The sequence below is a fragment of the Colossoma macropomum genome, unplaced genomic scaffold (assembly GCF_904425465.1).
Source record: "Colossoma macropomum unplaced genomic scaffold, Colossoma_macropomum, whole genome shotgun sequence".
Classification (NCBI taxonomy): Eukaryota; Metazoa; Chordata; class Actinopteri; order Characiformes; family Serrasalmidae; genus Colossoma; species Colossoma macropomum.
Window position 1 is genome coordinate 17,503,492 of NW_023494800.1, and position 50,500 is coordinate 17,553,991.

At 39.4% G+C, this 50,500-nt stretch overlaps 6 protein-coding genes across 7 annotated transcripts; 2 read left to right on the top strand and 4 right to left on the bottom strand.

The window, feature by feature from the left end:
- Positions 1 to 313: 313 nt before the first annotated feature.
- Positions 314 to 11,987, bottom strand: LOC118819977 (EGF-containing fibulin-like extracellular matrix protein 2). Its single transcript, XM_036588035.1, has 11 exons — positions 11,777 to 11,987; positions 9,046 to 9,259; positions 8,236 to 8,284; positions 7,842 to 8,054; positions 7,202 to 7,324; positions 6,984 to 7,100; positions 5,793 to 5,912; positions 4,562 to 4,681; positions 4,269 to 4,395; positions 2,826 to 3,021; positions 314 to 1,251 (listed from the first exon to the last, which is right to left on the bottom strand). Exons 2-11 carry the CDS (start codon positions 9,136 to 9,138, stop codon positions 1,090 to 1,092), a joined length of 1,320 nt encoding a protein of 439 aa, XP_036443928.1. The 5' UTR covers positions 9,139 to 9,259; positions 11,777 to 11,987; the 3' UTR covers positions 314 to 1,089.
- Positions 11,988 to 14,166: 2,179 nt separating this feature from the next.
- Positions 14,167 to 22,235, bottom strand: LOC118820261 (acidic fibroblast growth factor intracellular-binding protein B). The gene is made up of 11 exons (XM_036588525.1): positions 21,898 to 22,235; positions 21,175 to 21,262; positions 20,659 to 20,857; positions 19,980 to 20,106; positions 19,396 to 19,496; positions 19,038 to 19,171; positions 17,124 to 17,232; positions 16,970 to 17,033; positions 15,018 to 15,104; positions 14,748 to 14,845; positions 14,167 to 14,428 (listed from the first exon to the last, which is right to left on the bottom strand). The coding sequence occupies exons 2-11, from the start codon at positions 21,257 to 21,259 to the stop codon at positions 14,359 to 14,361; spliced, it is 1,074 nt and encodes a 357-aa protein (XP_036444418.1). The 5' UTR covers positions 21,260 to 21,262; positions 21,898 to 22,235; the 3' UTR covers positions 14,167 to 14,358.
- Positions 22,236 to 23,193: 958 nt separating this feature from the next.
- On the bottom strand, positions 23,194 to 25,834 carry fosl1b (FOS like 1, AP-1 transcription factor subunit b). The gene is made up of 4 exons (XM_036588642.1): positions 25,240 to 25,834; positions 24,596 to 24,841; positions 24,051 to 24,158; positions 23,194 to 23,687 (listed from the first exon to the last, which is right to left on the bottom strand). The coding sequence occupies exons 1-4, from the start codon at positions 25,327 to 25,329 to the stop codon at positions 23,553 to 23,555; spliced, it is 579 nt and encodes a 192-aa protein (XP_036444535.1). The 5' UTR covers positions 25,330 to 25,834; the 3' UTR covers positions 23,194 to 23,552.
- A 1,871-nt stretch (positions 25,835 to 27,705) lies between these two features.
- tmem223 (transmembrane protein 223) lies at positions 27,706 to 29,836 on the bottom strand. Its single transcript, XM_036588787.1, has 2 exons — positions 29,138 to 29,836; positions 27,706 to 28,168 (listed from the first exon to the last, which is right to left on the bottom strand). The coding sequence occupies exons 1-2, from the start codon at positions 29,652 to 29,654 to the stop codon at positions 27,870 to 27,872; spliced, it is 816 nt and encodes a 271-aa protein (XP_036444680.1). The 5' UTR covers positions 29,655 to 29,836; the 3' UTR covers positions 27,706 to 27,869.
- A 3,155-nt stretch (positions 29,837 to 32,991) lies between these two features.
- Positions 32,992 to 35,958, top strand: ovol1b (ovo-like zinc finger 1b). Its single transcript, XM_036588788.1, has 4 exons — positions 32,992 to 33,237; positions 34,119 to 34,318; positions 35,137 to 35,353; positions 35,435 to 35,958. The coding sequence occupies exons 1-4, from the start codon at positions 33,150 to 33,152 to the stop codon at positions 35,746 to 35,748; spliced, it is 819 nt and encodes a 272-aa protein (XP_036444681.1). The 5' UTR covers positions 32,992 to 33,149; the 3' UTR covers positions 35,749 to 35,958.
- Positions 35,959 to 36,933: 975 nt separating this feature from the next.
- LOC118820659 (transmembrane protein 151A) lies at positions 36,934 to 49,114 on the top strand. 2 transcript variants are annotated; one of them, XM_036589051.1, is made up of 3 exons: positions 36,934 to 36,959; positions 37,668 to 37,827; positions 47,101 to 49,114. In XM_036589051.1, the coding sequence occupies exons 2-3, from the start codon at positions 37,768 to 37,770 to the stop codon at positions 48,733 to 48,735; spliced, it is 1,695 nt and encodes a 564-aa protein (XP_036444944.1). In that variant the 5' UTR covers positions 36,934 to 36,959; positions 37,668 to 37,767; the 3' UTR covers positions 48,736 to 49,114. The 2 variants fall into 2 exon arrangements, with proteins under 2 accessions (XP_036444944.1, XP_036444943.1); XM_036589050.1 differs by lacking the exon at positions 36,934 to 36,959 and having other exon boundaries at positions 37,598 to 37,827.
- Positions 49,115 to 50,500: the final 1,386 nt, after the last annotated feature.

The window sequence follows — 50,500 nt, forward strand, 5'->3', positions numbered from 1 at the left end:
GGGACAATTTGGACAATTTGTTTCAAAAATAATTGTTCTTGCTTTCAGTGGCTTCAGTGGCCTAGTTTACTGACCCAGTCCTGACATCAAAACTCAGGTCCTGCCTCTGTCTTAAGAGGACCTGCACTGGATGAATAAAAATAAATCCAAGTAAGTGAAGTAAGGAAGTGGCCTATATTTACCTGAAGATGTAGCACTAGAGAAGACAGAAGAAAGGAGGAGGCTAATAACATGCATGCGGATAGAAGAAAGAGTGGAGGTTAGTGGCATACACGCATGTAAGGTACTCAAAGAAGACAAAGGCACACAGGTAGGACCTTGAAACACTTTATTCCCATTAGAAAACATGATAGTCCTTTTGTACGTATTAGAAAAAAAATCAATGATCTATATTTGTTCTTTGGCATCACCGAGATGAAACAGCATCTAGAAAACTTGATCAATGCACTGACCTCTTTGGAACACTTATATTGAAACAAGGGTGTTATCTATCAGAAGTCACATTCTATAGATCGATAAAGTGGTTTAAGACAGTTTTCAGGCCTTCTACAAGTAAAAAAGGAATGTATATTTTATTGTCAGTTCCTGGTTTGCTATTGAGCTGATGCATTTACCCAAATCTGTGATAAAGACCTCTCACTAAATTACTCAAAAAGTCTTTACAACTTGTAGAACTCTGCAAAGTAAAATGATAATGATATTGAGATAAATCATCTTCAAGAAAGCTAAATTTACTCACATGGAATTCTGAATGAGTACATTAACACCTGAGGTTTTTGTGTGTGATTGAGTGTATTATATGTATGAGTCTATGGTGAGAAAGTGAGAGAAATGAGTGTACCAATGATTTAGCACCTTCCAGAATAAGCCCACATTCATAGGCTAAAGTAAGAAACACAGGAACAAAAAAAAACATTTCACAGGTTTGCTAGCCCATAGAAGTGTGTCAATTTTCAGGAACAATCTCAGTGCCAATTTTATCCCTTTCTCTCATCATTATTACTCACGCTGACTTCTCCCAGCACCGCACCACACATCTCATCTTTCTCATCATCTGCTTACTTTCTCCCTCACTCTCCCTCTCTGTCTCTAGAAAGCATAAGGCCCCACATAGACGGAAAGGCGCAGGGTTGAGCTGCTCTGGTAGCTCATCAGAGGGTTGACAGACACCATCTCCAGGTCCAAAACGTACTCTTTAGGTCCAGTCACTTCCCGGGCCAGCACGAGCATAGCACTGACGTTGTTGATTTGCTAAGAAGATAAAAGAGAATGACTTAGTCTTGCACTTTTCTGTTCTTCATGAATCAGTTATGTTCCCTTAATATGTCTGGAAGAGAATGTAGTACTGAGAAAAAAAACTGCCATTTTTGCTTAGAAGATAAAGGAATGCCATACAATTTTGAAATATAAGTAAGCTGATATAGAGTAAGACACAGATTCTGATTCTTGTTCAATCAAGATTTTAAGGCAGCCCAGACCAACTAACCAAACCTCACTTTTTAAAGTTAAACCCTAATGTTTTATTACAGTGAAGATTTTGATAGCTTGCAATAGACTACATTAAGTGATTGGGGGTTGCTTGTTACTTGTAACTTGTTCTTACTCTGTACCATAAAAAAGAAACTGCTTGTTGCACAGACAGACTTTTTGCTCTGTTTCAGTTCTATTTTTAACATGTCTTCTCCAACTTCACCACTGGAAAGTTTGTCACACACAGGCTGTGAAATGCCACCCCCCTTTAACCTCTTCAATCCCCTGAATGGCCCAAAATTAAAAAATTGTGGTCCCTGAAAATAAACTTCTTATGACATTATGCTGTCCTTTAAGGGAAAAAAGATGCTGTAATACAATCGCCAAGTTCCTCTCTTTGGTGTGCTCCACTAACTAGATATGCAGCACTGGTCTGCTTCAGGGTGGCGCTGTATCAAACTGTTTAGCCTATATGCTACAGCATATTTGTAAATTTGAAAACTTGCCTAATTTCCCAAGAGAGTAGTAGAAAGAGTCAATTGTTGTTCATTTTTCAAACCAAAGACAAAAGGGATGTGTAAGATCTCAATGAATGTGTGGAAGACTGCATTACCAAACTGGAAACTAGGGGTATTTTGGACATTGGTCACACCTATGTGGCCACTCGCAGTACAAGGGGAGGATGGGACAATGAAGAGCAGATTATTTAAGTGGAATGCATCAGCCCTCAGCTAGGTTAGCCTCAGTGAGCTATACAACCAGCCATGGTTTGTGATGCAAAACACTTTTTAAGAAGGTTGGACATAATGTACAGAAATTTTGTGTCTGGTTAAGCTTTGGTTTAGAACCATGGTACGTTGTCATTATTTTTGTTGTTGCTAGCTGTGTAGCCTTTAGCCTGCTAACTAGCCGGCTAGCAGAGCAAAGTAACGAAGTTGCATCAGCAGTCATGCGTAACGGAGTGGTTTGCCACCTAAAACTGATTGTGAACTTAGCAAAGCAAATGTTTTGTCTGCCACAATTTGGCATCAGGCATGAAGAGGGAATTGCATCAGGGCACAATGATTTCTGGGCAAGTTCTGCTGGTGATGCTGACACTTGTGTTCACTCGATCTCCTGCAAGGACTCATCTAATACACTTCACTTGAGCTAATGGAATGGCCCTTAAGATGTTGCCAGAGACTCCCCCAGGGGAAATGGTGAGACCAAGCAAACGAGGGCATTTTAAAACTGGTATTAAAATGGGTTGTTTGAATGATGGCAGCGCTGTGACGAGGGCAGAGAGGGGAGGGATACCCTATTAACAGGCATGCTCATTTTGATCATTACTGATTATAAGTAATATATTTACTTACCCGGATGTAGAAGTCCCCAGCATCATCCCCAGAACGAATGCGGAAGGTGTTGTAAGATCCTGGATAAATGCTAGTGGCCTGGATTTGGAAGATATCAGAAGGCACGGAACGCTCAGAGGTGATGCTCATGTAGCGAAAAACTATGGAAAAGGGCAGATCACGGCATTCCGGCTTTACCGATGGACACACACAGCGACTATGGAGTTAGAAAGAGAGAGAGAAAGAGAAAGAGAGGGAGAGATAGAGGGAAATAGAGAGAGAGAGAGAGAGATGGAGGTGAAGAACAGATCACCTGGTTACACATACACAGAAGGCTTCCTGTGTGGCCTCTTTGACCTCACATCATTTTGAGGCCTGTAAGCAATTATTTGAGCATTCAAAAGTTTGAGACTTTTGTTTAAATGTTTGGAATAAAAGGTTTCAAGAATTCAAATAGAAATTAAAAAATCAATTTGGGTGCAGACAAGTGCAGCTTCACAGGTTTCAAATAATTAGTAGGAACCTGTAAAAATGAACAAATTTAAAATATTTCCAAAATGACTGAGAGAGCTGTATAACATCATGAATGAAGTTCTAATAAAATTAACATCTAGACAGCCTTGAATTTCAAAAGTGGTAATCAAACCTCAAAGCAAATAACAAACTGTCCATGATTTAATAACATTTTGTTGTTCCCAAAATACTTGAAATACTGAAATATCACAAGAAGGAATTTCCTGTGTGTAATTCACAATATATATACATTGTACATGCTGTATTACGCGTGCAAAAGTCTGTAAACCCCTGTTCATCCATTATTTTCTACTGAAATCAAGGGTATTAACTGGACGTTTGTCCACTTTTGCTGTAGTAACAGTCTCACACTAGATGTTGGAACATTGCTGTCATAATTTTATGAGAGCATTAGTGAGGTCAGATATCAATGTTCAATATATATATATGGGGCTTCAAATTAGCTTAAGCTAGATGCCCTATATACATTACATGTGTTGCATTCTATGTTTATCTGTACTGTCCCTGTCAAAAAAACAAATAATTAATAAATAAATACAAAAATCAAAAACATCACTCCAACTCACAGTACAAAGGTACTGGCACTTCAGAAAGCACAGTTCCACTGCTCCATGACCCAGTGCTGGGGGGGTTTAGACCCCTTTAGCCAACACTTGGCACTGGGCATGGTGACCTTAGGTTCTTGTGCAGCTTCTTCAGACCATCCCATTCTATTGGCAGTGCTTTTCTATAGAGATTATACAAACTGGATGTGCACAATTGAGCACAGTTGTCAGCAATGGGCGCACCTTAAAGTAGCTGAATTTACTAATTAGAAGGAGTGTATGGATGCCTGTTGACATTGTGTAAGTAAAAATAAATGCAAGTGAAAACTGCTCCACTGTGGACCAGTGGTGTGTGTGCATGCGTGTGTGTGTGTGTGTCACTCACTTCTCTGAGACTTGGACGTAGGGGTCCTGGCAGCGATTGGAGTCCACACAATGGTATCCTCCATGCACATTTACACAGTTCTGTCCTTCTGCACACTGATGACTGCCTGACTCACACTCATTCACATCTACCACAAGCAGGAACATGGCAAAAAAACAAAACAAAGTGTGAATGGGCGGATTCTGAGAGATCGTATAAGGCAGGATGAAGAAGCTTGAATTGTTGCCTTGATGAGTCACCACTCCCATTGAGTGAGAGCAGTAGGTTATCTTACTCTCAAAATAAAGCCTTACCCTGGCAGAGCCGCGTGCCCAGGAGCTGGTATCCCTGTGGACACACACAGGAGAATTTGCCTGGTTCGTTCACACATTGAAACTGGCACAGGTAACTCGAGTAACTGCACTCATCGATGTCTGCAGATGAGGAAAGAGAAAAGGAGAGATAAAGATAAACAGAGACATACTTAAAGCAAAAACTCAGACTTAAACTATTTTCTCCTCACCCCAGACTAATGGCAAACCGTGATATTAGAGCTAGCCCTAACGTCAGTGCACATGAAAATTTATTGTCTGTTCTAGAATAAACACTGACATTTGATGGTTCCAAATCATACAGTTGCTGCTGCTGTTTTACACATATTCACAGTTAGTGATGTACCTAGGGCTTCACAAAACTTCAGAGTGCCATTCTTTCTCAAAGAATTGGTCCCTGAATTGATTTGTAAATGAATTTGTTGATTCCTTAATTATTTTGGCAATTAATTTAATGCAAGGCTTTCTGTCCAGCTTCTGAAGTCTTAACCATTGGGAGAGTTTGCTTTGTTGTTTGGTTGTGTCTACTTAGACACCAGGGGAAAAAATCTGATTGGACCATGTTCTGTTGGGCCCTGAGGGTTCCCCACTGTCCCAAACATCAGCCAAGATATACTTGTTGTAAGATTGCTTCTTTAGCTTTACTTATGCTACAACACTAATGGTGCCAATAAGTGGTGGAGGCTTCTCAGTTAGCAAACTGCATACCTAAATCATCACAGACTTGGCTCAAATCTGGTGGAGTTGTTAAGTCATTTCAAACACACTTGCTTATGTGGTTTCTGACACTGTATGACAGACTGTTATCTTAAAAAATAGACAAAAGTACAAACAAAATTCAAGCTTCAAAATAGCTGCTACTACTGCTTTTAGCTACGTGGTAACCTTTTGTCCATTTCTGAAGATTAACAGTATGTTACACAGTATAACCATATAAACAAGTCTTTTTAAGATTACTTAACAACTCAACATGGTTTGAGGCAAATATGTGATTATTTAGGCATTCAATTTCACAATGCTAATGTGTGGCCATAAGCTTCAATTACTTGCTATACACGTTAGCCTAATATAGGCTAGAACAAATCTAAAGAAGCATGTCTTGGCTTATTGACTAGTAATTACATAAGGAAATTTATTTTTGGCCATATCATCCCTTTAACAGACAAAACAACATGAAACAATTCAGTATAAAAAGGACAAGAAGAACACATACCATTGCATGAGAAGCCATCAGGGCCAAGGTCATAACCCTGCTCACAACGACACAGAAACGTCCCATAAGTGTTATAACACCTCTGCTGGCACGGGGCACCCATCTCACACTCATTCACATCTGGACAGACAGAGACAACACTGACCCATCACTCTCCATGAGACACTCATACATGAGAAACATGTTTTTTTTTTCCTAAGCAACAGCCAAAATTACTTGAATCCAGTTTTGGTGTGGAGAATCTCAGCACAAGTAAGGGACATGCTTTTCTTTGGACTAAAACACAAATACCAAATTGGTTCTTTTATATATACCCACAATTCCCCACAGGTTATGGAAAATCTGCTCTCTACTCTCCAAGTAGGGAAACCTGCACTGCCTTCTTCGGTATCCCATGTGAGTATGATGGGGAAGTTTCAACATGTAAAGCATTTGTCATGTGGTGTGAACTTTATCTTCAGCACCTAGACTGTTCTGCCCTGCCAGATTTTGAGATGACTTTTAATAAAACTTCTCAAAGGAAATGCCTTGGAGTAGAAAAGAGAGGGAAAAAAATGTTGAAAGCTAGATTCCTGGTTACCACGCAGGTCACATCAGCTCACGACCTCACCTATAAACCCATCTGCAGAAGTCTCTGCTAAGCCTGCAGCCTCTCTGGAGGCCTCTGCCCAGCCAGGCCCTGTTCTGTGTTTTCCCTATTGTGTATTGGTTTCCTCAATGCCCCTTAGTCTCTTGTTTTCTTTCCGTTTAAGTATTTTGAGCTTTAGTGTTTTTTCCATTTAATACTTTAGAGGACATTTTTATGAATCCAGTAAAATCATGGACTTGTGCTTGCATCCTGCCTGTATGTCTCCCTAAATGTTATGACAAATCACAGAAAAACAATATGTAACCATATGGTTATGTGAGAAACTTAAGGCAAGACATTACAGGCAGAAATGACTATTTTGATTCTGCCAATCATTTTTCAGATTTTTAATGAACTGCATCTATACTATGTTAAATTATCACAAAAATGTCAAACAAAGCAAAAATTGGCAAAAATATCTCAGCTTGTGAGAATCAATGAACATAACAGAACACTTTGGAGTGAATAGTTCTAGTATATGCAATGGTTCAGAAATATCTATCACTTGTGGTCAGTAACACTAGATCAGAGTGTGAGCTTTGTGTTGGGAGCTATTGACTCACCCACACAGGAGCGGTTATTCCCCGCCAGCTGGAAGCCCGGCTCACACTGGCAGGAGAAAGATCCGGGCACATTCACACAGCGATGCTGGCAATAGCGGTACCTGCACTCGTCAATATCTACCAGCAGAGAAGAGTGTTAACACATACTGACATACTGACACTGTGAATGAAAAAAGATTCTGACTTTAGATCGGATCATATGACAGCCATTTTCTCACCAACACACTCCACGCCGATCTTGCTGTAGCCTTCGGGGCACTGGCAGGTGTAGGTGCCCTGTGTGTTAATGCAGTCCTGACTTGGCTGACAGTCATGCAGGCCCAGCGCACACTCATCCACATCTGTACACACAGACAGATGTCTGGCATAAACTTAGTACTTAAGTCATCCTCACTTCATTACATATTCAATATTCACAGGACTGTGCAAAAGCCAGACATCAATGCTAAGGTTCTGAAAGGATGTGTAACTGTCAAGAAGCCATTACTGAGAAAAGAAAAAACATTAAAAAATCAAACAAAGAAGTTACTGGTGTTCTCAGAACAATGGACTGTCCACCCCAGGGTTCATACCTCAGCATCACTGAATGTGTTTGAGATTACTTGGATCATGAGAAGCAGAAATGCAACCAACTTCTAAGACTGAACTTTGGAAGAATGGAAAAATATCCCTACAGATTTTTTGAAAAACTGAAAGCAAGTCTCTCGAAAAGAATGGAAGCTGTAATTAGGACAAAAAGTGGGCACAGTAAATATAGAAAAAATAGATATTTAGTTGTTTCATATTTATTTTTAGAAAGTTAGCAAAGGGGTGGGCAATATAACAGTATTTGCTCTTATCGTGATATATCTCCCTTACCTACGCAGGCCTCCCCCTGAGCCTCATAGCCCACAGGACAGGGGTTGAATGACTCATTGGACCCCACAGGCAGGCTGGACTCTGACTGGCCGGAGGGCTCGGGGGCGGTGATGACTGAGGCGGAGCGAGGTAGACACAGGTAACCTCCATAATGGTTAAAGCATTTCATCTCTCCCTGACACGCTCCTGTAATCGTCTCACATTCGTTTATGTCTGAGAAAAGAACGACAGAGTAAAAAGACAGTTTTAGCCTCTTGACTGGAACATGCTGACAGACTGAAAACAGACAGCGGACAAGGACGAGACGTCTGTGTGAGTGACATTTCACCAGATCATGGTAATTAGCAGACAAATGTATCATCTCATCACATCTCTCTCATGACCTGCCACCCACCTTTACAGTGCTGGGTCTGCACATCCCACTCATAGCCATCTGTGCATTCCTGACACACACACAGAAAGAGATATTTGGACACACATTTTCACAAATGCTCTGCAACCACAGAGATACTGTATGTGCAAAGATAAGCAGTTCTTCTCTGGCCTTACAAACACAGGACTAAGATGTACAGATGAAAAAAGGGTATACTGTTGATAAACATACCTGATCCTAAAGTTTAAAATTATTGCAGTTGAGCATTATTACCATACTACACAGTATGAATGGTCCATTTAATCTGTGTACTCTGAGCACATAGCCAATTGCCCACTAATTCTTCCATATCTACTGTCTTCTTTCATATCTACTATTGTGAGGTTAGACAAGCTTTAAAGTAAGATGGTGGAACCATCAGTTTAAGGAGTGTAGGCTAACATTAGCTCAATACAACATAACACAGAAATATTGCTTTTAATTGGAGCCAAATAATTTGTGTATTATGTCATTGGAACTCTATAGAATTGACTTTTTTAAACACATAAAATAAATATAAAAAATCATGATCTCAGAGTTGAAATCATCACCAAATCATGATACCAGAATTGAAAATTGCAGCAAACCTGAAAATATGTGTATTGTTACACCCCTACTTAGCATGGCTGCTACTTTTTTCACATTTTACACTGTGTATATACATTAATCACTTTTCATTACTTTTTAATTAATATTTTCTGTCTTTGTGTGAGCATTTGCAAAAACAAACTAAAAAAACACCTTCTTGGGTATTGAACTTTTCTGATTCTGACTGATTCTGGTGGAGCTTACCGTGTAAGTGTCACTCTCAGCAGCAGGTGATTGACCGTTTGCAGCAGGAAAGAGAGCCAGACAAACACACAGCAGGACGTGGGCTTCCTTCATTATTACACCAAGAACACAACTGACTGCAGGAGCAGATGTGTAGACCCTTTAAACACTCACACACTCACAGTTAAAAGGCCCAAACACAGGTGGAGGAGGGGCTGTTCACTTCACAGTATGACTGAAAGAGAGAGAGAGAGAGAGAGAGAGAGAGAGAAAAAAAAAGTAATAGGAAAAAAGAGTTAGACAACATGAGCCAGACATTCTGATGATATCATTTACTTTGGAAGTGAAAGAAAAAACGATCAGTATGCTTTTAGCAGTGAACGCTATGCTGACTGTTATGCTCTGATGAAAGTTTGCATTCATATGAATCAGCTATCAGCTATCTCTTTGTTAAAATTAGACAGCGCATGAAAAGAAAGTGTGAAGAAGAAAAATTGCCTTCTGATGTGTGGGGGCAGCAGTGTGTCTGCTGCTGCTGCTGGTGTTTGTGCTGGAACACGAGCGCTGGCCTGCCCCGAGTGAGAATAATCACACTGAGCCTTAACCAAATCAGACTTCATTCAGAAATCAGATGAGCTCATGTCCTATGTTTTTGTTCCATTTTATTTTTACCTCTGAGGTCCATTTATGACACGTTTGTGTGGTTAAATGTATCAGAAACAGCCTTTCATTCTTACATGATCCAAACTTGTCCAATCTCTCTTTATCGCTTTGTGTTCAACAGGCTGTGCCTTTAAGACTCAGATATGTATACATGTAAATGATTGTGCTGTATTGTTCCTCATTCAAAAGCAGTCTGGGTTGAAACACTCCTTATAGCTTCAACATGAATGGGCAGTGCTGACCTGCTGTAGGCTGAATTGTTTGTATTTATTCTAATGTTATATAGTGTTTTTACAAACAAATAAACACACTCATGGTCAAGATAAACTGTTCTAAATAACAAGCTAAAGTGACTTTTGCCCAGTACTGCATGTAAAGGAATTGGTGATTATGCCATCACAAAAACATTAATCCAAAATGTACTTTTTTTGCAGCTCAGGTTCCACATGTAGACCATTCTACTGAATTAGTTCAAACTGCACACAGTACAAAAAAACAACAAAAACAAATGAATAAAAAATTTAAATAAAAATTCAAATATTCAGACAATAGATATTTATAATCTATTTAAACTCAAAGAATTAATTGAGATATTTATGTTTTGATTTCTTTTAAAGTGAAGTTTAGTGAAACATTTAGATTTATTATTTATGCTGTCTCACATTTTCAGTCACTACCGAAACACAAAGAGTTTGAGTCCGTAAGTAGAGATTTATTTTAGCCACGCCCCTGCATTTTATAGCAGGGAGTGAGACTGCATCCCTGTCCCTCTTAATCATATGTTGATAAGTTAGATCCCATTGTTTTGAAGTAAATCTGTCCAAAGGTCTGAAAATCAGCATGTAAAATTAGCATTGTTACTACCAAAACAAATATTTTCTGCAATTAAGTAAACTTTTTGTGTTTTAAAGAAAAATATTGCACGTTTATGTATGTACAACTGTTCAAAGCTGTATTTGCTAGTCATGTACTAGCCAGTGTTTTTGAGTTCTGCTCAAATAACTCAATAACTTAAATTGTCACTACTGAAATATTTAGTAAAGTTTTGGAGGCTTTATTTTTGTACTGGTAGTGACAAGATGCAATGCCCAATCATTAGTTCAAGCTAAAGGATTTTAGTGTCAAGTCCAAGCCAGTTAAAACCGTAAAATGGGTTTTCAACTCTTACTTTGCATGAGTTCAGGAAATGATCTACATAACCGGGGAGTGAACATTAAGTTCTGAAACTCTAATGATGTTTACATATTACTACTAGCTTCTAGAAAAAAAAATGAGGAAAATTTAGTTTTCCATAATACGAGCCCTTTAAATAGTGTACAACACACTCAGCAAGTTTTCTTTTTAAATGCTACTCTTAAGTATATTTTAGCTCTGGCTTATTCAATTTGCCATTTCATTCCCCTCAGAGGCCTATGTACTATCTACCGTAGATGTAATATCTGCATTAGTAACAGCAATAATACGCCAAATCAACTAGAAAAGTAAGATGAGGGCCCTGAGATGAATTGCTCCGGCATTAATCAATGTGCTCTATGCTGTGATACTTTCCTGTTGATCTTGTGATTGATTTTCACTGTCATCTAATAACAAAGTCCATAATAGTCAACAATGGCTATGTGACTAACAGACAGTAGGCACTAGATAAGAGCAGATAATGAGAGCTGCAGAAATGCTGAATGCTTACTGTGAGTAACGCAGACATTTATTATTTATTCTCGTACTGATTTGCATTAAACTGTTCATGATTGGACTGTGACAGCCATCTATTAACCCTTTAAACCCCAGGGGTTCGTGTGTGAGCCCACACATGAATTTCTTCTTCACATAACTTCAGATAATGGTTTCATAGTAGTTACTGCATAATTTACAGCTGTTGAGAATTAGCAGTTAACAAAGTCTGAAGATTAATAACTGAATAATCATACTGATGTTCAAGGGGTTAAACTTAGCCAAGCAAAACAAACAGAAAACAATCTAGAACACAAGACCTGTATTCAATTAAATATCAAATTAAAACATGAATTCTGAAGCAGTACACAGGAATCTAAATCAAAGAATACAACAGTAATAAGAAACTTCAGCCACTCACTCTGTGTAAGTCTCCAGCTCCTGTATGGTAGGCTGAAGCCTCTCCTCATGTGGATTACAAACTCTCTTTGGAGTTTCTGCTCTTTCCTCCACGCCTGTGCCTCTGTGTTGGTGATATGCAGGCTCTCTTTTTGCTCCCTCTAAGTCTTCCCGCCACAGACAGCGTGCTTCCAGTTATAGCTCAATAGATGTGTGTTTATAGTGTATAGAGGAGGGGTGCAGGGCCGTGTGTGTGTGTGTGACGGAATTAACTTAAGACAGCCCACTTACCCCCCTTCTGCCACCCTTCTCCCTCCCTCTCTCCTCTTGTCTCTTTCTATCCCCCTAGGATTCAAATTCCTGGTCTCTGGCCCAAATTCCAAATTCATCTCTCATGCAGCAAGAAACACAAGCAACATGTACAGTCGCCCCACCCCTGCCTGAAATCCCTCAGAAAAACAATACACCTGGCTTTTACAAAGTCGAGTCCTTTGGAACATTTATACTCATACAACTTAATTTGGGCTCCTGAAAGCACTTTTCTTAACTGGTCTCGTCACATTAAGTTTTTTTGACACTTTTTAAACTTTTCCCTCAACGTACACTCTTTTTTCAAGTTTCTTACACGGTCCTTAGCTTGGAAGTTCTGTTCCTACACCTTATAAAGGATGGTTCTGCAAGGGTTCTTTAGTAAAGACAGGCTACTGTTATGATATCAAGCTTGTAACAATAAAAGAACCCTTTCTGGTGCTTCAGGGTTCTATAGAACTATCATCTTTACTAAAGAACCCTTGAGGAACCATCCTTTTCAAGTGTGTAAGAAACTTTAGTTGATATGGAAACTTTACATTATGTGGAGGTTCTTTAAACCTAAAAAGATTCTTCACACTCACCCCATTTACCAAAATGGATCTTGAAAGGGCCCACATCATGGAAAATCTAAATTTCCTCTTTTTTTATTAAAGAGTTTAATGTAGTATATAAATATTGCTAAAGTTCCACAATGCAGCATTCACTCCTCAGTCCATTTGTTTTGAATTCATAGTTTTTTGTTGTTATGAAAACCAAAACATTTAAATATAACCGCCTGTTCAGCCTACAGCAGTTTAGTGACGTTATAAGGAGTGTTTCAGTCCAGACTACTTTTTGAATGAGGCACAATACAGAATTGAATTCTTTTACATATATCAGGTGTATATTAGAAACATGTTCAATATCATTGGAAAATGGTCATGTAAAGATCGATTATGACTGCATTTGGAACATAAATACACACAAACATCAACAATAAAATGCAAGAAAATGTAGGATATGGGTCCTTTAAAGGACCATGTCCTTTTTTTTTAGCCCACTAAGTCCATTCATGATGTTTGTGTGAAATATGTACCAAAACTATTTGTACCAAAATTATGTGCCATAATTTATTTTCACATGACCACTGTTCTTATTGGCTGCCATGTATTGTGCCTTTTTCAAAATGCAATCAGGGCTGAAACACTCCTTGTAACTTGAATGTGAATCTGTTGGACTTACGTGATGTAGGCCCGACAGGCAGCTACATGTAAGTGCATTTGTTTTTGTGACATCACAAAAACAATGAATGCAAAGCATTGTTTTTGTAGCTCAGTTTCCATATATTGAGTATATAGACAGATGGGTGAATGGTACGTTTAGAAACGTTTAAGTTTTTTTTATTTAAAAAAGGGAAAAAAATCAATTTTTCATAATATGGGCCCTTTAAAAGTGTATCTGGAGTATCTAGGATCTGCCCCCTCAGATCTGTCATTGTGGATTTTTACTGGCTGTGAGGGGGCTCAAGGAATGTGGACACAAATTAGTGAGAAAGGAAAAGCGTAACCCGAAGAGCAGTCCCCTGTATCTGCTGTTGGAACGCACTAACACAGTGCCAGGAACATGTCATATTTCCTCATCACCCACAAGGTTTGAGCACCATTAGCACAACGGCTAGGCGGCTGAGGTAGTCAGGCTTTTTGAAATACAGCCAATCTTATGAGCTGGGCACAATGCAGCTTAAGTGAAAATCTCCTAAAGAGGTCGCAGAACTTTTCTGCTGAAATTTAAGAAGAATTTTCCACGGCCATTTGGGATGGCTATGGGGTGACAGCTGTCACAGTTCAGGGGTTTTTACAAGGCAGTAAAAGTTTCCCGTCAGCACCCCCCTCATCCGCCCTCTCTGGAGCCACTGGGCCAACTGTAGCCCCCTGCTGCTGAACTACCCCCTGAGGCACATATTCACACACTCTCACACACACAAATACACCATTGCAGTTGTTTTTCACTGCGAGAAAACATTGTTCTTCCTCTGCACTTACAGAAGAGCTCTCTGTTCTATCTGTCTCAGTAGATACATGACAGCACACAGTAGACTGAAGGACCAAAACAAAAGACAGAATCAACAACCGTTTCTATGTAAAACATTTTTACTCATTATAGTCTCCAGTACAAACAATTTAACACTAACAAACTGAGCTCACAACAGTTTTATAGAAGGTGCTAAAAGGAGAACATATATAATGCAAATATCACACCACAGAGACCAGCTATGAGGTGAGGAGATAGAAGAGGTTTGAGGGGAACTCTGTTTTAATCATGATACATTTTCAGGATGCAGCTTTTAATGACGCCCATGTATCTTTCCCATATCACTTGGTACCTGTAGAGAGACAATTGCTTTTAATACAAGCCCAATACAAAGTTTTATAAGACTACTCCAACATTTTTCAACCTAATATCTACCTTCCGCATCTGTAGCATACAGTCCATTACCACAAACAATAATTTAGATGTGTTTCCCTGAACTTAATTAAGAACAGAAGACCTGCTGACTCATAAAATACTTACAATAGAGGCCAGGGGGCAGATGCTGAAGCAGGCAACTGTACGCTACAAATGCACCAGATAGAGATTAGGTCGAGCATTCCTTTAATGATAACAAGAGTCTTTATACCACATACACACATGTACACACTAACCTGAACATCTCAAGTGTGTGTGCAGTGCTAGTGTAGAGGGTGAGGAAAAGTGTCAGGTCTCCAACCATCCATTTATCAGATCGGCACGGTTCAATGAACTGAGGGCAGAAGGGAGTGTTTCAGACAATGATATCTAAGCCCAGCAGGGAAAGTTTGCTTGGAGTAAAAACAAATCATTGGCTGAGGTGATTAAATTGAGGTAAAACACTCAATTGTGTCAAGTCATTTAACTGAAATCGCATGTTCAACACATCATGGACCAAATGTTACCTTTTCCACAAGATCGATAAACAAATCTCGCACGTCTTTGGTATTTGTGAGTTTGGAGGCGATGTTAATCAAGGCTCTAGAGAGATTCTGTAGAATCAATAATGTAACATCAATGATACAAAGAACAGTACTGTTTAAATGCACAGAAAAACACTGTGGGTAAATATTACAGTGTGGTTTTGTTAATCCAAGAATCAGTGTGTAAAAACTACTTTTAAAATATTTGTGGAAATAAAAAGGTATGTAAAAAAGAATAAAATACAGGGTAATTAAAAAAAATCACACATCATTTATTATTTGTTATTACACATAATTTCTATTTTTTTATTCACCCAATTGAAATATTTAAGTCTCCCATACTAGTCACATTTGAGGTGTGAATATGAGTAATACAAAAATCTTTTTTTCACTGTCAAGGGGAATTTCACCAATTTTTTTAAATTTCTGTAACACTGAATGGCTAAGATGTAAGTCATTCAGAGTGGTTTTGTGAGAAATTTTCTGCTCTGAAACTGAAACTGAACTGAATTGTTTACAGTGGTAATAGGAACCAGACGTCTAAAGCGTTTAATGCCTGTAAAAGCTACAGTCCAGAAAGCTGTTACGTGGAATAGTTATGAATGTGTTGCCTGATACCTGACACATTGTTTTTTGATAGTTTTAGATCATAAAATTTTCAAGGATCATGTAGTTTTTTGTACATGTGTACGTTCACTGGTTGTTTTGGACAGTAAATAAAATGTCTGGTTTTGTTATGGGAGGCAAATCCAGCCAAAAAAGAAATTAAAATTAAAACAATAAAATGTAAATGCAAACCTCTTTTTGCCATTTCTTTTTCCAAACATCTGCACAAATATCATGCCAAAATTGAAAATTAAATGAAATACCTACATTTGCAATTTCATTTTTCACATGAGCATGAGCCATTTGTGACAAAAATAAAAATAAATGTAAAACAGCTGTTTGTCATTTAATTTTGGTCGTTATTCTGGTATTTCATGGCCAAATCTAAAATGGAAAAGCTAACAGAGAAAAGAAAATCCAAGCTTCACTTTGGCTTTGGCTTTTCTTCATGAAATGCAGAAACCAAAATTCAATGTTCACGTTCTTATTTCTTTTTCACAGCAATCGGCTGCATATCTGACAAAATTAAAATGAAAATGCAAAATGGATAAATCAACAGCAAAGTGACAGTTTGTGATTCAGTTTTCGGCCTGGACGCGCTTTAAAGTGTCAGAATGAAAAGGCAAATGCAAACGAACATCAGCTCCACCTGCTGGAGATTTACTTTACATTTCCCACTTTTCGTGACCAACATGCAAATATATGTTAATTAGCACTAGACAGGGCTAACGGGTACATTTTGGGACATCCTCAGACCTCCAAGTCAGAACGGCATCATTCCTCAAGCTAAACAACTTCAAGTCTCGAGAAAAACCATCGTCATGACTCAGATCTGGTGAAACTGAATGTCAGAACAAACACCATCAGACCAAACGGCCTCAGAGAAAAGGTATCAGACCAAATGCAAGCCTGGTCGAGCATATAGTGGCTCATATAACTTAGAAAACTATTATGCATCTCTATATAAATGTCAGTATAACATTTTCAGTTTTGTCTGACGGTGTTTGTTCTGACGTTCGTTTTTTTGTGTTGTAGACATCAAGACCCCTGGTTCCAATCACCACCACTGTAAAGAAAATCAGAGTCAAATCAAGTTTCTCTACACTGCTCCATTTCACATCAAACCACTCTGACTGTCTTTACCTACATCTCAATGTCTGAATTATGCAGATTGTTTGACAAATTTAATCAGATTTGGCTTTTCATGAAATCAACAGCAAGTTAATAACATCTAACTACCACAAAAAGCATTAAAAGGCAATGTGGTACTCTTTTAAAGTTTGATTTATGGCCAGCAGTGGCCAGTCAAAAGCACAATAAAGTCTCACCTTAAAGTTGGCCTCCATCTCACTGAAGACTTTGATTTTTCCCTTTAGCTGTGAACACACTAGGCTGCGACACAAACGTGGAAAAGATAAGAAAGGCAAAACACTTTCACATAACTTCCCATCAACGTATATTAGTTACACATAGCTTCTCTACCTTTTATGTTGGTCCAGCATGTCCTTATCATTAACCAGAACCTTCAGGTCTTTCAAATCATGCAGAAACTCTTTTTCCAGATCTACATCCATGTCTTCCATCATGTTATCTAATAAACAGAGAAGGGCAATAAGGGGAAAAAACATGGCAATTTTTAAGTCTGTACAATAATTTCGTTCCAGCTTGGCACTTAGTTGGCCATTACTGCCGCTTTCCAGTCTGAATCCAGCCAAGCATTGCCCTAGTGATAAGCATTGCTTGGTTTTCCATTGGCACAGACAGTCATGGCTGGTTTGGCGCTGGCTGCTATTTTTAAAAGTGATGTAAACCATGAGGCTTATGGACTGCTGATAGTTATCACAGACTTTCTATCCATCATGTAATTAACATAACTTCATACAAAGTGGTAGATAAGAACTCATATTCTCATACTGTGGTATTGCATTCCATTTGCAACCATATTTTCCCAGATACTTGCGCTGTGTATGCAATTTTCTTTTTAAGGCTGTTTAGTGGTACTTAAAAAGCACAGGGCTTAGAAATAGCGTTAGCTTGGCCTTAAAAAGACCATCCTATGTTGTTCTTTTTTAAATTTTTCCCCCCAAGTTTCACCAATTATGTTTTTTTGTGTGTTATATGGACCAAAAACAGCTATAATTCACTCATTTACATGACCACTTTGCAACCTCTTTGTCCCTTAGAATTTAACAAGCTATTTTTCTTACTGTGCCTGATGTATGTAAATTAACTTTGCTCTGATTAGCTGCCCTGTATTATGGCACATTAAAAAAGCAGACTGAGCTGAATCTTACAAATTATATCTTCAATGTGAATAGTAGGGCTAATCTGCTGTAAGCCAAGTAGGTGGATGTAAATGAGTAGCTTTTCTGTGACATCACAAAATCAATGAATTTCAAATAAGCTGTTTTGTTGCTTAATTTCCATATTCACCGACCGGCCACTCCATTAAAACCACCTCCTTGTTTCTACACTCACTGTCCATTTTATCAGCTCCACTTACCATATTGGTGCACTTTGTAGTGCTACAATTACAGACCATAGTCCATCTGTTTTTCTACTTTGTTTGCCCACTTTCACCCTGTTCTTCAGTGGTTAGGAACCCCACAGGACTGCCACCGACATGGTGGTGGCGTGTTAGTGCGTGTTGTACGAGTGGGTCAGACACAGCAGTGCTGCTGGAGTTTTTAACACTCCAGTGTCACTGCAGGACTAAAAATAGCCCACAAATAGTTGGTCCAAAAATATCTAGCCAACAGTGTCCTGTGGGTAGCGTCCTGTGACCACTGATGAAGGACTAGAGGATGACTAATACAAACTGTGCAGCAACAGATGAGCTATCGTCTCTGACTTTACATCTACAAGATGGACCAACAAGGTAGGATAGAGTGGACAGTGAGTGAACACAGTGTTTAAAAACTCCAGCAGCACTGCTGTGTCTGATCCACTCATACCAGCACAACACACATCAACACACCACCACTACGTCAGTGTCACTGCAGTGCTAAGAATGATCCACCACCTAAATAATATCTGCTCTCTGGTGGTCCTGAGGGAGTCCTGACCATTGAAGAACAGGATAAAAGGGCTAACAAAGAATGCAAAACAAGTAAAGCAACAGATGGACTGCAGTCTGTAGTTGTAGAATGACAGAGTGAACCTATATGGTAAGTGGACCTGATAAAACAGACAATGAGTGTAGAAACAAGGAGGTGGTTTTGATGAAGTGGCTGGTCAGTGTATAGGCTATGTGTACTGGGGAATGTACATGTATAATAGTACATTTTGAAACTGTGTTTATGTACTGTATCAAAATATTTTAATTAGAAAAAATGGGGAAAAACAATTTTCCATGAAATGGGACCCTTAATAGATGTTACTGTGAGCTCAGCTTACCAATGGCCCCTACAGTCCAATAGCTGATGAGCTGGCCAGCACAGAAGGCAAAATCCTGAAAAGATAGATACTGCAGCTTCCTCTTCCCTGTCTCAAAGCGACTGTTTGCAAAAAATACAACAGCAGCGTAGTCCCTGCAGGGAGAGATGGCTGAGTCAGTGAGGGGAGGAGAGTATGAAGGGGTTAAAATGATGAAAAGAAAGAATATAAGAAGAGGACATGAGCAAGGTAGCAAGGAGGGAAGGGAATGGAGAAACATGTTCAAAAGATAGTGAATGATCAACAATCACATTTTGGTATTTTTGCATTAAATCTTCCATTTCATTCAGAGAACATTTTCTTCTATCCTCATACTTACCTGGCCAGTGAATCAGACAGCAGGAAGTGATGCTGCACATTCTCCACCAGGGGGCCCTTCAGCTCCTCCACCACTTTAAACACTCGCTTGAAATTATCAAACTGAGAGAAAGATACAGCAGTTCAGAAGTGTGCCAGTGCATATGTTTATTATCTAAAAAACTGAAGCTTGTCTGCATATGCAAACATCACACTGCATCCAAAATGAAAGTAAACATCTTGTAGCGGTATACAACACAGGCAATAGTGTGCATTATTCTACTCTGAAAACAAATCTCATTATTACTATGAATTTTCATGAGGTTGTTCCACGGACTACTTTGTATTTAACTTATTAACTTACATTTAACTTACAACAGTTTTCATATGAAAGGCAAAAGTTTTCATAACTTGTACAGCCACATCTTATAAGCAAAATCAAAAGCAACAACAAACTAGATATTCTAAATTTCATTTAATATAAACTCATGCACATTAATTGAGTTATCTCCCGTTTACAGTGTGCCAGGTATTTTTTGTTTCTCTCATCTAGGAGCTAAAAGCACCAGCTGGTTGTGTAAGGAGTCAAAGGTCTGTCTGGCGCACCTGTCGACGGCAGCTCTTCAGAGCAACCCCAGTCTTTAAGCTGATGTCATCTAAGTCCTTCTTGGTCCCTTTAGAGAGTTTCTTTCCCAGAACCTCTCTGGCAAACGTATGGTCAAACTCATAGTATCTACAAATGAACCAACACGTTTGAACACATGAATGTTTTTAGCCTGATTTGGCAAATTATGTTACAAATAGGCCCGATAAATCATTGATTGGCCAATAAAATCGGCCGATATTAAGGTACAAAAGGTCTGAACGATATCTATAAGCAACGTGTTTAACATTTCAATGAACAGATACTCACTTTTTTTTGAGGATTTTATGGGGTTCATGCTCTTATGTCTGCCAAAGAATGCTAAGCTAATAGTCAACTGTTTAATGTATTATAATAATACAAGCTGAACTGGAAGACAACATGTTACAAACACCTTTATGTGAAAAGAACTGATGAAAAATAAGAAAATTAAGACATAATTAAAAGAATCCAATAAAACAGCTAATTCTGGAAAGCACCACCTCCTATGACAAAATTTTTAAGACTTTGTGAGTTTCTTCTCTTTGTTTGAGCATAAGAACTTTACAAATTGACAAAAATTTTTAAATCAGTCTGTCCATAGTTACAATGAATGGATGCTAGATTTAGTAGTACGTTTGGCCATTTCCACATTGCCCATACCTCTCAATGAGCATGGCCTGGCGATGGGCAGGAATCTGGAAAAGCAGCTGATTGGCTAGCTTAGAAGGGCAATGAAGGAGTCGCTCGCACATCTGGAAGGTTCTGTATTGGTCCATGGTGTCACTGTGCAGTACTTCTCCACTGGCCTCGCACTCGCTCAGAGCACCACTCTCTAGCCGCATCCTCACCGCATCACTCACTGCAGGACAGAGAGAGGACTGAGTTTACACAGTAGTAATGATTGGTTTGACAGCACTGTATCAATAAAGTCTCTGCTAGGACTGGCACTATTGATTATACATATTAGTTTGACAATTATTAGTAATGAGAGGGTTTTTAACACCAAACAATAAATACAAACTTGAATAACAAATCCAAGTATGCACATTTCCAAAACACTCCATTGGGTAATGATATTCAGCCATTGACTTTTATTTTAATTGAGTTTAAGCAAGTAACCTTTTGCAAGGTTAGTTCCTTTTGCAAACTCAGCCCAGAACAGTCAGAAAGACACACCTGAATGCCCATCCAACCACAGCTGGTACACCTCTTCATCAATGATGGTGGTGTTCCCCACAAATACGTCTAGTTCCATCGACATTCTCTGAAAATGCACAGAAAACCTTAGAAAAAGTTGCCTATTATTTATGCATTAGCAAATGATTACGGCAGGGGTGCGCAACTCCCGTACTGGAGGGCCGGTGGCCAGCACAGTCTGGTGATTTACCAACTGAAACACACCTCATCACACTTATCTGTTAATTACCAGGTTTAGTGGGTGTGTTACCATAGAGAAACCTCCAAATAGAGTGGGCACCCTTGGACTACAGTCTTAAGTACTTATTAATCAAATAACCCAGTGGTCCCCAACCCCCCACCTGGGGCCCTACCTTTATCTAATATGCTACCCCTTCCCCATACCTACTCTCATGCATCTGATCCAGCCCATCAAAGACTTATTAAGTTAGTTAGAGCAGGGATGGCAGATTGCGATTTGAACCACAGTCCACAGGAAGGTAGATCTCCAGGACCAGGGCTGGTGACCACTGAAATAACCAGTCATGACGAAATGGTGGGTTCAAAGCCAAATGGCTGAAAAGTTGAGCAACAACACAACTACGGTGCTATCGCCAGGAACTTCATTCATTAACTGCCCGTGAACTACTACCATACTTAGAACAACCCCTTAAAGCTCATTAAGAGGTCATAAGCTGCCCAACACCTGAGCACCGAACTTACCGTGCTATTCTTGTTCCGCACTGTGCGTAAAGAGCAGTCGATGGAACAGCGATCGTTAGCTGGTACCAAACTGAAAATACTGCAGAAGCTGGTTTTTGCCGAATTGGTCTGTAGGTGGCATCTGCAAACTGTGGATTTTAAACAGTTAGGAACTCCACCTCCCACGTTTCTCGGTGAGCATTCGTCTAATACTAAATTAACCCCCCACTGGAGCAACAGGGTCTGGCTGCAGATATTAACACTGATGAATGCAGCTAAGGCGAATGTATAAGACTACGTAAATCATTAACGACCGACCGTCTGTCTTTAGTTTGGCTGAATTGGATATGAGACGAACTACAGTGCGGCATCTTTCTCGTAGCTTTCAAACTCCATATTCAACAGCTTACAGCACTACATTGCTGCCACCTACTGCTGCGGCATGCAGATCAGCTGGAGCAATTCATTCTTACTAAAGAAAGATGGTTCTTCAATGGTTCTTTAGTAAAGACAGCGGTTCTATATAGAACAAAGAAACATTTGCATGGTGAAATGGTTCTTCAGATTGACAGAATGTGTTGTACATGGTTTTAGCATGAAAAGGGTTCTTCTATTGTTGCAAGCTTGACATCATAACAAATGAAGCTTTTAGTGCGGTATAGAACCATTTTAAAAAAAGATTTTATGTAAAACCATATACAGCACATTCTGTCAATCTGAAGAACCGTTTCACCATGCAAAGAACCATTTAAGCATACAAATATTTCTTTGTTCTATATAGAACCACTGAACCTCTCTTTTTTAGTAAGAATAAAGATCCATTTGATCATGCAGATGGCTTTTTGAGTGTTCATGGTTCTATACAGAACCATTGTCTTTACTAGAGAACCCTTAAAGAACCATCCTCTTTAAGTGTAGCAACTTAATGTCTAAGCCAATATTTTTAAGAGTGTAAGCTGAGGAAAAAAAGTTTTAAAAGTGTCCAAAGAAACTTAAACTTGATGAGACCAGTAAAGAACAGTGCTTTCAGGAACCCAAATTATTGTTGTATGAGTGTAAATGTGTCAAAAGGACTTGACTTTATAAAAGCCAGGTGTATTGAATAGCACCCTTGTTGGTGCTATATAGAATCATTCAAATAGTTCTTTAAATGTTCGTATCGTATATAGAACCCTTGTCTTTTCTAAAGAACACTTGTAGAACCATCTTTTTTTCAGAGTGCATGGAGTTCAGTTAATGTTAGATTTGAAGAGCCACCAAAACATTTAAGAATAACTGCAATATGAAATAAATAATTACAAGACTAAACTAGAGTCATTAGGTTTCGTTCTTTATTGTAACAGGAGTTATTATGGCTGCTTTTCATTTTTGTTGTAACATTTGGTATTTGCGATCCCACTGTGAATCATGCATCTGTAACAGTGTTTTCCAGCACTGGGCAAGACATGCAATTGGGTGGCTTGAACTTGAACAAATGATAGAAGGGATTCCCAGAAAAGAAGTGAAAGGAAACCAAATTAAAATCTATTTGTATGTACTATTCATAAAAAAACAAAACACATGCACTTAACATAGATAACATATTGGCCCTTAGCTTCCTTGAACTAATACACTGGTTATTGGGACTGGTCTGAACCTGCAGACTCAGTTCTGAACTTGTTCAGAGTTGACGGTTATTAAGGATTGGAGCCATCCATCTTGCAGGCGGGCCTGTGGGCCTCCAGGACTAACTCCAGCCTCTCTCTCTCCCTCTCAAGCCCAGCAATCTCCTCCTCCAGCTGAGATTTCACACGCTCCAAGCGCTCAGTCTCCTAAAAGTAAGTGATAAGAATTTGGCATATATTTAACAATAAATATATAGTAAGGCAGGCATCCACACAGCCCTGCAACAACAAAGTATCCTTCTAGCATTTTTGTTTGTTTTATATACATGTTCACCCACTTCTTATATGAGTGCACTGTGAGCATATGCCACCCTCCCAGAAAGTCTGTACACAGCCCTGCAAAACAGCTTTGTTTTTCTGTGTTTCTGCGCTAAACCACATTTTAAAGAAGGCCTATGACAAATGAAAGTCAATGTGCTAAATCCAGTATCTGGACAACTGGCTGATTACTATGACTATAGCTTGACAAGCAACAAGTCAAATTCAAATGCACAAATGCTTGAGACTCACGTTTTGTAATGTGTCCGTAAGCATGCGGCGACGATCCCGACATCTAGCTGCGGCTATTCTGTTCCTTTCCCTGCGGGCTCGCCTCCTCTCACACTCCTCTACGGCTTTCTAGAAGTGATTCAGAGGGTAAAATAATAATAGATCTCTAGTGAGAAGTCTATGACAAAGAGAGAGAGAGAGAGAGACAAAAGTCCAGTTCATCATTCTCACAAACCTTTTCCCCCATTTACATAACCTGGACAGCTAGGGCAACCGAATGATAACACTGCCATCTCGTGGGTGACAACAAAACAGCATGCAAAGACTTTTCCCAAATATCACTCCTCTTACTCACCAACGGCCCTTTTGACAAGCTGGTCCACCCCCTGAGCGTGTACTCTCTAACTCCCGCGCAAATGCTACTATAATGACTCATCCTATGGGCTCCTATGTGACTCAGGTGTGAATCATATCGCCCCTTTACCATAACTGGATGAGTCAAATGAAAAGCCTCGTCCCAACTTTCACTGATTTTGAGCGTTAAAAGGCAAAGATCTACTACTTACAGATTCACTGGCGTGGCCTTTGTCGGCGTGCTCAGGTGTCCTCGCTGTCCCAGAATGGAGCAGGTCTGGACTGGAGCACTGGGAGACACAGGGGCAGTTTGGCAGTGTGGAGGGCAAAAATGAGGCTAACGTCTCCCAGGCGGCCTCTGCTTCAGAAACTACAGAGGACTCCAGCAGCCACTGCAGATTTGGACTGGACGTGACAGTATCAAGATTAGGGCTGGATGTGGCTAAATCCGTGAGTGTCTGCAACAGATAACGAGGAAAGGACAAGATAAAATTAAATATAAAAAAATCGAAAGTATTACTCTATATATATATATATATATATATATATATATATATATATATATATATATACACATTTTTTTCATGAAATAAACAGACAGCTAAAACAAATTCGAAAGCCACTGTAACTGCTAGCTGACCTAGCTAACTAGCTATATGCTATTGTCAAAAAAACAACAGGCTAATCTACAAGTAATAGCCTAGCCTACCTGCTCACTTTGTGTAACATTTTTATTAGATTTAGTTTTTATTTCCTGCTTCTATTCATACTCTGAACTAGATCAATTTACTGTCGGCCCTCACCTAGTCTTCTTAATTTCAACTAACAGCTAAGTTTAATTAGGAAAGGTACAGACCTTGTGTATGTTCAGGTCCAGTCGTGCTGACATTTCGGTGTAAGGCCCGTAGCTGAATGCTGCACCAGCTTTGCTCTGATACATCTCCATGTTGGTCTCTCAAAAGTTTTGTAGGGGCTTCATGGTTAAGTTAAGCAGACCAGTGTAAAATCCTTAGATAGGCAGACTTCCATCTTAACCTCTGCTATTGGCCGATATCCCCCAACATTTGAAATAATCGCGCCACACCGAACATTCAAATGACTCCACCAGAAACTCCTGAGAGCTAAAACCAAAAGCACGTGATTGAATATCTTTTAGACTAGTCCAGTCTGCTCCAGTCCCTCCCTTCCTTCTCTTCTCTCTGTGTGACACTCTATCCCATCCAATAAAACCTCCGATCAGAAGCTGTCATTATCCCAGCAGCAGCTCTGCTTCTTCTCATCGTGTAAAGGGTAAAAATAATCAACAAAATAAACTGGAGCATGTAGTTTCCAACGGCACTAAATAAGGCGGATATTACTTTTTCTGGTCACTTCTGCACTTTGTTTTTAGTGTTTTAGCATCAGTTCGTTTTCAGACTACACAGGAGAAGTTCATAAGAGAAAGTGTGGAGCGAACAAGTGTGGAAGTCTGAAGTCGCAGGAGTTTAAAACTAAATCTGGATTTATTGTGTTGGCAGTAAAGTGGCTAATACTGAGAAAAAAAGAATCATCTTTCTGAACCATTTCCAGATTTTCCCCTTTGATACGTTTTTTCCCTCACATTTGATCTCTGTAACGTTAAGTTTCTTATTAAAATAAAAGCCACTTTCTCTTTTTTTTATTCTTCCGACCCTTCAAGGTGTCATTCAAGCCTTTCTCTATTGTCTCCGTAATCCTTTGTACCTCACACTTTCATACCGGCAACATTAAAGAAGAAATATAGCTTTTGGCAATTTTCGTTTTTTTAAAGCTGTTTGAAATATCTGACCCAGCTTAGTCACGTCTGTTTCAGTTCAGTATGTTAAAAATAATTTGTTAGTCATTTAGGTCATCCTTAAACTTGTAGGAATTGTTGGCATCAGGTTGTTTACTGCAGAAAAATCGTGCTGTTTTTTGTTTATTTTCACATAATTTTCATAAATATTACAAATAAAAATGTATGTGGGTGGGAAACAGTGCGTGGGTGGGTATTTTGTAAAGCCATTTCAGAAAGTACCAGAGCTGCAGCAGTAATGCTGGTCAGAGTCTCTGCTGTGACTCACTGTGAGCTCCCGCCGCTGCTTTAAAGGCGCACGGGCTAAAACAGCCCCAACTGGCTACAGGTGGTATTACCGTCAGAGTCTGGTTGTTCGTTATATAATAATAACAATAATAATAATACACTTTTTACATTTTATTAGAATTTGATAGGTTGGATTTCACTGATAAATTATGTTTTGTGATTTTAATGTTATGATTGCAGTCAGTTTTTGCATGACTCCACCAGAGTGCATTTAGAACAGGAGGCCCCCACCCCCCATCTTTAAGCCTGCATTCAGGCTCTTTGCACATGTTGATTTTCATTCAAAGGGGAACAGCATCGATTTTTCAAAATTTCTGCATAGTTAAATAGTTGATGTCAACAAAATGAGTCAAAGTGGTTTGGTGTGTGCTACGTTCTAGAGAAACTTTGTCAGAATTGTTCACAGTGGTGGTTATTGCAACCAGATGTCTGAGGAGCTTCACGCCTTTAGAAGCTCCCTCCCAGAAAATGATTACATGAAATGGTTATGAATACACTGCCTGATGTCTGAGACGTTGTTTAACAGTAGTTGTGAGATTAAGCTTTGGTCCAAACGTATTTTAATCAATTTATTTTAATCCATTCATGGTGGAGGGATACATGAGGCGTGTTAATGGTCCTCAGAGAAAGCTTAATTTTTCAGATTGACCATTATTTTACTATGATGAATGTTACATATAAAAACTCTGAGGGACTCCTGGTTCCCATCACCACCACCATAAAGAAATCTGGGTCTGTATGTTTCTCTGCAAATGAACCATTTCATGTCAAACCAATCTGAATGACTTGGTTTATATCTCAACCACTGAATTATTCAGACATTTTGAAAAATCACTGGTTTTCTCCTGTATGTGAGATCTTTGCCAAATAAATGACAAATACAAGTGAAAACCACTGACATTACAGCCAGCTGTCTATGAATCACACAAAAGGGAGTGTCTAGGCAGAGAACACTTAACACTGCCATGCCCTAAAAAAGACTTTTGGAGTTTAAAAATATATTTAACTGCAAAAATGACAGTCCTAATAGCTATTAGCTTAAACTTGTAATTGTAATACATAATTGGTGTTGAAGTTTTTTAGTATTAGTAGAGTCTCACTAATAGAAATGTCTATTCTATGATAAATGTAAATTTGACAAAATGTTTTGTAATGTAACAGTTACCTTTGTAAGTTAAACCACTGATGTGTAAATAAAAGAGTAAATAAATCAAAACTCTGTTACTGGTGTTCAATATTTTATTTCTTCTGAAACTGCTGATAGAGCCAGAAAAACATAGATGTTCAATTATTGTATTCTAGGTTCCAAATGAAAAGATATCAAAAGCATTTCAGGAGAACATTTACATTTCTTGGAGGTTGGTGACGGTGTGGGAGAACGACACCTATAGTGGTCTGTAGGCCCCAACTGTGATATCAAAAAGTCTGGGATTGTTCAGTGTCCCTTCCTTGTCCATAAGGAAGTAGAACTTGTGATCTTTGACTTTGAGAGGGATGAAGGAGGGCGATTCCTGCCTATGTGCATGACATGCCACTTGATTCAAAGGCACTGTTAGATGCCAGGCTTTGTTTGCACCAAGGGGTGACTGGGTATGCACGGTCACCTTTCCACCTCCCCTATGCAGGACAACGCGGCTGACAGAGCGACGGCTGAACAACACACCCAGTCCAACAATTCCTCCACCTGAGAAAGAGGAAAAGAGAGAGAGATGTAAGGTGTTCAACAGCTTAGTGGGTTTGTTGGTTTCTCAATACTCTCAGCCTTAGGTCTTTGCAAAGAACAGATTCATAACATTCATTTTTATCTTCACTTGCCTGGAATTATCCACAGTCTTTAAAGGGGAATTCCACAGATGTTTCAAATTTTCCTCATAATTCACTCATTAAGATGTAAACATTGGGCCTCATTTACCAACATCTTCCTAAGTTTGTTCTTTAATTTGTTCTTGAGAAAAGCCCTAACAAAAAGTCTACATCAGATTCATGGCATGTTTATAAACTGCAGAATTGTTCACACCTTTGTGGTCTTGAGTGTGTGTAGATTGTGTTCTAACCAAAAAACAAATCCCAAATAAGAAAACATTGGTGAATATCAGAATCTTCATGAAAACTGAATAAGTGGGTTTTAAAAAGAAATTTCTTCTTTAGAACGATTGGTGAAGGAGGCCCAAAGTCATTAAGAGAGGTTTGATGTGAAATGCACCACTCTAAAGGCAATTACGGAGTTAGATTTCTTTGGTGATTACAGTTGGTGAAGTAGTATCTAAAAACAGTAAATCCTAGTATCTAAAGAATATAAAATCAGAAGACACATCTAGGTTCCCTAGTGTGTTTTGAATAGCAAATAAAATGGCAATTACAGTTTCTCTACAATGAACCATTTCACATCAAACCAATCCGAATGACTCTTAACATCTCAATTAATTAATTATGCAGAGATTTAGAACAGTAGGTGGAATTCCAATATAAAAAAAATGCTTTGAATAAAAAAAATGAACAAGTTATTTCATCTTATTATATTTGTTGACCAGTTAAAGGTGTGCAAACAGAATGAAATCAGTACTGTAATTTCTCCCTGAACAGACAGTAAGAAATACAGAGTTTAAGAAACCATAGCAAGTATCAGTAATACTTCATAGAAAGTTACACTTACCTATGACTAGACAACCAAGAGTGAATCCAAATCTCCAGGCATTAGACCCCAGATTCATGTCAAAACTGAAAAGCCCCAAATCAGTTCTGACCTTTTGAGGCTCTTTGCTGCTTTTTCGGGTGTCTCGGAGGCCCGTGAACGCAAAGTAGGCCAAGTAGGTCCAGAATAGAAACTGACCTCCACAAAACAGAGCCAAGACCCGGAAGAAGCGGGTTCGGTCATGCTCGAACAGCAGCACATCCTTCACCACAGCTGTGGATGTGAAAGAGTGTGAACTCTTCCCCACCAGCTGCTGGCTGACCAGTCCGTGAGCTCGACCTCGGGGTGAAAATGAAAGCGGCGAAAACCACCGCAATGGATTTGAGACAGTTGTTTTGTCGGTAACTTGCACAGACCGTTTAGAAACAGCAGTGAAAGCTCGGAAATTCTGCACTAAAGTCAGCCTGTGAGGAAACAGCAGCCCCGCACAGGAGGAGCGACAGGTCCGAGCAGCCAGCAACACGCACTGAAAACCCATGACCGCCGGTTATGTTCGAGTTATCTGAGCTATACGAGGTCGGAGTCTAAGAATCCATTTCATCACCTATAAAATATAACCAAGCTGCTTTTAGCTAGCACAGCTCACCCAGGACGCCGCCATGTTCTTCGTTACTTGCCCTACGGCTGCGGCATTGGTCCAAAAAGTATGAGGCTCTCGATTAACGCGTGATGACAATAGCTGCGTCCAAAACCGCATACTACTATAATAGGCATACTACACTAAAGGAAGGACTTTTATTGGTGGTGTACTCTTTTGACATACTATTTGGTAATATGCGGTTTTGGACGCAGCCATTGTCCAAAAGTTTGTAGACACTACTGGGTGTTAGTAGTTTGTCCCCCTTTGCTGCAGTAACAGCTTCTGCTTTACACTAGATGATGGAATATTGCTTGAGGATTTGATTGCATTCCGACAGAGGAGCGGTAGTGAGGTCAGGTATTGATGTTGGATGATCACAAACACCACTCCAACTTACCGCAAAGGTTTTGGATGGAGGTCCATCAGTTCCACTGCTCTACAGCTCAATGCTGGGAGGCTTTATACCCCTCTACCTGAAACTGCCTGTTGTTGGGCATGCTGGTCTTAAACTCATGTGCAGCTGCTCCAGAACATCCCGTTCTAACAATGCTTTTCTAAGGAGATGTGTGTGCAGAATTGAACAGATGTGTCAGCAATGAGTACACCACAAAGTAGAAGGGGTGTTTGGTTACTTTTGGACATACAGGGTTTGTTTCATGGACAGGGATTAAGCCTAGTCTTGGACTCCTCAGCATTTTGAACAGAGGTTTCTCATTGAAAGGAAAATATAGTCCAGGACTAGGCTTCATCCCTGTTTGGAAAACTGACTCATAGTGTACCGACCCAGAGAGCTCAGAAATGGGGAGATTCTCCAAAACCAAAATCTTGAGGTCCTTCCCAAGAAAAAAATCTTCAGACACTGATTCCTGGATTATATAAAACTACATATACTCAACACTTACTACTGAAAAGCAAGCTTCAGCAAAAAAACAACATATCCAGCTACTTTACAGTTGGCTGTCCTGTTAGGCTGTTGTCAGGGGGCATGATGACATTGTTGGCATTGAATGGGAAAATCAAGGCAAAACCACAGGGAAAAATTATCTTTGTTTTATTACACATTGATGTGTTCTAATCACCTATTGTCAGCCATGTTATAATTACATTGGCCTTTCTCAGAACTAGACAGCTACACTCTTAAAACAGATGTGTTAAAAACAACACATTCTGTCTCTAACTACACACATCAGTGTATTCAGTTGGAGATGACACATTTTATGTTACTTTTAACACAGAATGTGTTAAATTAGAAAACAGTATGGCACAAAAACTGTTAAAAAAGGTAACACAAGTGTGTTGTTATTTAATACAGCACTAATTATCCCATATCACAGCACACAGAAAATATAGTGCACAGATTCAATAGAAAACAAATGCATTTTTTACATGAAGCAGGAAGGGTTGAACAGAATAGTTGTAGTCACCATGTGTTCTTTTAAGGAATGGTTCAGTGAAAAATCATATTTACACATTTTCCCCCTTAGCACAGATGTAGTCACTTTTTATCAAAAATGGCTGCCAACTGCATTTAGGTATACAGAGAAGTTTAGTTCACTTTTATAGTTCACAGTAAGTCATACTGTGCTCTAAACCAAATCAACAAGTCTGCGCAAACTTAATGAAGACCTGGATGTGGTTCAAGTGGGTCAAGAGAAGTTCTCGGTATGTGTTTATGGAAAAGATTTGGATTAGTGTTAGTTAGAAATGCTAGCCTTGTAGCTCTAGTGCTAAGCTAAAAAAGCAAAATTTGTACACCAAATATGTCTTGACTGATTGACTACATCTGGGGTAAGTGGAAAATTTTTAAATTTAGATTTTTCACTGAATCATTCAGCGTATAATGTATAATGTCCATTTCACACTAATGATTTTGCTCTGCACCAGAAACAAATAAACTAGGCTAATCTTAAATTTTTCCAATTCTCCCTCAGTGAATTATAATATTGTGGAAATATTGTAATATAATAACATATATGAGAATATTATGAGAATGAAAAGACCTAATTCGATCACAAATACTGAAATTAGTTTTTGTTTTATTTATTTAAACAATGGTATTTTTCAGTGCACAAACTTTGTTAAAATGAACTCATCACTTAGTAGTAATATCGCTATTTACAAGTCAAAATGCTGTTTAAACATGATGGGCATGATTAAATAAATCAATCAAATAAAGATGGCAGAGTAAAAAAGCAAATAATAAAAGATAAAATGAGAGATGAAAATAAAATGAAGAAATCACAATAAAACAGTAAACAGTAATAATAAAAAAGGCAATAGAAAAGTAGTTACTGATAAAAAAAACTGACTGACCAGTAATGCATGAAAAAAACAATACACACAGGCTGATGAGTCTTAAACTGCTAAAATAACAGATGGAAATAGTAAAATCGGCTAATCCGGCCAACATTTTCATAGGCTATATTTAATTCCCAATTATCTACTGTTCAGTTAATTCCTGACGGGGGAGGATGTGTGTTTGTGTTTGGAAAGCAGTTAGGACGGCTTAGAGAGGGGCCTATTGTCTCTCACCTGAATAAATCTTATCAGATCTGAAAGACGACCTTATTTGCATACAGAGGTGGAAACAAGACTGTGAAAAACAGATGCTGAAAAGATTAACAACGTGGACATAACCTGAGAAATATTATAAAGCCAAAAGTGATGTTAGAGACCCTTTAAACGGAAAAAAGGTTATCAAAACTTAAATAGGACCATATACAGTGAGGTATATACTGTTTTTACAGTTATTATAAATTCAATCAAGTTAAAAAGCTGAAACTCTCAGTTTAATTTCTGAAGGCTAAACTGAATTGGTGTAGTCAATAAAGTGAAATAAATAAATAACTGAAATGTTGTTTTGTCTCTCTATTGACTGAAATAATCTGTGAAACACCCCTTACCTACAACAATACCTACTGTGTTGGTAATTAGTCCAAATAAACCCACACCCACAGACCTCTAGTCAAAAACCACACCTAGGCTACTTAAAAGCAAGACACACCCTAAAGGACCAGAGGCGCTCCTAGCAAAGACTGGATGTAGTTGAGTTGGGAGTGAAGCCGGGCCAGTTTATTACTTATAGGCATTACTGCAATTGTTGGTTGTCTTGCTGCACTGTACGTTGAGGAACTGCTTTGGATTAGGCTCATTTACTTGAAGGTACAGGTTCAATTTAGAGTAAGCAGTCTGTTGGAGTTTACTATTTTAGTATAAAATGGACTGATCACCCCTCAGTTCTACTGAAAAGAAGTTGAAGTGTGACAGTCTGCAGCCAGCAAAAGCTTAAAAATTGTGACCAAACAAGATCCTTAATGAGACATTTGAGAGCACTGTTTGTGTAATACAGCCTTGGTATTAGGACTTGGATTGTAGATTGAGGTAAAAGCAAAAATGCCACGAGTGTTCCTAGTTAAAAACATGAGGAAAAGAAACTGGGGTCTGCTCTCAGATTCTACACAAGGGGATATATACATACCAGGTGAGTGATCACTTTGTTTATAGTCTTAATATTGTAATGATGTTTTAATTTTGACATACTTTCATGTTTGCATTAAAGGTGAAATATTCTGCTCTTCATCTAAAGTTCATTCCTGATTTGTCTCATACATTGGGTGAAGTGTTATATGGTAATGTCCACATATCCAATAAAGCAAAGGATTAAGTTATAATAATTGCACACTAAATACTTTTGTAAGTGAATTAGCTCATACACAGTATTAAATCTTGTAGCTTATATACAGTATAACAACAGCTTAAATTAGAATAAATCAAAGTTTTTTAAAACAGCGGTTCTCAAACTGGGACGATGTCTCCCTGGGGGTTGGGTAGCATAGAGGTGCTAAAGGGGCAACAGAAAATATCAGAAGTTGTACCTCTACAAATTTTTATTTTGTCAGTTTATCAAGTCGATATATAAAGAAGTATCACTTATTGAAAAATGATAGATGTTATTAAATGCTACTCAAATGAAATACATGCCAACCAATCACAATTCACAGCCATTATGTGTCCACATAACAAGTTATCTGTAATGTCACAGAGCAGCAGCATGTCTCTTGTATGTGCAGATCAACAATAGCTGTGGAGAAAGCTAGTTCATTCATTAAGTGGAAGCATGGACAATGTGGGGTGAGGGGGGTAGGGCAGTGACACTTACTATCCACAAAGGGGCTTTAGACTAAAAAAAGTTTGAGAACTGCTGTCTTAAAGTGTCCTCTATTACCTGATGGCCCATTATAATCCACTTTACATCACACTCCTATGGAGATACAGTTAGTGCAACTGGTCTAGTGTTTGAAATGCTAGTGTTGTTTTGTTGGATGGTCTTAACAGTCTTGATACGTTTTTCTTGCTTTTTAGTTTCTCTTTTTCCTCCCTGTTATGGGCAGGAGGGGTGTGAGGCCAGCACTGCAGAGCTTCCCCTCTCTCCCTGCATGCCACAGAATGGAGACATGCACATACAGCCTCACTCTAGTGGCCTGACTGTCCAGCTGCAGGAGCCTGGCTCACAGTGCTATATGAGGACACACAGGCCTCCTTATAGCCGCTCCAAGATTAAGGTCAGTTAACTTCTTTTGAGACGTTTAATGTGGAATTCTACTTAATAAATAAATAAGTAAATATTATTTTGTTATTTGTCACGTTATGTAGGGTTCTGTAACGCAGTATTGCTTTCCTCTGCATTATTGAATTACATTATACAACCAGTGGCCAACCCTACAGCAATAAAGAAATTCTGGCTGTTAGCACAATCCCTAATGTAGAAGCTAATAAATACAGATGTGATGTTCAGCTTCCTTGAGAAAAAAAAAATCAACAGCTTGTTGTGCTTGTAGTTTTTCAAAAGTTCCTTCCACCTAAGACGCCTCATTAGAAGGGGATTTTTTCTTGACTTTTAACTGAAAATCTCACTCTATAGAGTACTACGGCCATGCTTACAACAGATGTAGTGATACATTTACATTTTCATTTTGGCTGCAGTGTCCTTTTAAGGAAAGTCTTGTTGCTTCATTCTAGACTATTCTTTTGGTTTTGCCAGAATTACTTAGATGCAAGCCGTTTTTTTTGCTAGGCTAGTCTTTATCCCCTTAAACCCTTATTTTATATCAGAAATAGCCCCATCACCCCAATTATATCACTTTGCAGTCAACAATTATAAAGAATTGATGCTACAAAATCCATACTCAGGGCCCCCTAGTGACTGCTTATGGCAAGAAAAGACCCTGGTTATTATTTAGTTACTAATTTTAAGACACGTTATTTGTAAGTTATGTATTTATGAGAGTAAAGGATTGAAACCTTTATAGTTTTAATGGATTAAAAATTACTGCAAATGCACAACTAATCTCTATTCCACCATTCTAATATTTCAATGCAGATAACCACAGGTGAAATGTCAACGCAAGAATCTACCACAAGGTTACCAACTTCTATTACACCATCTTGTCCGATATGCCATAAGACGTTCAGTAACACACAAATGGTAAAACGTCATCTGAAGATTCACAGCGACTTTAAGAGGTACTCCTGTGAATTCTGTGGGAAAGGCTTCAATGACACTTTTGACCTCAAGAGGCATGTGCGCACCCATACAGGTACGACTGTCATCATGTGTCACCATCTTTTCTCCTCTCCTTCTTTCTCTCACCACACTAACCTAAGCATCTCATTTCCAGGTGTGCGGCCCTTTAAGTGCTCTGTGTGTGATAAGGCCTTCACTCAGCGCTGTTCTCTAGAGACTCACTTGAAAAAGATTCATGGTGTCTCTCCACAATACGCTTTCAAGGAACGCAGGAACAAGCTGTATGTGTGTGAAGAGTGCGGCCTGACTGCTCACACACAAGACAGCCTTCTTACTCACCTCCAGGCCAAACACCCCAGCAGCAGAACATCCAAAGCCAAGAGAAGACAAAAGCAGCCACCCAGCCAGGAAGGAAGCACATCCCCCAGGTCACCTCACTCCCAGAATAATGTGGTTTCTGTTGTCTGAGATCAGTGTTGTTGAAATCATCAATTTATGCTAATTACTATGATAAACATAATCCAGAGTCTTTCTTTATCTGCTGTTATATTTTCTTTGGTGCACTTGTAGACTAATAAGAATTCCAAGCAATGCTAGATTACTTTTAAAGCTTTGTAGGTTCCATATTTGATGGTTCATATTTGATGTTTCTATGGAATATAATTTTGTTTATCAGTAAAAATTAAATGATCAAAACCATGTTTTAACTCATGCAAACAATATTTGACTTTAATTTATGCAACTTTAATTTATGGCTTCCTACTATCAAAATACTCAACAAACATCACAGTATTTACACAATTACATTAATTGATAAGGAGATATATATGCATTTTTAAAAAGTATGTCATGCAAAGCTAAGTACAAAAACAATAAGTGTGTGATGTAGAACCTCATTGTACAGTAATTCATCTCAACTTAGTTTGTTCTCCTTCAAATACATCATTTTTAGGACTATTTAATAAAGGATAGCAGTAACCTATAGTGCATTCTGAACCAAGTATAAGATCATGTCACAATGCCCCTGGGCACAAGCTCCCAGGGCTGAACGATTTAGAGAAAATAACTGTGGCCTTTTCTGACCAGTATTGTGATTGTGATTTAAATGCATTTATTTTCAATAAAGTAAACTCCAGACCTCTTATTTTGCCAAGAAGACCAGCATATCATTTTTTTCAGAAACGGAATGTCGTGTGCCACAAGTTCTGTTTTTAGGTTATATATATATACACACACACACACACACACACACACACATATATATATATATATATATATATATATATATATATATATATATCGCTGCCCAACGAAAAACATCTCCATTTTTAATTCTGACCAACAGAAATGCTCCAAAACTGCTTGGAATAAAATATATTAACATTACCTTACATTGTTTTTCTTTGGACAGTGACTATATATATATAAAACAGGGCAGGGGGAACTGTCCAGGACCAGGGCCGGGAACTACAGGTTTAGTAGTCTACCTGACGGTAGCTGTAGAGGCTCGGTCCTTCCTGTGGCAAATTGCTGCAACATCCTGCAGTGCCGAGGAAGACCAGCGACGGGCTCAACGACCTAACGATGGGTTTTTGGTGCCATCTGTAGGCCTATTTGAGCACATACATACATGAAGATCTCACCTGAGCATCCTGAGCGACTGCATCCTTGAGCGCAAGGTCTGTTTCCACTTGTTTTAACGGAGACATGCAGATTTTTACATCTGTCTGATTAAGACGATGCGTTTTATTTTCAAATGAGAAAACGGTTCAACTCTGTGGCTGATTGTGGTTGATAGACGCCCCTTTGTTTTTGCTGTAACGTTAGCTAACGTCTCTGATGTGGCAGACAGCCGTACTAAATCCACTGCTGTCTAGAGGAGGGAGAAAGGTGGGCGTGAGGATGACGTCAGCGGGGAGTGTGTATGTGTGAGTGTGTGTGTGATCAGGTGTACACGCCGTTTGAGGAGGGAGAGCGAGGAGGAGATGGAAACTTGAGGTCAGACATCGTGTCAAGGGCGTTGATAGCTGCCCATTTTAAACCAGGCGAGCCCCCCCCCCGGCCCACACACACAGCTGCGTGTCCCGGATGAGCGCGAGCGCGAATGGTTCCCGCCACACAGACAAACGGGAAAGCGACGCTGACCGGTACCTCTCAATTGCTGAACTGTCCGAGATTTTTCTGGGCATTTTTTCAGTATTTTGCTCCGGAGAAGACTCTTGTTTTCGTCAGTGGCACTGTTACTGATGCGAGGTGAAGCGCGAGGGGGAGGGGGAGGGGGAGGAGGACGGGGGGGATCATTTTGGTGAAGGGAAAATGCCTGTTCGCCGCAGATTGTGCTGTCAGGAAAACAGCAACAACATCATGGCCTGACTTGGCTGTTTCAGATGGGCTGAAGCTCGTCGCAGGACCGCAGGGGCGGTTTGGAGCCAGGACATGTCTGCAGCACTGACGAAGGCGAGTGGGCAAGAGGGAAAGGACTGAAGGATGCAAGGGGTGACGGTGAGCGGAGAGGCGCCCACCCTGACTGGGGGAGGAAGGGAGGAGGTAAGAGCGAGAGTGGGTCTCAGTCTGGTCTCTTTGCAGCTGTAATACGTTTTGAAATGGTGTGGTATGTTGATAAACCACTACTGTACTTCACTCGCACCTTAGTGTTGATTTAGCCTTGAGGTCATCAAACAGTCATAAACCGGACCTGCATTGTTTCTTTTCGTATTGGCTACAGTTTACTGGGTTCAGTTATCTGGGGTAAAGTAACCTGAATTGAATATTTTAGAGGACTTCAAAAAGTGATGTGATAAATAACAACACGTTTACTTGTGTTACCTGTTTTAACACTGTTTGTGTCATATTGTTTTCTGATTTAACTCATTCTCTGTTACAATAACACAAAATGTGTTGTCTTCAACTGAGCACACTAATCTAGTTAGAGACAGAATGTGTTTTAAGAGTGCCTAATTGTTGACCTAGGATAATGCAGATGCCAGATAAGCATTTTATTAGAAGTTATACACTTTGAGTTCATGCTGCTTGCTTTTAAGAAACCCCCAGTAACTTAGTTGTACTTAAGCAGGCAACATTTGTCATAACTGATGGACACCCTGCACAGCAGGTAACTGTGATCTGACCTGTTAATATTGCCTGCACACTCTGTAGGCTGAACTCCTCGATAGGACAGATCTGCCATAATATCCCTTAAGTGTGGCTCACCCTTCCTGTGTGGTTTGTGCTGGCCTGGTAAAAAGGGGAGGGGCGCCTCCTTTGTCGTCATAGAGACCACAGATAATATAGGAGGCCTTCAGAAGATGTTTATTTTACACCTTTTCTGTGTGTAGAAAAGTCAATCAGTTCACACATCAAACATCAATTTCTCCGCCCAAATGTCTAAAACCTGTATTCCTATTGACACCTGTTCTCCAGGCTGGTGTTAGCTCTATGAAAACTGACTTCTGGGTTAAGATAGCATTGCACTTTCTAACATCCGTTTGTCATAGATTAAAAAAGCCATGAAGACATTTCTCCTCGCTTTATTATTGCGCAGCACACTTTCCAGCCTGTTATTCAGGAAGATTACTGAATAGCTCAACAGCAGTATAAAAATATGTGCTGTGGACATGTCATAGTGTTGTTACTATTGTCAGCTATCTTTGGTATCACGGGTCTACAGGGTTAAAAGGATTTTAATTAGAATCAATCAATCAAAAGCTGTCAGATTTTTGAGATGTAATATGATGATGCAAATTATTTCTTTTAATGAAGATAAAAGTTGAAATGACTGAAACTTGGTAATTCAGACTGAAAAAGAATAGATCCTATGTCTCATTGCACTGTCAGTTACCAGTTAAAACCTGTCACCAGGTGTTTGGCGTTTCAGTCTTGTCAGTGGGAGAAAATACAAGCCATACAGTGCTTAAATATGGTCGGGTTCTCTGTGAGTTCCATTCAGTGATTACATGTTGTTTTTACATAGTTATTTTACTTGGCTCCTGTCAGCGTGTACATAGTTCTGTCTTTGCCTAAAAGCCAGTCTACATGGAAGCAGTCGAATTGCTACGACTCTGAAAGTAGGAGCCTAACAGAGATGGCCTCCCTCTAATATTCACATGTTCCTGAGCTCTTTTTTGAAGTGGATCAAGTGCGTTAGGTTAGATTTGGAACTAAACTCTGCAGGGTGAGTAGATCTCCAGGACTGGCACACTTACTAAACTATTACTAATACAACCTGTATGGAAAGAACTGCACTGGCAGCTTGTATCTTTCAGGATAGATTCTGAAGTTCTGCTACTAGATTTTAAGGCTGTAAATGACCTAGCGTCCACTTACACCACAGAAAGCTTCTCTATGCCCCAACACGTGAACTTCAATCTGCAGATACTGGCCTTCACCAAATTCTTTCTGTAAAGTACAGAAAACATGGAGAGGCATCTTCCTCTTTTAGTTATGATGCTACTAAACTGTGGAACTGAATTCCACCTTTTATTAGACAGTTAATCTCAGTGCACACGTTTAAGAAACATTAAAAAATCTCTCAGAGTTTAATTAAAATTCTGTATCTCTTGTAATTAACTTTTTAATTCGATATGTCATTGTGTTATATGATTTTAAATTAATATTCATAATTTTTTCCTATTACTGTTAAGATTTATCACCTGTCTGTAAAGCACTTTGAGCTGTCGCTGGTATAAAAAGTGCCAAATACGACAGAAATACTAAAATATAGTATTTTAATATAGATACTATATAAAGATGATTTGTTATTATTTGTATCATTATTATTATTATTAAAAGCATTCCCACTAACAGTCAGATGATTGACAGTCTTTCAGCCATAGATGGTAGTGTGTTCTCTACATTTTTCCCCATGTATGCTCCCCAATTAATTCTCCTCCAATAGGATCCATACAGTCTTTATCTCCACTTATTGGATAATTGGCTCACGCAATTCATTCAAATGGGCCATCACTCTGTTTATCAGATTATATCATGACAAGATAATGAGAATGTTAGTGAGAGCTGGGTCTGAGTTGTGAGGGTGGTCTGTCTCTCTGTGTGTTAGGCCCTGTGTGCGGTCAGGCATGACAGCTCTGCCACTCTGCACTGTGTAGAGCTCCTCAAAATGAAGGACAAAGACAACATGCTTAACATCATTACAGCCACACTCAAGAGTCCTTCCTGATGTGTGTTAAGGAAAGTGGAAATGCAGCCTCGAACGGCAAGGCTTTCAGGACAAGAGAGTCAAAAAGAAAAAAAAGAGATTATAATGTAGCAAGAGGATCATTTTTAACAGCACATTTCTTTCTCTCTCTCTCTCTCTCTCCCCTCCTGAATCTGCACTATCATTGACCTTCTTTTTAGTGCTGTATTTTTGCCACATTGACTGTTCTCTTTTAGCTCACACACTGCATCTGAATTATAGTAGAAACATAGCACTGAGCCAGCGAGTAATTAGTTCATGACTTTGTGTATGCTGAGTTTCAAAATGCTAGTGTCAGCATTCTTAGTATTGGTACCTGGAAAGCATCAGAGCTCACGTAATCTAACAGTGATTTTGAATCAATCTGAATATAAATATAGATAACCTAAATTGTTTCTGGTAAACTGTGCAATCTTTGTCATGTTGCATCATTTTGTGTTATCATCTAAATTTGAACCTTGAGAGTGACTCTTTCACTCACACTCTCCGTTGCTGAGTTAACCACTCATATAATGTTACAGACTGATCAATAGAGTGAGAGACAGAGGGGGGAGGGGAATGACTAGGATATGTTATTGAATTTTCATAATGTTCATGTAATAGTGACACTTACAGCCATACCAGTAGTGTTAGCTGCAACTATTTCCATTTAGCAGCAGCTCTTATATTCAATTGCCTGACATTTTTCTCTGCTCTTTTCTCATGCTCTGAAGCATGTTACCCCCATTGAGATATTCTTACCACTCTATGTGTGTGCGTGCCTGCTGTTGGCTTATACAACTGCTTGAGTGTTCCTCTCTGGGGCAGACAGAGAGAGAGTATGTGCTGAGTAGGCAATCAAGACTTTTTTAAAAGAGCATCTCTCTCTTATTCATGATTATCACTTCAACCTCTACTCATTTCCTTCCCTTAACTAGCCTGTCTCTTCTCTGTTGACTTACTAGGGATGTGCGTTCTGACTAATCTTTAATTATCTGAGTTCATGTGGAGATGGAAAAACTGAAAAAACAAAAACCAGAAAATAACAAAAGAAAATATGGCGATTGATGTAGAAGGGTGGCTTACATTTTATGGTGACAGCACTAGTGCTTCACAAAAATCTAGCATCGTGCAGAGAATTACATTTTAAAACATGTTTTATTATTCAAAAATAGCCAAGAGAAATGAGCAAAGGATAACTCACACCCATAAATAAGAGCAAAACTCACATTTTACAGTTTTCTGAAAACATAAAATCAGCTTCACTTAATTGTTAGACTGTATAATTTCTCTGTCTTCCTGTCAAGAAATGCAAGTAATACTTGAATAGTGATTTCAGCATGGGAATATCAGCACCTCAAGCGGTTAACCGAGTCCTCGACAGGGTTGGGATGTAATGGAACACAAGTATTGCAAATTCAGGTTCAGAATACAGAAATTAAGTATCTGGATTCAGTCCAGAGTACTCAGAGTATAGTTACCTTTTACATTTTTGGGAGAATACTTTTACTTATTCACCAAATTCAGAAAAACATACAATCTTTAAAATGAACACAACCAGTGCTTGTTTATTTACTGTTTTAAAATCAGGAATAAGGTGCAATTCGGATGATGTGATGTTAATATGTTACTTTTTAATGTATTATAACAGAATACATTACTGAATACACTTAGGACAGTGTATTTAGTATTCAGCCATCACTGCTTTTTCTAAGTGTTTTGTCCATCTCTGCTGCTTGAGTATTTATGCACATCCCTAACTGGTACCCTATGTATGTTCTGACCAACTGGTGGATAGTTATGTGCTGTATGTCATGAGGGAAAAAAGCATTTCCATTTAATTGGCCTCTGCTAAAATAAGGGCAGTCATAATTAATTGAGATTTTTCTTCTTTTCTCAATGAATAAGCAGTGATTAGTTGGTAGATTGCATGATGATCAGTAGCCTAAATTCAACTATCAGTACTTCATTGAAATAATGAAAAGCAACGTAACCTTTTCAACTCCTTGGGACCACCGGTGGTTCCAAAACGCACTTCGTCATATTCTTCATAACTTTCATATTTCATAAGCTACATTCAAAAGGTGGGTGTCATATGAGAGCTGTAACTGTCTTCTTTCCAGTCAAATAGATGGGTAATGTAATTTTAAAACCTTATAATAAAAGAAAATAAAACTGAAAGTTGACCCATTTTTCCACAAATCTGGGCTATAAACTACAAACAGATGGTGTCACTTCGGTGATATACTCTGTAAAAATTATTTTTATAAAAAAATACAAAGAGCGTCTAAGATTTATGACTTTCAGCAGTAAATTGTAATGTGTATGATCATAAAACACATTTTCTGTCAATTTGAGGGGAGCTTTTACCAGAAAATAAATAAATAAATAAAATAAAAATTTACATTTATTTCATGCAGTTACTGAATAATTTGCCTTACGATTTGGTCGTGTAAATTCAGATGGAAAAACCTAAATATACCCTGGTGAATAAGAGAAGTATAAAAGTAGCAGATAAAAGAACTACTAGTACTGAGTAACAAAACATTGTATTGCTTCCAGCATCTAACAGCTTAGGAACTGAACTTTGTTAGCTGCTATTTTTTTCATTTTGAAGCACTTTTAAAATAAAATGCTAAAGTTGTGACCAGTTGCAAAACAGTACAGATGTTGAACCGACAGAACAAAATAAAATTAAACAAGGAGAAAAAATGTAATGTGTAAAACTAAATTGGGTGAAGAGTGTATAAAGGTATATTTTGAAATCTTTGACAGGCTATGCATGGTTTGTGTTTGTTGTTCAGGGCTATTCAATTGTTAAACGTTTACATTTTAAAACGTTTAATTATTCAAAAAAGTTGAGAGAAATGAGCTAATGAGCTAAAACTGTAGCTAACTGATAACATTGCATGCTGATGAAGACTCGTCATTTTCTTCAGGTGTTTTTCCTCTTCAGTGGACGATGTGCCAACGTTAGTTTGTTAGAGAAATACAGTGGCTAGAGAAAGTATGTGAGTCCTTTGGAATTACCTGCATTTATGTATTAATTTGTCTAAAAATATGGTCTGATCTTCACCCAAGTTATAACAAAGAACAAACACAATCAGTTTAAACTAATAATAATGTTATAACTAATGAATAATGTATTGTTTTCATCCATTGAATACATCGTTCAAACATTCACGGTGTAGGTTGGAAGAAGTATGTGAGCCTCTAGGTTAATGACTATAACAAAAGTTAATTGGAGTCAGGAGTTAGCAAACCTGGAGTCCCATCAAAGTGAGGTGGGATTGGATGTGCAGGTTAGATCTACCCTGACTTGATTTGCATAAAGCTGAAAAGGGTTACAAAGTAATACCAAAGAGTTGAGGTATTCATCAGTCTATATTTAGACAAATAATATATAAATTGAGACAATCTACTATTGTGAACTCTCCCTGGAAGTAGGTGCTCAGCCAAGATCACTCCAAAGGCACAATGCAGAATACTCAGTGAAGTTGAAAAGAACCCTGGAGTTACAGCTAAAGGCTTGAAAAAATCATTGGAACTTGTTAGCATTTCCGGCTGAGTGTACCATACGAAATATTAGCTTGTTGATGTTTGCAAAGAGAACATTGACACACCAAAACATCACTGTGAAAATGTTTTGTGGACTGATGAAACTAAAATTAAATAGTTTGGGGAAAACACATAGCACTATGTATGGGGTAAAAAGGGCACTGCGTACCAACATGAAAACATCATCCAAGAGGGCAGTATGGTGGGGCTGCTTTGCTGTCTCTGGGCCTGGACCAACTATCATCATTGAGGGAAAACAAAATCCCAGCAGGATCATGTCAGGTGGCTGTCTGTCAGGTGAAGCTCAGCAAAAGCCAGGTGATGCAGCAGAACAGTGACCCTAAACATTAAAGAAAATCTACTGCAGAATGGCTTCAAAAAAAAAAAAAACGCCTTTTGGAGTGGCCAGTCAGAGCCCTGACCTTAACCCAACAGAGATGCTGTGGAATGACTTCAAGAGAGCCACTCACACCAGAATTCCGAAGAATATAGCTGAGCTGAAGCAGTTCTGTAAGGAATACTGGTCCAATATTTCTCTTGAAAGTTGTGGAGGTATAATCTGCAGCTACCAGAAGCACTTGCCTGAACTTACTGCTGCCAAACTAAGTTTGTCCAGTCATTAAATCCAAGCCTTCACTTATTTTTTCCACCAGCGCTGTGAATGTTTAATCTGTGTGCACATTTACAAGACTTTGAAAGATTACAATTGTTTTTTCATGTTATTAGCTTTAGCACATTGTGTTTGTCTATACCAGTCACTTACACAAAGAACAGATTTTATGACCAATTAATGCAGAAAACAAGTTAATTTTAAATGGTTCACATACTTTTTTTGCCACTGTATAACTTAACTGTTTCAGCAATCAGCCTAGCCTATATAGTGATAAAAGTCACGCTGCCTCTGCCTTCTCAGTCTCATCCTTAACAACACGTGTTTGGCAAAAGTACCAAAGAAAAACAACACGCATACTTGTTTTCCAGTTCTCTCAAAACACACAATCAGCATTTCACTGCATTGTTGGACTGTTTTATTTGTTATTATTATGTATTTCCTGTCAAGAAATGCAAGTGATATCCAAATAGTGATTTCAGCATTCTAGTAGTGGCACCTTGAGCGATTAACCAAGTACTCGACAGGGTTGGAATGTATCGGAATACACATGCTGAGTATTTGTATTATGTATCTGTTATTGCTCTGCTAAGTCAACCTTTATTCAGTTGTCAAAGTAATCAGTAAATAACTCTAATAAAGAAATCAACAGTGACAGAACTTATTTTTTTAAGTAAAAAGTTTAACAAGTGATGCTTTAACATAAATAATAGAAAGGCCAAAGGAATGAATAGAATCAGTCACACTTCTTTCCCTTTCCCCTCCTCTGTGCAGAGCACAGAGAGAAACAATACCCCAGGACACCCAGAAACACACACAAGCACGGTGCACTTTCATGTTCACTTATTCTCTCCCTTCCACTCAAGCACTCAGCACTCTGGTGCCTCTCATATGAAAGCATTCACATGCACATGATCTTCTTAAGCTGTGGATTCATAGACCAGCTAAATAATTTAACCTGTTAGAGTGCATCTGAAATACCAGGTGGACTTTATGCACTATTCATATGTCCATGCCGCTGTTCACTTTGTCATGATGTATTCAAATGCTGTTAATCATGGAAGGTTCCAGAAATGCTCTACCAGAGACTATCTTTGTTGTCTCTGCGGGCGTTTCCTTGCAACATAAACATGACTCCATCTTCTCACTATCTCACCCTCCCACCACCTTACTTTATTCTATGATGAGGTACTTGTGCCAGTCATTATACAACATCTACTTGATGAATAATTGATCAGTGATAATGTGGTCTGTATTATTTCACTCAGAGAGACTATTGTAGTGATATTTATGAGTCCCATTTATTTAGACATAAAGACGGGGACAAATATATTCTTTATTGTACAAAATATGGAAATAATTATTATTATAATTTTGCAAGTTATGTCCTGTAACTTATAGTATAAAAATCTCAAAATGATCAAAAGTAAAGCTCTCCACCCTGCAGATTTTTCAAAGGTGACTATGATGGTAAAAATGCATCAGCCACTGCTGAGTGGGGCAGCAGAGGCTTAAAGTTCACTGCAGGTTGTAATTGATTCTCCTATCACCGTTTGCTCTCTTGTCCTTGTAAAACCAGCACAATTAAACTCACACACCTCTGCCAAGAAGAGCAGAGCTCTCACAGTCTCTATGCCACAGCTTGGACTGCAGCCTGCCTTTTAGTGCTGCAATCTCTCACAGCAAGGGCACCACTCTGAATATTAGCGGGTTGTGGGTGTGTGTACGCGTGCTGGCGTGTGTGATTGCCAGAAGATGTAGAATGTGAGAGAGCATGTGATAAAAAGGCTGTGGAGCTTCTATGCAGGTTATGAAACATTTGTTAATATCCCTGTTTGTACCAAGACCGTTATGTGCTGTAGATTGTTCTTTGCACTGTGGTTGGAAATGAGCATGCAGGAGTCATAGGGTTGCTGTAGCATAAACTGCCTCTAGAGTCAAAAGTGGCATCAAAGAGCCAGCCACATTTTTTTTATAATGATGCATTGACGTCTAAAAGCATTCAGTGCTCTCTCTCTCTACGCTGATACGGAGCATGTTAAAAGCAGGCATGGCTTGGGTTACGAGCAGGCAGGAAATGCATTCAGCCCTCAAGAGACTGGAGAAGAAAAGTCAATTACTCCAGAATTGAAAAGTAAATTTCACCAAGCTACTGTCTAAGCTATATGTCAGAAATCTAGAGGCAGTTTCCCCACGTAGCTGTGGTATTTCCGTTTCAAATGAAATGTATGCATTTTCCGAGCCAAATCAGTCAGCAAAATGTGCATTCTGCTTACTTCTCACAAAACCAATATTAAAACACATTTCTTGTTTCTCTTTCTCCTCTCTTTTTCCCCACACTTTCTAAATCCATTCTCTGTGTCTACACCCTGCCCACAACGCACAATTTCCTGCTCATCTGCACACACTTACGGCCATATTCCCTGACCCTGTCCATCCCTCCAACCAACTCCAACCAAAATCCCTTTCCTACATGCAGCAGCGTCCCCTCAAACAGTCCTTAAGTGGCTCTCTGTGCCGGGAGTCCCATTGGAAGTGCCTGCTGTTGACCCTGCTTATGTACGGCTGCTTTGGCACCCTAGGCTGGTGCTCCCTGTACCGCATCACAGTCATGGCCTCTGATGACCAAGGTCCTGCCTATTACTATGGTGACCGAGCCCGGCTCTATCATGACAGCCCCTGCTCCAATGGATATGTCTACATACCTGTGGCCTTTCTGGCTATGCTCTATGTTGTCTACCTGGTGGAGTGCTGGCACTGCTACTCCAAAACAGCCAACCTAGCTAAAGTGGAGATCAGTCAGGTGTATGATCGAATCCAGCGCCTACAGCAGGCCACACCCTGCATCTGGTGGAAGGCCATCAGCTATCACTATGTGCGGCGAACCAGGCAAGTGACACGCTACCGCAATGGCGATGCCTACACCACCACGCAGGTATACCATGAACGGGTCAACACGCATACCTCCAGCTCTGAGTTTGACTACTTACGACATGGCGTCAAGGACGTGTCCAAAGAGCTGCAAGGCTTGCTGGACCACCCTGTCACACGACTTCGCTTCACTAAGTGCTTCAGCTTTGCCAGCGCCCGTGCTGAGACCGCCTACCTTACACAACGAGCACGCTTCTTTGGAGACAATGAGGGCCTGGATGACTACATGGAGGCACGGGAGGGCATGCACCTGAAGAACGTTGACTTTCGAGAACACATGCTAGCATTTCCAGATCCCGCGCGGCCCCCCTGGTACACACGTCGTTGGGTGTACTGGCTGGCTTCTGCTCTGCTGCTGTCCTGGCCGCTCAGGGTGGTCGCCGAATACCGCACAGCCTACGTCCACTACCACGTGGAGAAGCTCTTTGGCGAGAATGAGGATGCCAGTGACAACGATAACAGTGAGAATTATCGGTCAGGATTTGAGCATGGCACAGGAGGTCCCACTCTGCGCGTTATATCCCGTGTAAACACTGTGGACATAACTGAACTGGAGTGGCACATTCGCTGCAACCAGCAAATAGTGCCCAGCTATTCAGAGGCCTTGCTTATGGACCTGGACATGAACACTAACACACCACTGTCAGTTGCAATGGCAGCCCAAATGAGACGTAACTCCAGCTACTTCCTCCAGAGCTGCCCTCGTTGCCGGAGGTCCACAAGCAGCTCTTCTTTGCCCTCCTGGGCCAGAGGGAATGTGATAATGGGCGCAAACTCATTTCCAGTCAGGGCTGGAGGGAGGCTGGTTCTGAGCCGCAGCGGCCTCTCCCTGGGGCGCTTCCACTCCACCCGAAACCGCCACACCTGCCTATTTCATTCAAGGAGCCTTGGAGGAGGACTAGGGGGCAGAGGGGAGGAGGGAGGCGGGGGCTTTCTAGGCCTGGGGTTCCGCACAGCAGATGAGGAGAGGAGAGGTGTACTAGAGGGGGAAGGGGAGGGGCTGGAGGATGAAGAGAATTGTGAGGCTGAGGAGCGAGGGCAGGGAAACAATAGAGAGAATAGAGAGGTCAGGGGAGAGGAGAGAGACAGGCCACCGGCCTATCATGATGCTCTATACTTTCCTGTGTTGATCATTCATGGAGAAGAGAGCTGCCATGGTGGACAGGACATTGACACTGGATAATGCCGGGGACTGGTGTGTGAAATGTAGATTAGGATGTGTGCAATGGTGTTCAGGTAAGTGAACTAAAGGAATAGAATAGGGAGTAAGGCAGAAGACTGTTGGGCACTTACTGAGGAAAATAATTCATACCCAGGGAAGATACAAAGATGAAAGTAAGGTGAAACCTGAATGTTTGATTATTTGAAGAAAGAGAAAATATGTGTTTTCACCCTATACAAGACCAGAGAGTAGCACTAAAGAACAACTCCAGTATGAATGAATGTATAGAATATCATAGGGTTTAACGGAAAACATGATATCCAGGTCAGTTCATGTTCGTGCCAGCTGGCACAAAGTTGACATGGACTGACCCGTTAGAAAATTCTTAGAGGCATGAATCATTAGATATCAGTATCCTATTATTCTATGCCTTGGAATAACATCTTCATAAATGGAAAAAATGCTCAGTCTGTCCATGTAACGCATCTGTCCCTCTAAGAGTATTGTAGTTTACATGAAAAGCTGGACAGCTATACCCGATCACTTAGTGAAGACATTCCAGGCCTAGCAACTCAAAATAATGATGTAGTCCATGCTACAGTTTGAATAAGGCAGTAGCCTAATACCATTATTTAAACAAAAGTATAACTGTAGTTATACTGTAGAGCAGATGGTCTCAGAGTTCAGTTAATTTCTTTAAAGAAATGAGAGCATACTGAAACAAAGCCAAAAGATCTCAGGGGAAAAGAGACTATTCTTTTGTAATAGGGAATGAAATTGGTAGAGATTTGTTAGGGGAGGATGTAGGCTGATGAATTGTAATCCCTTGCTGTTTGTACTTATGCTTCAACCCACCATATTGTGTCATGATTTCTTTTAATCTTTTTAATTGCCTTGTAGAAGCTTGGTGCTCATTATTCCACTGTTCTTTGCCTTAAAGGTGTTTCGATTCAGCGCCATGTTTGCACTGCTAGCACAACCTCTTATAGCTATAATACAGCATTATTCTTAAGCTTCTTTACATAAACACTTACATACAGGTGAGTCTGTGAACACTTTAGAATTATATGTACTTCTGCATGAACAGTTCCTAAAATTTGATCTGATTTCATTTAGCGAAAGACACATTTGACATTTCTATATGTTGAACACATTTTAAAAATGAAGCTCATTGATGGTCTCTGGGTGCTTATATTACTAAATAGTGGAACATCTTTCTTTATCAACAGTAATGTCAACTAAACACTGTAACTGCTATTTAGTCCTTATTGCAGCATTTAGGAAGTATTTTGGCTTATTCCTTGCACTGACCTTTGTGGGAACCCACTCCTAGTGTGGGTAGTAGCTGTGAAGCATCTGCCTGATTGTGGACTGACAGAAGCTTCTTCAGACATTCTTTTCTAATGCTCTCCAATCTTGTAAACTTCAACAGTGTTTTTTCAGAGGCCCTTTGAAGTTATTTGATGGGAACATATTGTAGTTGAACAAATGTCTGTTGTGAAGAGCAGATAATCAAAAGTGTGTTTTTTATATGGCCAGACAGGTCAAACTCGCACATTAGTTAATTGGAACACTTGACTCCAATTGTCCTCTTTTCAAGGAGACATATTCCTAGAAGTCTTCAAACTTTTCCCATCAATGACCCTGATTGTTTAAACCATTTGTTCAGTAAAGATGGTTTGTACTAAGACTATCTTTATTTACTATTATGACCTAGATGAAGATCAGCTCAAGTTACGACTGTTCATGCAGAAATCCAGATAACTCCAGAGGATTTACAGTTCCT

Coding starts and splice junctions, on each gene's coding strand:
- ovol1b (XM_036588788.1), top strand. CDS start 33,150: ATGCCACGAGTGTTCCTAGTTAAAAACATGAGGAAAAGAAACTGGGGT. Junction 33,238..34,118: donor AGGGGATATATACATACCAG/GTGAGTGATCAC, acceptor CTTGCTTTTTAG/TTTCTCTTTTTCCTCCCTGT. Junction 35,354..35,434: donor GCATGTGCGCACCCATACAG/GTACGACTGTCA, acceptor TCTCATTTCCAG/GTGTGCGGCCCTTTAAGTGC.
- tmem223 (XM_036588787.1), bottom strand. CDS start 29,654: ATGGGTTTTCAGTGCGTGTTGCTGGCTGCTCGGACCTGTCGCTCCTCC. Junction 28,169..29,137: donor TCTTGGTTGTCTAGTCATAG/GTAAGTGTAACT, acceptor CCTCTTTCTCAG/GTGGAGGAATTGTTGGACTG.
- LOC118819977 (XM_036588035.1), bottom strand. CDS start 9,138: ATGAAGGAAGCCCACGTCCTGCTGTGTGTTTGTCTGGCTCTCTTTCCT. Junction 7,325..7,841: donor TCAGGGGGAGGCCTGCGTAG/GTAAGGGAGATA, acceptor CTGTGTGTACAG/ATGTGGATGAGTGTGCGCTG. Junction 1,252..2,825: donor CTGGGGACTTCTACATCCGG/GTAAGTAAATAT, acceptor TTATCTTCTTAG/CAAATCAACAACGTCAGTGC.
- LOC118820659 (XM_036589051.1), top strand. CDS start 37,768: ATGCAAGGGGTGACGGTGAGCGGAGAGGCGCCCACCCTGACTGGGGGA. Junction 37,828..47,100: donor CTGGGGGAGGAAGGGAGGAG/GTAAGAGCGAGA, acceptor TCCTACATGCAG/CAGCGTCCCCTCAAACAGTC.
- LOC118820261 (XM_036588525.1), bottom strand. CDS start 21,259: ATGTCGATGGAACTAGACGTATTTGTGGGGAACACCACCATCATTGAT. Junction 20,858..21,174: donor GTGGTTGGATGGGCATTCAG/GTGTGTCTTTCT, acceptor TCTGTCCTGCAG/TGAGTGATGCGGTGAGGATG. Junction 14,429..14,747: donor CACACACTTGAGATGTTCAG/GTTAGTGTGTAC, acceptor GTCTCTCTACAG/GTACCAAGTGATATGGGAAA.
- fosl1b (XM_036588642.1), bottom strand. CDS start 25,329: ATGGAGATGTATCAGAGCAAAGCTGGTGCAGCATTCAGCTACGGGCCT. Junction 24,159..24,595: donor AAGGCCACGCCAGTGAATCT/GTAAGTAGTAGA, acceptor AATCACTTCTAG/AAAGCCGTAGAGGAGTGTGA. Junction 23,688..24,050: donor TTACGGACACATTACAAAAC/GTGAGTCTCAAG, acceptor ACTTACTTTTAG/GAGACTGAGCGCTTGGAGCG.